Genomic DNA, 71,471 nt, shown 5'->3' on the forward strand with positions numbered 1-71,471 from the left:
TTCATATTAACTTTCTACTGACAACGTTTGGTGAATCGGGTACACTGGATAAAGACTCTAGTGCAGGCCTATGTTTCGGGGGCTCTGGAGGTTATTCGGTTATACGACAGAAGTTGTAAGCCTAACCGTATGGTCAGGCTTACAACTTCTGTCAATAGGGACTTTTAGATTTGCGTGGACTGATACGTGTGACGTCCATTCAAGGCAGTGCATTAAAAGGACGTCGATGGTAGCAATCCACGTTGTCGTTGTGCAAATCTAAAAGTCCCTAATGACTTAGATGATCCAACTAACCTTATACATATTAAGAAGTCAAGTTTCTTTTACAACCAGCGTCACTATTTCGGGACAACTCACACACTGCATTAAACATAAGTAATGGTGCAAGGACAATGCATTTTATTTCCATACTTCAGACGATATAATTTGAGGTAATTTAATAGAAATACAGTTAATAACTGAATTATTTATACTCCTTGTAAATTTGATGTATTTCTTGTTTTTCGTAACCCAAGAATGAAAAGTAGACTGGTTAAATTATGGCCCTTTTAAATGCTTTTAGATGTATGCTTTAATATGTCACATTCTTAAGAAATTTAAATCGGGACAAATATGGATTATGTTATAAACCACAAGGAGAAAAATTTCGACAAGTGCACTTTGAATACTTGCGATCTTTTTTTTTATTCTAACCGATTCAAATTTTAAATGAAATCATGTAACCTGAAATAAAAAGTAAAATAATTATTTTGCTTGACTTACCATTTTCACCGTTGCCTCATGTCGCGACAAAATTAGATCTACTGCTTTACGGATGACTCTGTCAAAGCGGATGCATGCATGTCCATGCACATCATGGTGAAAAACTTCTCAAAGTTACGAGGATACTTAATAACCTCTCTCATTCTTTCTACTTAGATGCAAATGGTATATTATGCTTTATGCTCATTTAGTTTACTAGTGAGATGATTATTACGACGTTAATATTTTGAAAGAAGAAGGAGCTGCCATAAACTTATTGGAGGGTCTATTAATTCTCTCGTGAATGAACATGACTTTATTTTGCACGTTAAGAACCGTAATTCAAGACCTTACCTACGTTTTGTAAGGATATGTTTCAAGCTGAATCATTCATAAAATTTGCGGGTACCGCCAGCTTTAGCAAAATGGAATGAAAGACCCGCCTCTCATTTCGCTATTTGCTTCCGGCTCAAAAGTTTCCCCGATTCAGATAGAAAACATTCTACTCTCTAAATAAATCAGAAAAATGTAGTCTGGATGAATTTTTAATCATGTTATCTTTCCTTTTCAATCAATAATTCCTTATTGTGAGGCGACAGAGTAGAGTGCTATATTGAACATTTTGTGATAAATGCACCAAATTAAATTAAAATTTTTAGACAATGGAAGTAATGTTAAATATTTGGCCTCCAGTGCCATTTCTTTTAAATGGCCACCTCGGGTACTTTTCCCTGTATGATTAGGCCAAACTTCATGTATGAATCACATTAAGATTGTTAGATTTTATTGTTTTGTGTTATATTCACATCTAAAATTCACAGTCCCAGATAAACATGGAAAGTTGTTAAGATGCTTATAAGTGATATATAGCCCATGTGAAATAGTTAGCAATGAGTGTTATCAGACAAATACAGCTTAATACAGGTCAGAAAGGATGGGGAGAATAAATCACTTGGCAGGACATTTATCTATACCATGGTGAAAAATTGGGACCTGGTAGGATAACGAAGTTTTTGTGATAAAAATTGCCATTTGCCCTGGAAATTATGCACACTGTGTGCGTGAGCAAATCCGATTACCAGGGTAATAATAATATCTGTAAAGCGCTTAATAGAGGCGGTATTCAGTATTAAGCGCTAAATAAATCCAGATATATCATTATTCTATCTAAACAGTTATGGGTATAGTAAACTAACGAAAGGAGGTTTAGGTGTCCACTTTTATTATGATAGGCCAAGGTCGTTAAAGGACATCGGGTCGACAAAAATACATGAATTATCGTCAAGCAAGCTATTATCATCCCTTCAGGACGAGACAAGCGGTCTGATAGCTTACGACATCCCGGAGCGACCAATGTAAGAAGATCAGGACGAGACAAGCGATCTGATAGCGACATCCCGGAGCGACCAATGTAAGAAGATCAGGACGGACAATTAGCGGTCTGATAGCTCACGACATCCTGGAGCGACCAATGTAAGAAGATCAGGACGAGACAAGCGGTCTGATAGCCCACGACATCCTGGAGCGACCAATGTAAGAAGATCAGGACGAGACAATTAGCGGTCTGATAGCCCACGACATCCTGGAGCGACCAATGTAAGAAGATCAGGACGAGACAAGCGATCTGATAGCCCACGACATCCCGGAGCGACCAATGTAAGAAGATCAGGACGAGACAATTAGCGGTCTGATAGCCCACGACAACCTGGAGCGACCAATGTAAGAAGATCAGGACGAGACAAGCGGTCTGATAGCCCACGACAACCTGGAGCGACCAATGTAAGAAGATCAGGACGAGACAAGCGATCTGATAGCCCACGACATCCTGGAGCGACCAATGTAAGAAGATCAGGACGAGACAAGCGGTCTGATAGCCCATGACATCCCGGAGCGACCAATGTAAGAAGATCAGGACGAGACAATTAGCGGTCTGATAGCCCACGACATCCCGGAGCGACCAATGTAAGAAGATCAGGACGAGACAATTAGCGGTCTGATAGCCCACGACATCCTGGAGCGACCAATGTAAGAAGATCAGGACAAGACAAGCGATCTGATAGCCCACGACATCCCGGAGCGACCCATGTAAGAAGATCAGGACGAGACAAGCGGTCTGATAGCCCACGACATCCCGGAGCGACCAATGTAAGAAGATCAGGACGAGACAAGCGGTCTGATAGCCCACGACATCCCGGAGCGACCAATGTAAGAAGATCAGGACGAGACAAGCGGTCTGATAGCCCACGACATCCCGGAGCGACCAATGTAAGAAGATCAGGACGAGACAAGCGATCTGATAGCCCACGACATCCTGGAGCGACCAATGTAAGAAGATCAGGACGAGACAAGCGGTCTGATAGCCCATGACATCCCGGAGCGACCAATGTAAGAAGATCAGGACGAGACAAGCGGTCTGATAGCCCACGACATCCCGGAGCGACCAATGTAAGAAGATCAGGACGAGACAAGCGGTCTGATAGCCCACGACATCCCGGAGCGACCAATGTAAGAAGATCAGGACGAGACAAGCGATCTGATAGCCCACGACATCCTGGAGCGACCAATGTAAGAAGATCAGGACGAGACAAGCGGTCTGATAGCCCACGACATCCTGGAGCGACCAATGTAAGAAGATCAGGACGAGACAAGCGGTCTCGTCCTAAGAAAAGAAAGAACTAAAGGGATGAAAGAGAAGAAAGAAAAAAACACACCAACGTTTGAAGAGAAGAAGAAGTAGCTGAGAACTGACATACTTAAAGAATTTATTTAATAGTATTTATGAAGAAGAGAAAAGAAAGACCATGAGAACTTTAATAAGACGTTCAAATAATATTTTCTGGCTAATCTGTATATGTGTAAGATACCTTCTTTTGGTTCATTTATGTTGCATTTAAACTGAAAAACACAGTTAGAGTTGCGTCATGCGTTATAGCCTGGAAAAAGAAAAGAAAAGGTAAATAGTTTTAATAACATATGAATTATCTATCAAGGATCTAGATAATGTGCACCTTCAGTATTCACATTGAAAGAAGAATTAGTGCCTTTAGTTGTTGTTTCAAAACTGCGATTTTGCTTTGAAATGAGACTTACTTTGTATTCAGGCAGTGTGATAATTAATTCAAATGAGAAGAAAAACATGACATTGTAATGTGTGTATAATCTGCAGATATGAAAGCAGAAACTACTTCTTTGGAGGAAAACAATTAAACGTGCTTTTATAACTTGTGATATTCAAAGTAGGCTTAATTGAGATACAGGTTATGAGTGTAACAGGATGCATATTGAAGGAAGGAACGAGAATGACTCGGGGAGAGAGAGAGAGAACAAAATTCCTTTAAACGACATATTTCGACTATTACAGTGGAACATATAACAAATTGTTATTTGCTCGAATGTCATGGATTCTGAAGTAGTTTGAAGTAGTGTTCGAACGACTTAAGATGAAGTGAGAAAAGAAAAGGAAAAAAGCAAGGGTTCATTGGGGTGTTCGATGATTTTAGCTTAAGCCTCGGTCACAAATGCCATTACGAACTGCTACGAACGCCGCACGTACGATAAAAACAGGGAGATTCGTACGAAATTATCGTTCGTACGAATTTTTTGACCGTAGCATACGAGTTCATGACTTTATAAATAGTACAGATATTTAGAGTGGTCGTGATTGGTCGGGTTCTTTGTTGATTGTAACATGCCGACCGATTTTGAATGGTATAGAAGACACGAGACAAAAGAAGAGGAAAATCTATTCCAATAAAAATTCTTGAATATCTTCTTTTTGATGATGCTGTTTTATATGTTTATGGAGTTTTATTTTAATTAGGGCGTAATAGTGCGATCAGGTGACTTTATCGGAATTGAAAATGATTGAATGACATTATGTAACGAGTTGATAACTTTAAAACGAGTGTAAATATTCAGAGCTGATCGTAATTGGACGGGTTCTTTTGTTTATTTATTGTATTATCCCGACCGATCTTGAATGGGAGAAGACACATATGGCAGGTTTTCCTCTAACAATACATTTGAATATTTTTAATATTAATTGTTAATGTTTAGAGAACTAAAAGGAATGCCCGGGATTACTTGAGAGAGGTTAAATGTTCATTTGGTTATCATGTGAACGGTGGCGGATCCAGCCGGCGACAACAGGGGGGGGGGGGGGGGGGAGGGGTGGCCAATCAGTGAGAAATTATTTAGTTACGAATCAGCCACCCGGTGAATAAGCGGGGATGGGGGGGGGGGGGCCGGAAGGGGCACTTTTTTGTTTGGGGGGGGGGGGGTCCAATTTTTCAGGAAATATTTTATAAGTTACATGCAGGCTCCGCACGTGGACCGTTTTTCAAAGTGGGGGGGGGGGGGGGCTTAAGTATTTACGATCAGGTAGAGCAAAGCGAGCGAAGCAAATTGGAGTGGGGTCCAGGGGGAAAGCCCCGGCGGGGGTCAAGGGGTTTCAGGCATTTAATTAGGCTCAGGGGTTTTAGGCATTTAATAACGGTCAGATGGGCATCCAGGGGCCCGCCTTAGGTCCCATGGTAGGGTCCAAGGGGGGCGGAGCCCCCGCGAAGCACAGGGAAATAAACCAAGTTTGAATTGTATTAGAGGGGCAACTGACCTCAACCCTCCCCCCCCCCCCCAGATCATTATGCGAGGGAGCGTAGCAACCGAGCGAGAAGATTTTTATTTGTCTTAACGCTGCACTCTTGGGCCCTCCAGAACCTAAACGTTTATTGCAGTCTCTAATCAGTATTTGTACTTTTTCAATTTTCCTTTCATGACGCTCCCGGTCCTGGGATATAGGGTACGTCAATACATCAATGGAGTCGGTACGTCAATGGAGAGATGCATTATTAAATTTGTTTTAGTCAAATATTCAAAATTAATTTTGTTGCATTTCTTCCGCGATAGCTCAGTTGGTAGAGCAGCAGGGGCGGATCTAGGGGGGAAGGGTGTTTCGGTGGTTTAACCCCCCCCCCCCCCCCCTGGGCGGCCAAGTGAAAAAGAAAAAAAAGTTTAAAAAAAAATCTTTGGTCAACCCCCTTGGCAAAAAGCTAGATCCGCCCCTAATCCTCATTACCAGGTCCGTCGGAGAGGACCTAAAGCAGTCGGTCGTCTGGCTGCTTACTCATATCAGTTAGGTAAAATAATCACTGTGTATCGTATTTCTGGAGTTGTATGCTTCAATTGTTTGATAATTAATTTTGTTTCATTATATTTTATTGTTATTCTACTTTATGTTATTTAAATAGTTTATACATCAGTATTATGCAAGCAATGAGTTTTTACATTGAGCACTTTTTATCGGACAAAATTAAGCTCGTCTTTTGCCTCATTTTCGGATAGGAACTGTTACTACCTTCTCTAGAACCCTATTGTCTGAACGCTTTTCACCCCTCCCCCCTCATCTTCCCGTTGGATCTGCTTAATTCCCGTTTGTTGCTCATCATTGCATGGATTATGTTACCATAGGTTACATTTCAATGTTGATTTTCATTTTTAGTAGCAACTGTTTTTACTTCTCTCTTGTAAAAACACATGATCCATCAATAATGACTCCTAGCTGCATGTTGCCGTTTCTTTCGTCTTCAGCCAGTCGCACTCTACACATTACGATTGCAATTCCATTTGCGATGAACTTGTAATGGCATTAGATCAGGGTCAAGCATATGAACAGTAAAATGATAATTGAGGCGCAACTAGAACCTCCCTGATCAGCTATGATCCTTACTGATATCAGACCAGCTGTATGACCAAGTTAATTTAACATTTTCTCTTCTATGAAGGTCTGCAATATCTCCACATTTTGATACACTTTGAGTGACCATTAGCAAAAAGATTTGATGTTCAATTACATGTACTTTTATCAAATGATATAGCCATTTCTTCCAAATCAGATGATTTAATTCTTTGTCTGTTTCTTTGTCGTTGCATACCACTGGACCAAAATACAAATCAAGATGCGTCCTACACTGGTAAAACTGTGTGAAAACAGCAGGACAAACATTATACGCCGGCAAAAAATGAATTTATTTTCACACACAGAATTTAGAATTGCATACACAGATTGGTACAGAGGGAAATGATGTCAAGATACACGAACAAAAAAATGGAATGCAGAGTCCCTTTGGGTTTATACACATTAAGTTCACAAACGCATAAATCATGGACATTTTATATCATTTCAAATGTCAAATATTACATTAAGATCATTGAAAATACATGTGCCAGTATTTTAACCCCCCCCCCCCCCAACACAAAAGGGGTGAAAAGTTTTCTGACCCCATGAAATAAAAATTATCAATGTTATTCTGCATTTTTTCTTTTTTAAATGGACTTACAAATTATTAAAAAAAGCATCAAGTAACCCAAGTTCTCATTTATTTCTTTTAAATACTCTGATTTACTAATAGAGTGGTGAAATGTGACGTCATAAAAAAAAAAAATTAAAAAAAAAAAAAAAAAAATCAATTTTTAGAATTCTCATTTTTTTTTCCTTCATTTTCCAAAAGAGCATCAAAAATAATGTCTGAATGTCGAAATACCAATTGAATATATCAAGTATTGGCTGAGATATGACCATCTGAATAAATATATGGTTCATAACATTAGAACCAAAGCACTATAACACTGAGTTCCCATAGGACATATATTTTTTCAGATGGTCATATCTCAGCCAATACTTAACATATTCAATTGGTTTTCGACATTCGGACATTATTTTTGATGCTCTTTTGGAAAATGAAGAGAAAATTGAGAAATTCTAAACACAGATTTTTATGTCACAGCTTCAGTATTCTATAGAGAAAGGAATTTTAGGGTTTAGCTGACCAGTCAAAACCTATTAAATGCAACTTGCATTCTAACCACTATGTCTGTTTCTTATTATGTAAGAACATGTGTATTCAATATTTTGTCAATGTTCACACTGAGGGAAGAAACAGCCATAAGTTTGAATAAATTTGTGAACTGTTCTATTGTTATGACTCTGTATCATATGTCACATTATCCAGAAAATGGCAGCTCCCAGGTAGTGCTTTAGAGACCATAATTTTGAGGAGATTCACAAGAATATTGTGGTTTATTATCCTCTTGTATGTTTTGATGGGGAATCCTTTGAATCACTATATAGGAATAATTACATTATGGAAGAATAGCTAATGTCATCTTGGCAGTAAATTCCCCTTGATGGCCATTTCTTTTTCTTGCCAAATCTCAAAATGATCAAAGTGATATAAAGCAAATGCTCTGTTTTTGGCCTCTTGAATGTTAGTAATTACATGTATAGGCAGAAATGATAAGCCTTCACAATAATTGATTCAAAGAAAATCAAAGACTGAGTACACAAAGGCTCCTATGACAGAATGATAAAATAAGCTTTAAAGTTTCAATATTTAATTTGGGTGGTTTAGTCTTCAGTATACTACCTTCCTCCTCGAACATTTCATTCATTTATATTTCTTCCTACAAAAAAAATCATTCTTTTTTATACAAATACATGTAGAATGGATAATGCTATACTTTACAAAAAACTTTATGTTCTCTATATCTTTCATTATATACATTGTAATAACATAATTTACAATAATATCAATCATCTAGCAATAAAAATAAACAAATGCTCTAGCCAGCTAGGCAATATGCACATCACACAATAACTATGGAGGGACTAGATCAACAAATAAGTACAATCTTTTTAGTTTTTACAGAAAGAAAGGAAGGAAACAAAAACATAAAATTCCACCCATATCAGTAAATACAATTATATGATTGTCACATTCAATATGATTAAAACAGTTTCCTGTAAAAGTTCAGAGGGCCTGTAAAGAATTTCATTCAATCTACACAATTAAAGGGAAAGAAAAAAGAGAAAGAAATAATAAAATTAATATTCAGTACATTAATGCTGATGAAAGTGTTTAGAAATTAGATAAAATTTCAAAGCAAGTAATTGCTTCTCTTGCTAGTTTTGAATTTTACATACATCACACCGAACCAACTAAAGTTTGGCCATCTATACAAACAAACAAAGGCAGGAAAATAAGATAAGTTTACACATCTCTTCAGAATGTATGCATAACACATTACTGCAGCAGCAGGCACACTGTTGGACATTTTCAACAAGAAACCTTTGTTGGACATCCATAGAACATATTCATTCAAGGAAACATGAGAAACAAGGAGGGTTGAGCTAAGGAAGAGTACAGAAGCATCTTACAATAGTATTATATAAAAAAAAAAAATTAAAAATTAAAAATTAAAACAAAATTATAACAAAAAAAATTGACATACGCAACTAAAAATTTACTCATAGATTTCAGTAAAATTTACAACAGATTGAAGGCACTTTGGAAAGATGCATTCAGCAATTTCAAAAGACTGATTAAGTTAAAAAGTCAGATAAACAGCTCCATTATATTTTACTACAAGTAAAACTCACATCTTATACATACACTTTGAAATTAAAGATGACACATCTCAATGATGAATTGTGTATTCAGGTGACTCTAAAAAAAACTCTAAAATACCTGATCATTTCACTTATTTATTTACATAAAATTGATACTCCCAATCTTTGTAATGATTGATAATTATCAACATATATTAATATGACCGAGTTGTAAGATGTAAATACCAATATATACAATAGAAAAATAAGTCTCTCCGCATATTAGAAGTACAATAAAATGAGGTATGATCTATACGTTTTTGCACTACTCTCAGAAGTATATGGAGCTAATGATATAAACTCCTATTGTACAAGGCCCTAAAAGTACAAGAATATGTAATCCACAATAATCAATCTATTTTACTTGATATTCACTCTTGACTTAGTGTAAAGCATTCGTTCAATTATTCGTCAAAAAGAGGTACCGTGTATTTGATTTTCCATTTCACGACTACTTTTCCACACCAAAAATTTGCGAATGTCACCTTGAAATTTATACTTTAATACCAGAAGGAAGGACAAAGTGGCAGAGGCTTTTCAGCGCAGAAACTGTATTTTACATTGAACAATAAAAGACAAATGCAATTATATCTCAAATATGCGCCACTTATATGTATAAAAACTACAGGTAATCTTATTCTTTTTTTCAATCATCAATTTTGAGACCCCTCTCTAAATTTTGTATACTATTATATACCTTCCTACATTGACAAATACTAGTTGATTTGAAAATGTCAAAATGTTTTTGTTGTGATATCAGGATTTACTTGTAATTTATAGAACTCAATACATGATTATCACTTATTGACCACCGTTGCCTTATACCTACAAACCCCTAGATCTTTTTACTCGATCTCTCTTTGATGATCCATAATAATAACACATTTTCAGTTCACGCCTTAATAGATTTTAAGATATCAAGATAATCAAATCCCGTTCCCCCCCCCCAAAAAAATTGACATACGCAACTAAAAATTTACTCATTGATTTCAGTAAATGATAATACCAAGTTTGAAGTTCCATCCTCACATAACTCTTGAGATATATATATATTTTTTTCCATGTATTTTTTTTTTTTTTGTGTGTGTGGATTAATGAGCCCATGTGGTCTGAGAACGTTATAAGCTCCGTTGCCAAAATAAAAAGCAACTTTGGGGCAACTGATATCACATGAATACAATTCAGATCATAGGCGCCGGAAGTGGGGGGGGGGCAGTTGCCCCCGAACCCAAAACGCATTTTTGCCCCCCCCCCCCTCCAAAAAAAAAAAAAAAGCAGTAAAGGAGTAAGGATGGTTTGTATTTTTAACCCAAAAGAACATAACAATAATAAAAACCTTAATTAAATCACATATAAAATTCCATTCCATAAAAGTAAAGTTAACAGGAATTAAATTTCCTAAAATTTGCGCATGCCACCTATATTTATCAATGAAGGTTTTTATAAAAGCAATACGCGCATATTGTGGACATATTGTGAGAGAATAGGAAAGCGTGTCTGTTTTTTGTTATAGGGGTGAGAAAACATGAGCCCCTAAACGCTGGCGTACTGGTGGGGGGGGGGGAGGATAATTTCTTATTCGATACTAGTGATTTACAAATGTTGCTGAAATGAAATGATTTTCCAGTATTTTTTTCTCAATTTATTGTTAAGTCACACATTTTTTAATGCGTTTGTTGGAAAATTAGAAATTCCCAAATTTACAGTCGGGCAAAAAATATGCTTATTTTGAAGCCTTTATGTCATGGTCTGCAAAATGGCTGGGCTCGGGTGCGCCCTCTCACTTTTTGAAAAAGTATGTTACAGAGAAAAAGAAAGAAAGAGAGATAAAATAAGTGACCTGCCAATGTCACAAATGAGGTATCAAAATATGCTCATCTGACCGTAATTAAATGCCTAAAACCCCAGAGCCTACAGGTGCTCTGCCCCTGGACCCCACTAAGGGCCTGCCCAAGGCGGTCCCCTGGATGCTCATCTGACCGTAATTAAATACCTAAAACCCCCGAGCTTCCGGGGGCTCTGCCCCCTGGACCCTACCAAAGGCCCTAATGCGGCCCCCTGGAAGCTTATCTGACTGTAGTTAAATATTAAAACCTCTGAGCTTCCGGGGGCTTAAAGAGGGCTCCTGGATGATCATCTAACCGTAATTAAGTACCTAAAACCCCTGAGCTTCCGGGAGCTCTGCTCCCTGGACTCTACGCCAATTATTGACCTGCCAGTGTCACAAATAAGGTTTCTAAATATGCCTATCTGATCGTAATTTAATGCCTAAAAACCCAGACCTGATCGTTAATACTCCACTTTAAAAAACGTTCCACGGGGCCTGCATGTAACATGTAAGAGTGGTGGTGATGAAGATTTTTCTTCTGCCCCCCCCCCCCCCCACTTGCAAACGTTTTTGCTCATTACGTCACTGCCCATGGAAGGTGAGCCCCCTGGAATGTTTGCCCCCCCCCCCCAATCCCAAACTGCTTTCGGCGCGCCTGATGCAGACAGTATTTAAAGTGACTCAGTAACATTGTTGAAAGTTGATAACAAAATTGCATAAATTTTGTATGAAATGTTACTTTTTATATTCCTTCTACTGTACTAACCCTCTAACATGCAAACAAATCTCAAACCACAAAGATATCTATGGTTTTCTTTGAAAGTGTCACTGTGCAACACCCTCTAACAGTGATTAATAGTAAATTTTCCATGAAAAACTAGATGGAATTCGACTGCGCGCAGTCGAAAATGATGCCTCCGTCATAGAGCAATTTTACAAACCAAAACAGAAGAAATTTTTCAAATTCAAGTTCAATTGTAATCCATTAACAGGTTCTCAGAATATCGTGATTACAAACAATTTCTCATATACATATATGACCCTTTGAACTTTGACCTCATGATCCTAATATCTACTCAGCTCATTGGCTCTGCAAGATATCCAGAGTTAAATAGTAATCCATCTGTCAGTTCTAATGAGAATGCGTTCACAAGCTATTTTTGCATACATAATGAGCCCATGACCTTGGACCTTATGAACCAAGAATCTACACAGTTCATTGGCTCTGCAAGATACATAAATGATCTAAGTTTGGCAGGAATCCATCAATCTTTCTAATGATAACGCGATCACAAGCTGTTTTTGCATACATAATGGGCGCTGTGACCTTTGACCTTTGACCTCGTTACCCAAAATCTAATAAGTTCATCGGCTCTGCAAGTAACATACATGACCTAAGTTTGGCAGGAATCCATCAATCGGTTCTTGAGATAACGCGATCACAAGCTGTTTTTGCATACATAATGAGCCCTGTGACCTTTGACCTTTGACCTCGTGACCCCAAAATCTAATCAGTTCATTGGCTCTGCAAGATACATACATGACCAAAGTTTGGCAGGAATCCATCTATCGGTTCTTCAGATAACGCGATCACGAGCCGTTTTGCATACATAATGAGCCCTGTGACCTTTGACCTTTGACCTCGTGACCCCAAAATCTAATCAGTTCATCGACTCTACAAGATACATACATGACCAAAGTTTGGCAGGAATCCATCCATCGGTTCTTCAGATAACGCGATCACGAGCTGTTTTTGCATACATAATGAGCCCTGTGACCTTTGACCTTTGACCTCGTGACCCCAAAATCTAATCAGTTCATCGACTTTGCTAGATACATATATGACCAAAGTTTGGTAGGAATCCATTGATCCGTTCTTCAGATAACGTGATCACGAGAACGGGACGTACGTACAGACGTACGTACAGACGTACGGACGGACGGACGGACGGACGGACGGACGGACGGACGGACAACCCGAAAACATAATGCCTCCGGCTACTTCGTAACGGAGGCATAAAAAGACATAAGACAGGCTTTAAAAGATCTTTCAACACTAAAATGTCTGGAATGGTATAGAGAGAGAATTCATTGCTTTGTGATGATTTACAATCACCTAAAATGTAATTAAATTGTAATAAAATAGTTGGGAGAATTAAGGAATCGATCAGATCAGTCTTTCCCATTTTATATCGTTAATAATGGTCCGTTTTCACTCAAACTTTCAGGTTATCTTTAATTATACATCTAGCATTGAAATCACTACCTCAGCACCACTTTCTCTCATCTGAACAATATTACCAAGTCCCTTTAACAAGCATCTAATCTTGATTGTATCATTCTGAATGTGTCACAGGAGGTAACTTGTGTTCTTCTGATTGTACTCGCTCATAACAAATATGACTGAACATAGAGTATCTCTAATGGTCTATGATGATCTAGCTCTCTGCAGAGGATGTCTTGCCTTTGGGCATGACACTGGAGGTGGCTAATATCTCAAACATATTCAACTTTGGCTGGCTAGGGAATGAGCTTAGTGTACCAATAACCAACAACTATTATGTTATTCTTTATTATCTTTATGCACCTTTACCATGAACCCATAGAATGCCAGATGAAACACACTTTTAAAGTGATTCTGTAGATGCTCCTGAAGATCAACCATGAGCTCATATTTTGCTCTATGCAAAATGTATTTTTCTTCTAGGTGTGTGACACTGGAAGCTGTTCATATCTCCAACCTATTCAACCTTAACTGATTGAATTTTAAGTGGATGTTCTAGCTGAAGTTGAGTAGCTACTATAAATCTTACATGCTTCTCCAAATGTTATTGAAGATGAATTGAGAACGGTCAATCCGCTCATTCATTCAACTGCAGCTAGCTTGAAGTGGAGTAGTTGTCCAGGCCAAAGTTTGGGTAGCTGTTTACATATTATATTTTTAACAAGTTTTGCAACACTTCTTGATGATCAACTACAAATGCATATCTTGCAGAAGATGGCTTGACTGTCCACTAATGACTTTCACTCAACTATAACTGTTTTTGCAAATGGTGACAAGTATTCCTGTTGAAGATGACTAGCTACTAGGACTTCAGATCAAGTAAGCATTCCTAAAATCAACTGAGTGTGCATATCTTGCTCTGCGTAGAGGATGGTTTTCCTCTAGGCATGACACTGGAAGTGGCTCTCTTCTCCCTTGCACTCAACCTCAGCTGTTCAGACTGCAGGTTCATTAGCTGTTCTTGAAGATTAATCATCATCTTGTTGTTGTCAGCCATCTTGTGACTCTGGTCTACCAGCTCATTACGCAATAGGTTTATTTCACCCTTCAGGATTTGCTCACGTTCCTGTGAGACAAAGGGGAAAAAGATATTCAGAGTTAACCTATGCAAATATAGACCAGAATCCAGCCAACTTTGGTTATAGAAAATAAATAATAATAAAAATGTCTACATTTACCCAGGGAGTCGTTTCAAGTAATCGTCGTAAGTATCAATTAAGGACATCTCGGCAATGACACTCAACTTGTCCGCTAAGTGTTTCACAAAACAACTTCCCCAACGACAGACTTGTCGGGACTCTTTTTAGAACACCATCTCAAGATAACATTACGTTTGTCCATGGGCAGTGAAAAATTGAAAACGGAAAATTGATTTAAAAACTTATTTCTTGATCTTGTAGCTCCCATTTTACTGATCAGTTATTTTTCTTTAAAGTATTATTTAAGCATACCAATTGGTCTTATAATGTTTTTGTTATGCCTAACAAGTAAGATAAGATTTATATGTCCAAACATCGGTTTACCATAGCAATGATGCCGAAGATGGAACAGTCTGTAATTACACACCCATGAGAAAGATGACAATTGTCATGTAGGTATTTCTCTAGATATTTTCTATTTTCAGGCATAACCTTTAACACAAATCATATCACATAATTATTTCACAAATATGTGTTAAAATTGTGAGTGATAAAATATTGTTTCCATTATTTTCCTAAATAGAAAAAATAAGGGTCTTCTTTTGATTGGATAAGAGTTATGGTATCCTCTTACTTACAAATTTTCATTCGTTCATCGCAAAAGCAACTTTCTCAATTTCTCAATTTGTTAAATTCTTAGATGTCATTAGTAACAAATGTTTTCATGCAAAGTGGATGTTTGTATCATTTGTGCTACCACTTAGATTTTTATTTTTTAAACAGTTTGAGTGAAAGTAAGCCTCAAATTCAGGATAAAATCTGATGGATTGTGAAAAACTATTTTTGGGAAGATAGTATAGATATCTTGAATTTGTCTGCTTCATGACACCTGGGTAGGTTGCAGACAAAGATATTACTGTCATGGAGTGATGAAACGACCCCCTTGTCATCATATTTACAAATGAACACAATCTTTACACAATCTTCCATTCCCAAATAGAATTAGAACCCTATGCCTTGAGGCTATTTAGGCCACTTACAGAAAGCCATAGAAATTTAATGAAATTGATATTCATAACTTGTCATTGGAAATAATTGCATATTACTAAACAGAGGTAAGATGGAAAACACTAGAATAAAAGACTCATTCTCATAGACGAACATAAAAATATCAAGTTAGTCTATACTGTCAAGTAACAGCTGTAATAAAAAATGAATAAAATGTTGATACAAATATTACCTTAGCTGCTTGATTGGCCTTCTCTTCAATCTCCTCTGTCTGTCTCTTTTTCTCATCCTCCAGCTTCCTGAGTTGTGCTTCAGTTTTCTCTTTCTCCTCCTGAAGTCGCTGCAGCTCCTGCTGGAGTTTAAGCTCTTTGATTCCTTCTCCAGGCTTCTTGGGGTTGTCTTTAAGCAGGCCCTCTATGGTCCAGGAACTGTATGGGTGATAAACAATTAGAGGATTATGTTCTTATAAGCAAATATTAATCGACTATGAGGGTAATGGTGCAAACTATCATCGCCGAGGTGATCTCGGGGCTACTATCATCCCGAGCCGCCAGGCGAGGGATGCTGGTAGCCCGAGATCACCGAGGCAATGATAATTTGTATCCATTGCCCGAGTAAAGGAGGTTAATATTTGTTTTATATCCCACATCGGCAATAAGGTCTATTTAAAGTGAATTTTACATAATAATAAGAACTGATTCAGCAGACAGTTTAGCTTCAGCTAGATTTTACAAAGCGCAACATGCATACATGTAATACAGTCGATGCGCGCTCATTTGACATTGAAATTGACTTTGGCATTTCGCGTAACCTACTTTGCTATGCGTATTCAATTGGCAAGGGTGGGCAAGTGGGGTAGCAGCAAAAAATTACTTTACAATAGTACTATCTCAGGTAGATAGTACTTATCTATATTTTATCATGTGACCTCGTTAAGACGAATCAGATTGCAAGATTCTTAGTATGCAGGATATAATACTAAATATTCTTTTGATCTATAGTCCATTTGTTTTTTGTTAGTCCCTTTCTAGGCTTGTATAGCTGTTTTAAAAGAGGCCCTCCACTCTTTATTTGTGGCATGATCCTGCACATTTGTTGACATCTAGGAATTGTATGGGTAGAAGTTTTCTCTGAAGTACCTTTATTCAACAGTCAAGGAAGATGATAATAAACCACCAGGCCCAGATGGTATAACACCCAAAAGTACTGAAAGAGGTTGCCTATGAAATAGATCATCCCTTGTGTATTCTATTTAACTCTTCTCTTCAGACTGGAATTGTACCTAACCTTTGGAAACTTTCCCATGTAACACCTGTATTCAAACAGGGAGAAAGACACCATCATCAATACACTTCTTAAGCATTAAATGTAAGAACTTTTTTCAAGATCAAGATTGGTCATGTCTAGGCTACTTTATTTTGGTGTCAGTTCTTTTCTTTTGCGAAAGGCAATATTTCATGATAACAATGCAGGATATCAAGCCTCTGCCCTAAAATGGTATTGTAGTGCCTTTAAAACACTGAGAATTAATGGCACTGACAGGATTCAATAGTCACAAAGCTTTTCTTTCCTCCTGAGTTACACTGTGCACCAACAGGTCGTCACCATTAACATTGTGTGTTTTCTTGTAACACTGTAAACAAAACTAAGATCAGCAAGGGTTTGTCTCAACACTGTTCTTACTATTGTACATGTGTACTTCAATAAAAATTAAACAAAATATTCATTGGGCAGTATGTATCTCTCTTGTATAATAAAGTTCTTTTGGGAATGCGAATGCACATGTAACTTTTTTTTTAGAAAGGGTAATTTTTGTAAATGTGTACTCGATAAGCCAAAATAATTAGAGACCATTTTGTACCTGTTATTAGGCAGAGAGGGGACTTTGTGGAAATGTATTTGAAAGTGTGAGAAATACAACGCAATTTACTGATTACAACAGATTTCTGGAAAGTGTCCTTAAAAATTTATCGCATAAAAATCCACTTCTGTATGGAGAGTACAACTAGAAATATTGCAACCTGTATTGCCGCGCAATGTATCCCCCTGCACTGGCAGCTATTTTTGTGGCATCCTTATGTTGGAAGGAGGGACAAAGATCCCCTCTTCCCTCCCGAAACAAAAGGATGACGTAGAGATCGCACTAGTGGTGTTTCTACAGAAGCGTGTTCCAGGAAAATAATCTGGCAGACCCAGAAAGCATACCTGCCAACCTGAGACGAGAAATTAGGAGTAAATTTTTCTGGATGGACTACGAGGTCGCGAACCACCGAAGGATTGGGGTAGTAGCCCGTAGATTGGGGGGGGGGGAACTAACGATCACGTTCGGGCTGCGCTGTGTATATCTTCTATGAGCGCGAGCGCGGATGTTGGCGTGATCTGGTTATCAGTGCTGTGTTATGCTTTAGTCTTATACATACATACATACATATTGGTATTTATTGAGCGCCTTTACATGAACATGCTCAAGGCGCTTTACATTTCGAAATACAAACATAATAGTTATATACTCTCCAAGTGCATTACACTCTAAAAAAAAAAATTAAAAAAAAAAAATTAAAAAAAAAAAATTAAAAAAAAAAAAAAAAAAAAAAAAAAAAAAAATTAAAAAATTAAAAAAAAATCGGAGTTTTGAGGCATGCATTCGGAATTCGGAGTTGGTATGAAAAATGCGGAGGAACTCCGCCTAAATCGGGGTGGTTGGCAGGTATGAGAAAGTAACAAAAGGTAAAAGTAGTTTGAAATCCTGTAAATTTGCTGCAAAGACTAATACAATCACAAGAACATGGTTGTGCTATACCTGGTTCTAGCCCTGCCTCTAGCCATGCGTAACCTGTTGAGTTGTCTCTGAACACCTGGAACGGGAGGCTTCTGCTGCTTGTAAGGACTCACTTTACTTGCATGCCTGCAACCAATATATCAACAATCAAATACATTTTTTGAAGAATTATGACAATCTTTAGAGAGGTAAAACAATCAACCTTACAAAATTCCTTTTACGATACATGTCTGAAAGAGATGGATTGCTTAATATTATTAATAATAAATCAGTTGAAAAATGCTTACAGAATTGAACACATATTGCATTATGTCACATTTCAAGGTCATGCAATAAATTAGATATACAAATGTTTATACATGGCTTTCAACTCACTCTAACAAGCATACTACAATGAACCCCCCCCCCCCCCCAAATAAAAATGAAAACCTATAGTTCATGATCCTATATGAACATTACTCAACATTTTCTTGTATGCAGAAGAGCGTTAAAGGTAGTATTTTACAAGACTCATATCATAGTCATGTCATCCTCAAAACTATTAAATCTTGCATGAAAAATTTCTTTGATAAAGCTTGAAGAGAATGCATGACTTGTAACTAAGTTGTATTTTTGTCACAATAATATTAATTGTACACTTTTTATTTCTCATTTGAAGAGTGCTAAGAGAAGCATGCAAGCTCAATTAAGTGAATAAAAGACACATAAATGCTTTATTACAATAACTTACATAGCTGCTGTGGCCACATAAGCAAACTTCTTTCCTTGTTTGGTAGCTTCTTCAGGTCTACAAAGGAATAAGACATACAATATCATCAAATATTGTGTTTTTCCTTCTGAGGGTAACAACATGTATCTTTATTTAAATCATATTATTTTAACAAAAAGTGGTAATAACAGACAAACTAAACATAATGTCGCAATTAACTTTGGTCTTGACTTGACCTGAATTCATTCTACAATGTCTTATTTGGACATACACATATACTTTTGAAATGAGAGTGAATTTGAATATGTTGATGCTGTCACCATCCGTCTCAGAACAGATTCCTCCATGTATGTTTTGCTCTAGCTACTGGTATGCAGAAGAGACTACAATTGTGAATGATACAAGCATAGCTGAATTAATAACAATTAATATTCTGGAGTTCTTAGATGCACCAAGCAAAACATTTTTGGACTTAATCCAATGGAATGTTCAAACTTCAAAATCAATTTCATTATGAAAAAGCACCATATAAACTTACATTCTATCTTTTGGTTGCCTGAGTTCTGAGCCTGAGTCACTGGACATAGGATCTCCTGTGTTGAAATCTACCCCACTCTCTGGAGATGTGATAACCTGCATCTCACCTGAAGCCTTCTTTACCAATACAGGAATGTTCTGACCATCATATCCTCTCTGACAGAAACAAGTGCAGAATTTATGCTAAAATCTACCAATCACCAAAACATACTTTGCAGTTTGCTCTTAATGTGCAAGGTTTCATGTTGCTATACTGTAGTCAAAGTAAGAGCTTCAAATATTACTTCTATAAAGAGATATTGCACACTGACTCCCAGTCATTGAGTAGTTGTTGAGTAGTATACAAATAGTGAATGGCCATGAGTGCAATGGTACAATATTTTGTACGAGGTGAAAGATAAGAGACACTCTATCCAACAAGGTGCAGCTGAGTTGAATAGAGCATCTCATATTTCATTGAATGCAAAAACTTGTTCCATTGCACAAATAAAGACCATTCACTACTTGTTTTATACACCTCAGACGTTTAAGGACTTAACAATTTTTTTTTTTTAAAGAACAATTTTCCTAGGCTAGCTAGTCCAAATCTCAGCAACTTTTTTTTAATGATGAAATTCCCGATAGTGAGCGCGCAATATATTGTTAAGCAGGCAGCACACCATGCACGTACCATGCTTTATGTGTATGCATGGTGATGCAAGAGTGCAATTTTGTTTGATCCATTTGTTCCATTGCACGGTGAAGCCACAATATACTTATACAAAACACTGCATTTAGTCAAAATTTATCAAATTCTATTACAATCCTTGACAAATATGGAATAATGACAATTTTTTGTTACATGTATTTCAATTGCAGAGAAGGGAGTCAAGAGTTTACACTGTACCTTTGTATTACTGTCCCTCCGCGTTATTTGGTCAGGTTTTCTACTTTGATCTGCTGTTATCATAAAAAAAGACATGAGATTGATTAGGAAACAAAGGGGCAAAATATATGTCATATGTATATAATTATGTACATTTTTATAAATAACAAATGTACAGGCAAACCTCTCTTTAATAGCAGTCACCTCTCTGAAAAGGCCACCTGTTTCCCTTTTCCTTGGCCATAATACACAAGTTTGACTAAACTAAAAATTAAAAGGTAGTAGAAATTACATATGATTTGCATTAATCATTGATTATATGATTGACTCTGTTGGAATAAATTGCATGAAAAAAGGCAGTGAGCAGACATAGAAATTGAAATATTTACTTGACAGAATAATATTACATAGATCAAGATCATATTGATGTAGCCTGCAGGTCAAGTATGATGGTAAATTTCTTTCTTTATGCATTCCGTTTCTAATATCGACAATGAACAATTCTTATCACAATATATCGGCCTATGTCTCATGACATATCTTGATTTCGAACAAACTCATAAAGTAAGAGGACAATTACATTGAATTTCATCATTTAATAGCCCTTCTATTGTACAGTATACCTGTATATCAGGAGGTCAACCAAGCACATCTGATCCACTACTACACATATTTCACAAAACCCTCAAGAATTACATTAGAGAAATATAGGTATGTCTTCACTTTTTCTCAAAATCCTTCACTTTTAAGTCACATGTTTGCTGAGAGAAATGTGAGAAATGTATATTTGGGATTTAGTTCTTTATTGTGGATTTGGGCATATCTCATTCATCCAAAATTTTTACTATCTCACAATGTAGAAATAGGTTATAGTAATATGTAAACTGTTTTGGGACAATATTTCTTGTAATAGGTGTCACTTTCTCTTAAAAATCTACAATAAAAATCCCTCAATTTTCTCACCACAGAGAAATGACAGAGAATTGAAAACTATCAAGTGTGATATTGATCAATTAAAGTAAGATTGGAGTTCCTATATTTCTCAACAAACGATGACATTTGTTACAAAAGGCTGTAATGATAATTTCCATGATCTGTAAAAACAGAAGTCTAGCTCCTCAATTGATAAATAGTCAAAGAAAGCAGTGACATTTGAGCTCAAAATTAATTCTGTGGTATATAAAAAAGATAATATTACTTAGCACACAGTGTATTAAGTGAGTATTAGTATCTTATCACAGCATGTCTCACAGGTGAGGGTGAATCATGTGAGCACATATGTTGTGTATACAAATCAGAAGTTTGGACTTGTGTGCATATTTAGTGATTTTGGTTCCTTTTTTTGTCCTTCAATATTTAGTTTGAAACATAGTTCACAGATAACTACTATAAGAGCTATTCTGAAGAAAGTTTATTTTCTGGAAAGATGTAAGAAATGCTAAAGAACCACATAAAAATCTGTCTTTCCAGTACATGAAATGGAAGTGCACACCAAATAATTTTTTTCAAAGAAAAAAAGTGAATGGCTATTAGAATTTATGTGTTCATTTTTTGTAAAATATTTGTTCACATGATCAATACTACATGTACTATACAAAATTTGGAATATCAGTTGAGAGGTGCAGTGTTAAATATACTCAATATGTGTCACCTTTCAAAGCCCTGAAGTATGCTGTTGAGTGGATAGAACAAGAAGAAGATATGTTTGAAAGTTTTAACTGCCTCTATGAACAGGTCAATAAGAACTAATTGATATGTGTCTTTCTCTTGATCAGCTACATGACCAGAATCTATCATAATTTTCTAAGACTGAATATTATTAGCTTTTCTACAAGGTCAATCTCCATAATAATCAGGGACACTGGATATTGCAGTAGCCCTGCAATAGAATTAAAATCAACATTAAAACATTGCTGATGAAAATGAGATACAAGTTCTATCTGACTTTACCACTCTTGGGATAAGGGTGGCAAATGTAGATTAATTATGTGACAGAAGACAAACCATGAACTTTACATCTCTAGACAGTGTTAAACAACATATGAAGGGCTCGGTTAAAAAAAAAGGGGATAGGGAATTATGTTCCGTTGTCCAATTATGCAGACAATAAAGAATTGACACCATGACTGGATTATTTTAAGCTGGTATTAAGCTCTTTTGCATTTAAAAAAAATTAACAATTTTTGCTGGCATTCAATTGAGAGGTAAAGGTATACTGATACATAGAAAGAGATGAGAAGAAAAACAGATGGATAAAGAGAGAGGAAATAATCAGAGCGAAAGAGAATACAAATTTGATTTGACTTTGAAGGACAATCATTCTCACAATTTAAAAATAGGAAAAGATACAGAAGAATAAGAATAGTGTATTGTGAAATGAAGGAAATGGGGCAAAGAAAATTCGAATCAAATGGTGAAAAGCAAAGTTTCTCAAAGAGAAAGACTGGGAACTTTGTTCTCAACTGAATGACCAAAATGAAAAAGTGGCTGCCCCTTTTAATAATAACGAAAAGAAAAATGGAATACAGCAATAATCAAATTAAAAAAGTAAGAATTAAAATGCCTCTTCCAATTGCACTCTCTGATATTGAATGATGATAACAAATTACGAATTTGAAGGAAATTTGTCCTAATTTTCAGGTAAAGAATAAGGAAATTCACTTACACAAAATGAAATTGAGGTCGGGAAAAAAAAAAATCAAATTTAAAGCACAGGAGTAACAAGCAGCCAAATTTTTCAGGAACTTTAATGAACATTGATGAAATCGACTAAAGTTTTTACAAATTAGGCAGGGAAAGACAATAATTAAAAAAAAAAGTCTTGACAGTTAATTTATACATATTCCGGGGAGGAAATAAAAGTTGCATCTGCTATGCATATTTGTTTCTGATATTTTTTTCTTTCTGTTGTAAAACATACAGCACATGCACAAGGAAATATCTTGAACTGCATTGAGCAGAATGGAAACATTACAGAGAATCCCTTTCCATTTTGGTCTTTGTCTTCACCCTAGCATCCTGTTAAAGGAGGTCAAGAAGTCTGCACCAAGTGCAGATACCATTAATATGTGCTTTTAGGTCTGGACAGTCTGGACCTAATCCTCTTCTACCTCTACTAACCTTTGATGTCCTTGGCATTAAGATGTGCCACATGTTTGACCCCTTTCTCATCCTCCTTGGCATTGGTTTCTTCTGAATGACCTCCATTGAGACCATCCTCCTCACTATCATCTGCATCATTTTCATCCACAGCAGCATCCAAAGATTCCTTGAGCTCCTTCTGCAGCCATGTGGGGATCTAGTTTAATAGCAGACACAGGAGGCCAGTTAAAGGTAAACAGAGCTCCATTTGATAAAGAAAAAATAATCATCTTAATCAAAACTAGATGGAACTGATGCCTCCACCATAGAGCGATTTTACAAATCAAAACAGAAGCAACTTTAAAAATTCAGGTTTGATAGAAATCCATTAACAGGTTCTCAGAATATTCTGATCACAAGCCATTTTTCATATACATATACATGTATGACCCTTTGATATTTTACCTCATGATCGGCCCTAAAATCTAATCAGTTCATTGGTTCTGCAAGATACATACATGTCCCGAGTTTGATAGTAATCCATCGGTCGGTTCTATTGACATTGTGTTCACAAGCTATTTTTGCATACATAATGAGCCCCACGACCTTTGACCCCCAAATCTACTTAGTTCATTGGCTCTGCAAGATATATACATGTTTTGAGTTTGATGGTAGTCCGTCCATTGGTTCTAATGATAATGCAATCACAAGCTATTTTGCATACATAATGAGCCTCATGACCCCAAAATCTAATCAGTTCATTGGCTCAGCAAGATACATACATGTCCTGATGATGATGATGATGATGATAATAATGAGCCCCGTGACCTTTGACTGTGTGACCCCTAAATCTAATCAGTTTATTTGCTCTGCAAGATACATAAATGACCCAAGTTTCGCAGGAATCCATCAATCGGTTCTTGAGATAACGTGATCACAAGAACAGGACGTACAGCGCCGTACGGACGGAAAATCTGAAAAAATAATGGCTCCGGCTACTTGGTAATGGAGGCATAAGAACTACTCTGGAGAAATAGGAGAACTGTTTGTATTTATTGGTGATTACTGTGTCAGTGTTGATTGTGTATGTTCTTGAGTGACATAGCATCGTGTATTATATCAAACATATCTACATATTTCTCACATTTCCTTGAGTATCAAGCTCTGATGTTTCTGAGCTGGTATACTCATCTCCAGCATCATTACTTAGGTTAGATGGCTGACCAGTACTGTTTGCAGAATTGAGAAGGCTGTTGTTGCTCCTGCATAAGCATTAAGATATAATGAAACAAGAAGATTGTGAAAATAGTATTAGGTCATGTATATAGTACCTCACATGGACTTAAGGGAGTGTGCTATAAAAACAATTTCTTTGTTGATTTTGTAATATTTTTCTATTTTTGGTTTATAGCTTCTGAAAAATAAGTACATGTAAGTAGAATATCTATGAGAAATCCTTAATCATTGATAAATATCTTTTCTCACAGCAATGTATCATGTTGATAGTTATACTCATAAATGGTTAGGGGGCAAGTTGATTACTTAGTTGGTAGAAAGCATTGTCATTCGCTGCAATGCTCCCATCTGTAAAATATAATATAACACAAAATCACCACATGAACAACTATTTTCCATGTTTACTTAATTCCAAACACTCGATTCGGTACACTAAGAATTTAGTACTTACAATTTTCGAAGGAAATTTCTTCTTTTTCTCTTCGACTTCTTTCTAGGCAGTGGACAGCTTGTTTCTAATTGAACAAAGATGTTTTCTCCCTGGCAGAACACTTGACTGAGACTGAGCTCATATGATTCGTCATTACCCTCTGAACCTAGCCTGAGGAACAGGTCAAGAGAAGAATTTCAATTATGACAACAATTTCATAAATTGCTGCTTAAAAGTACATTTAAAAAATATTTATATTGGCAAAACCTGAATGACACTAATAACAAGATCTATCAGTACCTAGTCTAAATGTAAGTTCGAGTTCGAGAACAATTAGTACAGAATATAACTTGCATGACCTGATGTTTAGTTTTGTCTTGAAATGTTTTGCATACCGTACATAAATTGAAAAAAATCTTTTATATAGTAATATCTTGATGTTTTTAAATACCAAAGTCATCGAGAAGTTAATTTTTAACAATTTGAATGTCAAAATCAGTATTCTTTGTTGGGTGAATATTCGAATAGTTCAAATATTATTCCCAGGAATAAATTAGACATCTCCTACTTACTTGAGTATAGGAGTTGGCTGGAGGAAGAGTTCAGACCTCTCTACACTGTCAATGCTCATCTGACTGGTAGCACTGGTCATGTGACGACGATTACCTCCACCTGATCCAACTAGATGAAGAAAAGGTTACAATACCAGATTATGGAATGAAGTAGGATGAGGCAGCAGCAGGGCATCCCAGTAGACCCACAGTTAATTAGACAGAAAATATTGGACTGGTGCACCTTCAGAAAAGTTGTCAGAAGGCGCACAAGACCGGCATGTTAGTTGCGTAGGCCGATAGAAGGCAGTTTTTCAGAGGGCATACAAGACGTTTTTTCAGTCACATCTTTTCAGCTGATATGTGACTGAAGGGAGCAATGAAACAAACCGTGATAAAGATACTACGTACAGGTATGAACAAATCTTTGTTCATGTATTCTATAGATATCCTGGAATATTCATACATAAGAGTATCAAAAATATATGATGCGAATATAATACAAATGTGACTTGATATATATGAATGGAATGCTTGAATAACCCTTTTATTGACTTCAAAATATGGATGAAAGAGGGATGGACATCAGATTTTAAGAGCTCCTGTCTGAGAGAATAGAGCAGGGCTCATATCATAAAGTTTGATGAAGTCTTCAGAAGCATTAACAAAAATAGCCATTACTGAAATCCCTGGTCAAGTCCTATTGAAGAAATTGGCAACCCTTTCCAAGACCACCTCTGTGGCCAGATTTTTTTATTGACAAAAAATGCCCACCTTTAAGCAAATAATTTGAATAAATTCTATCATCATTTTTGTAGGATATACCCTGCATATACTAAACCTTCAAAATATAAAAGAAATCCACCGACCCCCATCTTCCAACTTTTAACAAATCTGCCTGATTCTCTCAGACAGTAGATCTTTAAAAGGACATAAAACTGAGCACTTAATTATGGGTGGTTTGATACAAGAGATGACAACATGATCAGAGCTTTGTATCATATTTGGTACTGGAAAGCCCTTGCAAATGGATAACACATTATTATTTTGTGGTTCCATGTCAACATAATATTCTCTGATGTCTGTCATCAAGTTCAATTTTCAGGGAATGGAATAGCAATCTAAGAAAGGAAAACAATTATTGTGCCTTATCTGTGGGTAAGCCTACGGGTAGTTTATGTACGATCTTGGCGACAAAAGGACTATGAGGAGCCATGCTTCATTAATTTGATGTTAGAACATTTCACTAAACATTTGTTTAGGTGAGTAGTGATGAGGTGTGCTTAGATATGGGCATAGGATTGGTAAAACCTGAACACTTGCTTAGGCTGGTGTTAGTCACAATGATATGGATTACTGTAAATAATGCTGCATAAATTAACCATGTCAGCACAAGAATTGACAGACACTTGTGCGATGTATTACAATGTTCACACGAATGCACCTGCTCTCAAAGCACTGTATAATGTAGGGAACTAGTGCGTAACACAGTAAAAATAGCAAACACAGACAAAAACAAAAACAAACAGCTATACAATGTAACGAATGTAACACAGATTGTATACAAAAGATTGCCTGCTTTTAGCAGTCATACAGCATAAGACAGGTAAAAATCCAGATTTTGCAGGAAATCTAGAGCAAAATGTAAATGGCAGAAAAATGTCTGCCCAAATGAATTCACTTCTAAATGAGAGCTGAGTATGTGACATACCCTTACATGTATTTTTCCATAGAATTCCAACTAGCATGTTCTACATCTCCCTTCAAGAATAATTTTCACACAAAACAAACCTTTTCATGCACCATGGGCGGATCCAGCTGGTGGCAGGGGAGGGGGCCAATTCGTGTGAAAATATATAGTGGCAAAATAGCCAGCCAGTGAATGAGTGGGGGGAGGGGGGGTAGTGAGCACTTAAAAATATGAAAATCGTGCCCCCCCCCCCCTTGGGTCCGTCTTCTTTTTTCTTTAAGTAAAGGTAAAATTAACATGTATTTACCTGTTGTTTTTCTCAGGGGAGGGGGCCCCCTGCCTGGATCCGCCACTGTCATGCACAATATGTTATATCGCAAAAGTTACTAAGCCAAACCACTGCAATATAAACAATCAACTCAGAAAAATTGTATATAAAGACACATTGTTTTCAGAAACATGAAACTCTACCCAGACAACAACTCTGTGATTACATGACAATATTAATATCCATCAAACTGCACAGATTTTTAAAAAAACAGAGTACCCCCCCCCCCCTTACAGGAGCAAAAAAGCTCAAAGATATATATATTCTTCATTTTCATTAAATGTCAAACAGACTTATTTCCTTTCTCAAATAAGGTACATACATGTACTAATAGTAGATATGAAAATAAACTAATTGTATTCATTTTAAAAGTGGTTTGCAATATGTGACCCAAAACAACAAATTACAACAGAAGTCACTGGGCCAGAACTCATGCAAATAAGGGTATTTGTGAAAAATAAGTGGTTGCTTTTCTAGGGCCTTTTTCAAATAAAATTAACAGTAAACGGAAATGCTCATGCTTGAAGACAAAAAGGATGTCAAACTTTGACAGTGTTTTTCTTGTAAAAATACTTTTCTAAAACCCTATTCCTCTAATGATTTAAAAGCTATTATCTTCACTAAAAACCCGTCTCTAAAGTTGAGCTATACATTACATTAAAAGCTTATGAAATGGAAAATCATAGTCAATCATAAAAAAGGATTTGATAAAATGCGACTTCTGTCTCATTATGACATGATGGGTCACATTTAACAATTGAAAATGAAAGGGATTTATAATTTATAAAGATCGCGACTTCATAGCAGCTATAAAAGGGATTTAAGTGATACAATGCCTTTTGAAATCCTAAAATATGTTGATTTGTTAATGTTACTACACCACCTGAAGTATTTATGCCCAACTATCCTTCTTTCAAAAAACTATGCCGCAACAGGATAATGCGTAACAGCTATAAAAATGCGCTCATCTTGTCCATAGTAACAAGCAGGTTTATGACATGGGGTAACGATACTGAAGTAGACACATGAATACATCAAAAGAGCATGAAAGATTGTGACAATGTACAGAGTCCAAAGTGGAAATGTCCCTCTTCCTCTCAACTATTTGTGTACTACTGGGTCCCTTTTACAATGTTGTAAGTGTGATCATTGTGGAGAACATCAATACATCAACTATTGATAGCAAGAATGATGTTTATAATAAACTAGAAATGCTGCCTCCGCCATAGAGCAATTTTACAAACCGAAACGGAAGCAATTTTTCAAATTCAAGTTTGATCGTAATCCATTAACAGGTTCTCAGAATATTGTGATTACAAGCCATTTTTCATATACATATACGACCCTTTGATCTTTGACCTCATGACCCTAAGATCTAATCAGTTCATTGGCTTTGCAAGATACATACATGTCCTAAGTTTGATTGTAATCCATCAATCATTGCTTGAGATAATGCGATCACAAGCTATTTTTGCATACATTATGAGCCCTGTGACCTTTGACCCCAAAATCTAATCAGTTCATTAGCTCTGCAAGATACATACATGACCTAAGTTTGGCAGGAATCCATCAATCGGTTCTTGAGATAACGCAATCACGAGAATGGAACGGACGGACAACCCGAAAACATAATGCCTCCGGCTAATCCGTAATGGAGGCATAAAAAAGATTAAGACAATCAATCTTTCTTTCTGCCAGCACGATGTCTGCTTTCCCATGACAATATTTAATGACCATTCGCACACATCAATACAACAGCAATTGAGAACAAGAGACATGATCATAATTAGTGATTTGGGTCACATCCTTCTCCTTCTGAACTATGACAGGTTACAAAGGCATCTTGTTGCATGAGCAATGGAAATGGTGATGTAAGCAAGCTATGTGATGAAGCTTACCAGATTTGATGGCACTTTGCAGTGCCTGTTCAGTTATAAGCTCTTCTTTTGGCCAGACGAGGGGTACAGCTGTTTGCATGCAAGCAATGACCGAGTCGGCACAAATTACTGCAAGTACAGGCATTATGACTCTAAGCTTATACGGGGCATGATTTTGCTTTTTATCAAGACATTCAGCAAGTATTCAGCATTCAGAATATTACAAATATATACTTGATAACAATAAACAAAAAAATTATATTTCGCAAATTTCTTTAGTTTCACTAAATGTGTGTAAATTAATTCATGAATAGATGCAGTTATTACAAATAATTACAGATATTTTATCCATTCTGTATTCCGGTCATGTACATTTATTTCCCTCCATCAAGCTACCAAATTTACTAGTCAATATGGTAGTCAAACTTTCTTTCCTTATTCACATCAAAAAAAATTGAAAAGAAATGTCCAGAAGAGGTTTTTGTGACAAGACTCTCGTACACAAGAAGATTATTAAAAGATCAATAATACATAAGAGGTAGTATATCATTTATGTATTCAATACTATGTAGATGGTTAGTCTGTGTAGCCCTGTACATGCTCATGGTTACAACACATGAAATAAGCTGTCATATCCTGTTAGCTAAATGATGGCCATGAAAATTATTTAGAATCCATTATGACCAGTCTATAGCTCTCCAACATAAATACATCTACCGGTATATAGTAATATTAGTCAGACATATCCTGCACTTTGCCTTGGACATTCCCAATACATTAACTTTAAAACATTTTTTTTTTTTGGTATAAAGCTTTCTTGGTTCTCAATAAAAAATCTTGCTCAAGGGAGCAACAAAAAAAAAACAAAAAAAAAAGTGTTTTTCTAGACATATGATATTTTCTTTAGTCATGACAGGAAGATTGAGTGTAGGTACCTGTTATCCTTGCATCAGGGAAGCATTGTAGCTTGTTTTCTCTCCATTTGGAAGAAACACACTGTCTGTACTATCAGGACGCTTCTGTCTTCCTCCTACTGGTGCACTCTTTGCAACTACATGCCAATCAGAATTGTCAGAGTGCGGACAGAAATAAATTCAAAAGGTTATCATGAAGAGAAACTAAAACCATATTAATAGAATTCTTTTAATATAAAAAATATTTCCTTTGATGTGGGTGATAACAATTCATGAACAATATTTGAGAGGAATTATTGGTTGCAGTAACAATACTTATGAATTGAAAAATAAAAGTGGAGTTATAACAATAACAATAGCTACCTTCTGCTCTTGGAGTAGTTGCAGCACTCAGTGTAGAGGAGTCTTCAGTTGGAGCTGATAAAAAGCACACAAGAGAATGTGCCATTAATACATATTCTGGTAATTTAAGGTATTGTTAGACTGTGAAAGGAATAGTATGTTTGTGTTTTGACTTGATCATATTGGTTCAAAAACACTTTCTATTTTGACACATATAATTTCTTTGGTCTTCAAAATATCATTTAGAAAATTGTGTTATTCAGAAAGGATACATATACGTACTTCCTATAAATAAATTCTACACCCTTCAATTTAACAATCATGCAAACTTAATTTTGACGAGAGCTGTAACTTTTGAGTTTATGATTCAAAAGTGTCCATTCCTTCTTTCTTTCTTTTTTACTTTCTCTTTTTTCCCCATATTTTTCCCCAGTGGGTATTATTCTACATTTCATGTGTAATATGGGTAAACATATATATTTCTTTTAACCATCTCTTTTGATCATCTTAATTGCTAACAACATTAATTTGCTATGAATATGCATTTTAGAGAGAGACAGTTAATAAGCTATCCTGAATAATTAAGTAGAAAGTGAGGATTTTTTTTAAGGATAGGAATAATATGACTGTTTCCTGGAAAGAGTGAACATGCCAGCAGCAGCATTTTGCAAGTTTTGTAACCTGACAATCTGAGTATTGAATGTGATCAATAATATAGCGCTAGCTCAATTCAGTTAATTCATTATTATGCTTTTCACTACCAATATTTAATCAATCTATACACAATATTTATGAGAAAGATATTTCATAAGTTGCAATGGAAAGGTTCTAATATGACAGTATATTTGATAGAAAGCTCAGGCCTACACGTAGGGGTAACTTGCTATAACAAAGCCAGGCAAAAATCAAGAAAACAAAAGTGAGACTTACAGCTGGAGTCAGCTTTTTCCACATCGTCCTTTGTGGACTCCATAATCACATCCATTGGAATCTTCAGACTGCCTGTTGATCCCAGTGACCTATGACCATTGTTGGCCTCTTGACCTTTGGGCTGGCTGAGCTCCAGACTGCTTTGGGTACTGTCATTACCTGGATCTGAAGTCAACCATCCTTTGCCCCACAAATAAAGGAAATTATCCATGGCTCCTGCTACTGTATAGTCTTCTCCACATGCAACAGTCTAAGGGTGGAATTCATGAAGGAAGGTAATGATGTATGCATGAATTAGTTGATGGGAAAAGAATCAGGGATATCTTTATTGGAGGTAAATTGGGCATTAATTGCAACATAACATTTCTTTCACAGGTATTCTAGCAAACATACACTGAAAACATGAGGTATTGAGCTGGTAAGTGGAAACTAGTAAACTATCTAAAACTACAGGTAAGTAGATTAGGTCTTTGTGTATAGGGTTCGGTTAAAGGAGCAGTCACTAATAGTTTGGGTCCAAATACTACTTCTATTTACAATGTACATGTAAATTCCTTATTCCTTTTTGTTTACAAATTTTGCCAGCTATAAATTCCTCCAACTAAACATCTTGCAAGTGCTCCCTGAATGACATAAACCATTTCAAAGCTTGGAACTGTACCATGCCTTATGTATCTTTCAATCTTGACAATTCATGTGTAATCTACATTGTGTTAATTAAGCAATGCACTCTATTAACTACCTTCTGATCAATAAATATTTATAAAAGTTATATTGTAGTTCACAAAAAAGAGATCTTAATGAACAGGTATAATTGACACATTTAAGAACATGAAAGATTTTACTAACAAATTATCAAATGAAATAAAAATACGTATAAGATTTACCCTCAAAATTTAAAAATAAGTATGGAAATACTATGAAAGACGAAACCATCTACTCAGAGCCTAAATGCAATCCTTTAAAATATTTATTGCCTTTTTAGCTTTGAGCAAACAATATTCTTCTACAAGGACTTACTGATATGAGTTTATCAGCCATAGTTTGAACCTGTGCTGGGGCTTCCCTGGGCTTTGTGTTACCAAAGCCAAGTTGACCATGCTGGTTTTTGCCAAACATGTAGACGAGACCTGGCTCTACTACCACTGCACTGTGATGGGGTCCTACCACCATGTCAAGCACACGGAACTTGCTCAGAGCTTTCACGGCTGTGGGAACCTTCCTTCCCTCCACCTCAGTCTAGGAGTAAACAAAGACAAATATAATTTTGTTCGATAGCTGATTCTATTTGAAAATGATGCTCTAAAACATTGTATAGAATTTTTTTAAAGCCCAAAACTTGAACATTTTTGGCATTAAAAAAAAAAAATAAAAAAAATATATTCTGCCAATTTTTTTGTCGATACCGATCAAAGGTGCGAGGGTGTCGCTCCGATCTTCCGATCCGATCAAAGCCCCAACTTACAGGGTTACCGGTAGTCATATGTTCAGTCATGCTAGTGTGAAAACCATGATGCATATTTTGGACTTCAAATTCGTTTTGGTATACTTGAAGGAACTCTCAAATGTTTTTCAACATAAGACTATATTATTTGTACTCTGAAAAGTTGTTCAGATGTATTAAGGTGGTGAGATATGTAAATTTGATCTCACTCATTTCACAAGATTGACATAATTTACCCTTAAAAGACTGGGGGGGGGGGGGTCATTGTTCCCTCTCTCTCAAAATCAAATCAAGTGTACTGTTGTGAACTCATGTTATCTTTTGAAATGCAACCCCACGTCACCCTGAATACAGAGAAATTATAGTTTTTGTTAAAAAAATTATTGAAATACTATATTTTCTTCTTTGCCCTTTAAATCAATAACTGTTTTCCAATTTGTGATAAACTAGCGTCTAACTCATGATTCATCTGAATATAACTCATAAAACAAGAAAAAACACAATGAAATATAGGAATTGATACAGAATTGAACTAGATGGACCTTCGAATGCGTACAGTCCAAAACGATGCCTCCGCCATAGAGTCATTTTACAACCAAAACAGAAGAAATTTTTAAAATTCAAGTTTGAATGTAAACCATAAAAAGGTTCTCAGAATATCGTGATTACAAGCTTTTTTTCATATACATGTATGACCCTTTGATCTTTGACCTTTGACCTCATGACCCCAAATCAATTTATTTGCTCAGCAAGATACATACATGTTCTGAGTTTGATGGTAATATGTCTATCGGATCTGATAATGTGATCACAAGCTATTTTTGCATACATAATGAGCCCTGTGACCTTTGACCTCGTGACCGCAAAAACTACTCAGTTTATTGGCTCTGCTAGATACATACATGACTTAAGTTTGACAGGAATCCATCAATTGGTTCTTGAGATACAGAATCACAAGAACAGGAAGTAGGGAATCTCGAAAACATTAAGCCTTCGGCTACTTTGTAACAGAGGCATAAAAATGGCTTCAGTCTATCTAATTCAGTCTATCTGACAACCGAGAGGTTGTGGGTTCGAACCCCGTTTGCGTCATACCAAAAGAGGTTAAAAGACTGGAGTTGCTGCTACCTTGTTTGGCAATCAACAAAATTTGATGATGTAATATCATTCTGTATGAAATTTTGGTTAGCATTAAAGGTAAAACAAAGTTTTGGGAAATTTGAAAATTGGGTGGAAAGTGATTCTTTACAATTTTGATATATTTGGATGCCCCTGTAGATGTATTATAAGCACAAGAAAAATTAGCCTCTAAAACACTTCTCCTATCAAGAAAAATTGAATATAAAAATTTACCGGTGCTCCCAGTAAATTTTTATTTAGTTCTATACATCAGGGGTGATAGTGAGCACTAAAAAAAAAGGGTTTTTAGTTTTCCCCTCCACCACGCCCCCCTTGAGTAAAAAAAAGAGAAGGGGATTCGCTTTGGAAAAAATGGCATCGAACAACATTCCCCCCTTTCGAGTAAGAAAATTGGGAAAAAAATAGGGCAAAATAGGGAAGATTAGAGAAAATAACAGGGAAATCAGTAAAATCAGGATAAAAGAGGGAACAAGAAAACAAAAATCGGGAAGAAAAAAAAAATTAGGAAAAAATCGGGAAAAAATAAATAAATCGGGTTTTTATCAGGCCTGTATATAATTTCCAAACGGGAATAGCTAATTGGTCGATTTTAGTCAAGAAACATTGTTTTATAGCTTAATTAATATCTTGACCTTGAGAGGGAGCTATATAAGATAAAGAGTTTATTATTTACAATTTCATAACTTTAGACTCGATTTCAACCGTAACAATGATCCCTGAATATTTTAGGATCGCATATGCTTCCAATATGTTCATTTGAACCAAATTCATGACCCCATCCCAAAACTTTGTATTACCTTTAAGTCTCCCTTACTCATAACCTCTTAAACAGCCCAGTCTCTTTTAGGGTTAATTAATATAGAGATATAATATAAACAAAATCACCTTTGTGAACATGTTCTTCATGGATGCCAAGAAACCTTGCCTGTGGTTGAGTCCAAGCTTGTTGTAGGCATTACTGCCACAAGCCAGCAAGCAGCCCATGTCTGTAAGAAACATTGTACCATCCACGCCACACTTGACCTCTTGGATGAATACAGGGTCACGAAGGGTCACCTCCATAGGTTCACAGCTAAATCAAATCAAATCAGGCAATGCAAGGAAAAGATTTTCAAAAGAGCTTGATTAAGTGTCTTCACTGCTTGAAACTGGCAGTATTGGTATCTACAATTTTTACCTTCATAAAACAAAAAAGTAGGCCTGAATCATCATAGTTTTCATTTAAACTTTTATTTATCGTTTCCCCGTAACCTTTTGATTGTTTACCGTAACGCTGTAACAAGAGCATTAAAACCATAACAAATACGTTGAAACCATAACGGTTGGCATCTCTGCATATACATAGACAACTCTCCTGTTTTTTTGGTAAATAACACAAATTTCCTGTTCTATCATGAGCACCTTGCTGTACTCAAATATTTTATGGATAGCAAATTTCTATAGGTCCTCCAAAAAGGAAAAGATCCTACAGTGTAACATATTTTCTAAAAGTTGATATCATATTTGTTTTGAGTTTTGGAATCAAAGGGGGAGCTTTCTGCTATTAAACAATAACATTTTTGTTCCTGATATAGCCGATTTGAATTCCCCCCTTTATTACGAGTTTATAAAATTCATAACTTTCTTATTATTTGTCCTATTTCGTTTAAACTTACACCTATCTGCTTCTCTGAATTTTCTGCTTCGTGTCACAGAAACTTGCTGTTAAGATTAAATTTCCAAAAAATGTCTTTGAAGTGAAATTTTGTGAAAAACTTACAAATCTTCTTCATCTCCGAGTCCCAGTCTTCCATCTTTGCCCTTCCCCCAGGCAAAGATCTCTCCATCTACACCTACTCCCACCACATGCTCAGGTCCACATGAGATACTTGTAACATCCACACTAAACAAACAAAATCAGGTTGAACATGAAACAAACAAATTCTAAATGATGTACATAAGATTAAGCATGAAACTAATAAATGAGAAAATAGTTCAGGGTAAATTGTATCACATCAGCCAAAATAACTCATTTAAAGAGGAGAGAACTATGATAAGAGCAGTTTTGGAAGTAAATAAATTGCTAACATGTCACCTGCTTTAAAATCAAACATTAAAATCTCTTGAATCTTGAAGAATCTCTATAAACTATTGAAGTGCCTTCACTTTAAATGGTCCAACAGCATTATATCTTTATCCTTTGTGTGACTCCATGTAGTGATATCTAACCTGAGCAGTGTTTCAATGAGACGTGGTCGGGAAGCACTGTGGTAATCACCATGTCCAAGGCAACCTGTAGAACCATCTCCACATGTCATTACAATGCCATTGTCACTGCCAAACACACTGAATCCTGCTCCACAAGCAACTCTGAAAATTATTAAAAAATGAAAAGAAAGAGATACAGCAAGGACTAAATCTGTCTTCAAGATAACACAATCTGATTTTGAATAAGATAAAACAGTGTTCTCACCAACCTGACCTCATAAATGGAAAGAAAACAAAACCATGCCATATATGCAGCATGCACAGAGATAAAAGACATTCGTTTACTGCAACAAAGCTTAGCATTACCACGTTTTAAGAATTTGTATAAAGAAGTTACATAAAACTATGTCTTAAAATGAAGAAGAATGAAGATGTATGAATGGGTATCTGATATTGATGGTATATTAGTTTTAAAAAAGAAGGAAAAAAGGGCTCCTTCTCATACATGTAATGTGGGGAGGGGTTAAGCATAGCATGCTTCAATTGAGTAGGTGTAGAACCTTTGATGTGCACAGCTATAGTACCCTTTTTCATCCCCACTTAATTGCCATTCAATTGTAACACAGACACACACAAAATGCTGCAGGTTACCATGGCATATGTGACATTTGTAGACAACCTTAGGGAATATTTTTGTCATGGTATAACAACTTGTTATTACATAATTTGGATGGTTAAGAGTAATATTTTGAGGACTCTGTTATACCAGGCACAAGGCATATAATTGAAACAAATCAATTAAGGATTTTTTAAAATTCAATTAATTTGACGGAACAGAAATCTTACCTTGTGATTGATTTTCCTTTGAGAGCTTCAACCGAGGTGGGTACATTCCTTGGGTCAAGGTCACCGTGACCCAATTGACCTTTGCTCCCTTCCCCCCAGCTGTACACTACCCTCTCATAGGTCACAAGGGCAATGTGAGTCCTGCTGACGGCAACCTATAAGGGCAGAACATATTCTATACATGAAGTAAACCAGCTCAGATTGTTTTAACAGAAAAAATAAAGAAAAGAAATGAAATAAATTTGACTGAAATAGGACATGTTTATAAAATATAAAAAAGACAAAAATATCGCAAAGGGTGTGGCCTATTTCCACTTTTATACAAGCTTTTGTTACTATAAATTCCACTGACCTGTCTTATCTTGAGTATAGTAGGCAGTTCAATTTTGAAAGGGATAGGCGGGATTCCAGGCAGGGATGTATCAATCTGATATAGCACAGACCTGGATATGGAAGAAAAAAGTTGTGTGCAGTTTTATGATTATTGTAAATCCCGGGCACTTTTTACACATTCAAAAAGTTACTATGGTTACCGGCCCCGATGGGTAAGCAGGGCAGGGCTTCACTCCAGTCGACGTTGGAAGTGGAAGTGTAACTGCACTCGCTAGATGATACATTACAACATAAAAACAACAAATGTATCTCAGTATCAAAAATACACTTCATAAATTACTTATTAGTGTTGTTATTGTCATTTTTAGATCATCGTCAGGATTGAGACTGCCAGGAAAATGGCATCGCGATTCACCGAAGCTCCATGCGATGACTGATATCACACACCGTGCATATAACACAAGCACTTGTTCACTTTACATCATATATTGTAATGCATTGTGAAGATTGTAATTTTTAGTTCCGCATTGCTGCCATCTATCGTCAAATACATGTATTTCTTTACCAATGTATTATTTTATCTTTTTTGCGGAAAATAAAAGAAGAAACCGGAAAAAGAAAAATAAAGCGGAAATTTTCCGGTCAAAAGCGAAAAGGTTGAGAGGTCTGATGTGATAACAAGGGAAATATTTCTAATATCAAAAATTGACCTCTATGACATTTGACCATTAATTAAACTGATATTAGCCTTTTTTCTTTACCAACTTGTTTTACCAACGACTTATTCCACATATTAATCAAGACTCATTCATTACCAAAACGAAGCAATGGTTAGCATTTATATGACTCCTTTACTTCACAAGTAAATCATTACATCTACAGATACACACATGATGTATGCAGTATACTTATATCATCTCCTGAGCATCACAAGGGCATTAACTGTGTAAAGAAGGATATACCACAGCAGACAATATTAATTAATAGTGCCTATCAAAAAGAAAGAGCACCATTTGTAGCTATTTTGCTTTGTTAGAAAAGGCTTAAAGGTATTACAAAGTTTTGGGAAATTTTGAAAAATGGGTGGATAGTGATTCTTTACAATTTTGATATATTTGGATGCCCCTGTGGATGTATTAAAAACACTAGAATCTTTAGCCCCTAAAACACTTCTGCTTTCGAGAAAAATTGAATATAAAGATTTACCGGTGCTCCCGGTAAATTTTGATGAATTTCAAATAGCTCCTAAGCCGTACAATGGAAGCTGCGACCAGGAAAATCTCAGAATATGTAGTTGTGGTACATAATTTAGGTTTAATATATATTTAATATAGGTGTGTAGATTATACCAAGATAACCTCCATACAAAATTTGAAAAAATTCTGTCAAGAATGTGGCAGTTAGAGCGCACACAAGAATATGAAGGGGCGGCGGAAGCGGCGTAACGCTGCTGAATCCAAAGTACCCCACCGGCAAATACTGCCGGGGGATACGATAATAATGATGTATTTATATAGCGCACTTTCCATATAAATGTTCAAATGCGCTTCAATATACATTGAAGGAAACCTCACACCAATGAAAAAGTGTAAGTATGCTAAAAGATACAATTTATTCATGCCTATTGAGGTAAAATATTCCTTATGAAAATGTATAAGAGACATATAAATGAAGATATTCTTGTCATGATGTAATAGAATGACATGGGCGTAGCAGAGATGGCAAAAATTAAATTTTTTGGAAAAATGAACAGGGGAACAATTGTAACTCATTTATTCAAAAATATTAAATTACAGCAGTTGACAAATCCATTTCATTTCTGCGAAGCCTTCACGCCAGAAGAGCAACAACTTATTCATACAATTTGCATTCTGACAATCATAGTACAAAAGATAATCGCGGTTGAATAAAATACTTCATCACCACACACATGTAGGAAGGAGTATCCATACATTTGAATACTTTTACTTCACATGGTACATCATGATTATCAAGTAAATGGAGGTGCCCATGTCAAGTTGAGAAACTGTATAATATAAGATGAATATCTTGCTTTATACCTCTCTCATACACTTTGGTGGGAAATCTTGTAGATTTAATAAGCAAGAATGCAATAGATCTCTCAGAATAAATAAAACAAAACGATACCTTGTTCTTTTCCTGTGAGAACTGTCTGTAGAGGCGGCCAGTTCATCATCTACATCTGTTGTGAGGTCAATGAACTTTTCCATGAGCACGGGAATGTGATTGAAGTCGAGGGCATTGGCAGAGGGTCTATACTCAGGTTCCCTTTGAAGCATGTCTTGTACCAAAGACTTGAACTCTTGGCTGAAGTTTCCTTTAACAGGCGTGAACTGACCCTGAAAAACCAGATATTAAATATTAGAAAACAGTCAGGGTAAGTTTGTTCTGTTACAAAACAGCCCAAAGAAGAACTGAAAGCCACTGGTATTGTTGTAATAATCACCCCCCCCCCCACCCCTCAGCATCAGCAACACTGTATTCAACTCCATGACCTTTATGTATAGCCGAAGACTCTACAATGAAACTAGTCTTTGCACACAGGTTTGTATTTTCATGTAATTACAAAACACTTTGAATACCCCCCCCCCCCTCCAAAAAAAAAAAAAAAGAGCAGGGGCAGTGTAATACTTCTTATCTCTAAACACAGAGCGTATACACAGCTTTCATACATATTCAGAAATCCAGTTCGATAACTGATAATTTTACAAGTGCCAAAGCTGGGTCCTTAAATAGCTTTAACTGTTACACTTGATTTCTGCACTCCTATAGTAGATTCATATACTGAATTATAATTGTTGTTTTACATTCAGAAGCCCCAACTAAATTGGTTAGGGTTGTTTCAGTGTTCTCAAAAGGTGATAGATCTATAAAAAAAGATATGAGGTTTCACTCCTTGACTTCATCGATCTGTCAGACGCAGATAAAAAAGCAGTTACCCTGAGATGAATATAATCAAATTTGTTTAATATGATATGTAGAACACATAACTTACACCAAGAAGCATAGCTTACTGTATGGACTACAGTAGATTCTCTGTCATGTTTTATGCATCATCTAACCAACAGTTCACAATACATAGTTTTGATACATAGTTTCTTTGGCCGGAATTCACAAAGGAGGTTTAACTAAACCAATGGTTTAAACCCTCATTTACATAACCAATGGTTTAAAACTAAGCGCAAACTAAGCGTACCTTGCCTTGCGTGCGTCTGATATTGTCACGCTTATTTTACGCTAATTTTAAACCATGGGTTATGCAGATGAAGATTTAAACCATGGGTTAAATTTAAACCTCCTTTGTGAATTGGGGCCTTTATGTCCTACCTTCATGATCTTATTTACAAGAGCAGGTAAATTGGTTCCTTCAAAGGTCTTCTGTCTGCAAGCCATCTCATACAAGATACAACCCAGTGCCCAGATGTCAGATTTGCCATTGTATGGTTTCCCCTCACACTGCAAAGGACAAATCATACACAGGCAAACTCTTACAACAGCACTTATTAAGCAGAATTACATACATATTTTTTAGAGATCAGGGCTTTAATAATAATACCGGTAATAATATTTAGCTTTTATAAAGCGCTTAATAAAATGTCTCTAAGCGCTTTACAAATATACTACTACCCCGGTCATTGGATTCAGTGCTTGCCCGCAAATAATGTGTGCACACTCCACTCCCTGGGGAGCATTCCAATACTGCTCATGTAATATTTTGTTTAAATGCTCTCAATCCTACCTATATCTCATCCTATTTGCAAAGTACAATAGTTTCAGAGGTTTTCAAGAACATCATTTTCTAAGAACATCATTTTCTGAGAACATTATTTTTTAAGTACATTTTGACTGATCTTGAATATATTCACAGATCGATGCATTATCTGAAACTTGTCTTTTTGTCAAGAATGTGCATTCTGATGTTAATACTGTGGTGGTGGTTATTTTACCCGACTGCTAAGTAAGCATAAATGCTTGTTAGTAAGCAACCAGACGGCCGACGGCTTAAGGTCCTCTCCAAGGGACCTGGTAATGAGGATTAATGCCTTACCAAAGGGCACTAGCGCATCGCCTTGGTTTCGAACCCGGGTCACCGAATTATGAGACCACTGCTCTACCGACTGAAGTCATCTGCATTGGAAGTATTCTTCCTCTAGTTATCATACAATGTAAACAGCAAACCTGACCAAATCAACAAATCTGGAATTAGAATTTATCTTCCTTGGACTAATATCGGAATATTTGAACTATTTGAGTTGCTTACACAAATATCACTTTTTCCACTATCCGAATATACACCCAACAACACAAGAAAAAACAAAGAGTTCCAAGATCGTGTGGTAGTCGTGCATCATTTGAGACACCCGCTACCATAACCACACGCATGCACATCGGCCGTGACCTCAATGGGCTAGCAGCTCAAACAGCTTTAAGCATACTGAAAATTGATTAGTTTATCTCCCTATTGTGATACATACATGTACTTGCAAGTTGCATAAGTTTGAATTCATTCCTCAAACGACTTGAGATATTGCGATAACAAGTTGTTATCGCAATATCTCAAGTCGTTTGAGGAATGAATTCAAACAACCCCAAAACATAATGCCTCCCACACCACCTTTGGTGGAAGGAGGCATAAAGGAATGAAAAAGGATACATGTAAAGCTTTCACTCACTATTTCTGGTGAGATGTAGTATGGTGTGCCAAGCACAGTGTTAGCTCCTGGATTATTAGATGATAACACCTTGGAGATACCAAAGTCACCAATCTTGACCACACCCTCCTTGGTGAGAAAGATATTCGCTGTTTTGAGATCTCTGGTATGACACAAAAGAAACAGATTCTAAAATGAATTTCATTTTGATTTTGATTTATTTCTAGTCATGTGCATTTGAAAATAGCAAGTATTAATGTGGTATTACCACAAGTGCAGTTCACTTGCTGAAGGTCAGAAAGGCATTAACTCTATGTTAAAAAATATGAGTTAATGACCACAATGCTCTCAGTAGAAAAATTGAAAATACAACCACGTATAACGCTGTCAGAAAACACAAACTAGCCACCTCTCAATTACGCAATTCGATACGATGGAAAATTGAGGTTGGGACATTATTTATAGGTAGGGTGGCCCATTAGCAGCCCCCCCCCCCAATGAAATCCTCTGAATATAAAGCATTTTGAAGTGAATATTGACTAAGAATTATTAGAAGAATTATTTACTATTATTTGGACCAAGATTGATAACTTTAATGAAATATTAACAAAAAACAAAAATTGATTTATTAATTCTCATATACCGGTAGTTGTAAAAACCTAATCCAAGTCTACTGACCCTAAATGACCCGTGACCTTGATTTTGTGGCCCGGAATTTCTGTCATATGATTTGTGATACGTGATAACCCTTGAGTACAAATTTCATGGAATTTGAACAAATACTCTAGAAATTATGCTAAAAATTCAAAATCTTGAAGTTGATGCCACAACAAAATTTAAGTTTGCAGACCTGAAATGACATTTGACCTTGACTAAGACTAATCACATGATTGGTGATACTTGATAACCCGTAAGTTCAAGTTCTATATGGAAGAGGAATGTATACTTTGAGTGTAGATTCCTTTAATAATGCCCTCAAAACTCATTTGTTCAAAGCAGCTTTCCAGTAGATTTACTCTCACATTGTTGTTCATTTGTTGTGTACTTGTTGTTTTTATTCTCCATTGCGCCTTGAACACATTAGTCATGTGGAGTTGGCACATTACAAATACTCTATATCATTTCATTATTAGTACTTCAAAATTATGTTAAAAATTAAATATCTTAATCTTTGGTTAAGTGTTTTAGTGATGCCACAACATAGTCTAAGTTTGTTGACCTGAAATGACCTTTGACATTAACTTAGTGACCTGAAATTCTACTCACATGATTGGAGATTTCCAAACAAAATTAAAGTATTTCTTGTACAAGTATTGTTCTAAGATCAATATAACTGCAACTTTTGCTTTTATTCTATCTAATTATTTATCTATTTTTTCCAAGTATGAAATAAATAATACCTACAAATTTGAATGAGTTGTGGCAAACGAAAAATATTGTACACTACGTATCAATAATGGGATGGGTACCCATTAGACAAGCCTGTGGCAGCTGCACGGATCTCATATGTATAGATCAACTTGACAGAATATTATCCACCGATTTCCTCCAGACTTGTCATGATATGGTCCAAACTAAAGTCTACAAATATACACTGATTTCAAATATCTGCAGCGGGGCATCCCACTTGGGCCTGAATTATACTTGAATTATGTCAGTATTTTACTTAGCGTTTAGCTTAGCCAAGTAAATTGGTTATGATCATTGATGTTAAACGTACTACCAGTATTTCTCAAATATGTTACAAAGAGAGCAAGTTTAAGAGCATTAGTGCACAATCAGCGTATGCTTTTGCATTTTGCAGCAAAATTTTCCATTGAAATTATTCCAACTCATAATATCTTAGTAAAATCAAATTAGATTGATGATCATGTGTAAAATGTTAGGAACATTTATCAAAAATATCTTTTAAGAACAAGCAAAATAATTAAACAATTCCAAAATTTTGAAGTAAATTATGAGTACTTACTTCTTCTACTAATTCATCAATAATTTCAAATTATAATAGTTATAATATTTAATCCATGTTTCGCAATAAACAGTAAAGATTGATATTATGATATCCATTCTCAGGTGATCTGGCTTAGAATGCCCATTGGGTTTCTCCATAATTTCATTTTATTTGATACGATCACCATAAAAGAGATATTAAACTTAACTTAATGTGTTTTTACATGAAATTGATTTTAATTCTTAACTCCTTTTATATCAGGAATTGAAGTGTATTTAGGGGCTTGTGCTACATAGTGTTCAGGTGCCAGGTATGTGCTTGTTGTGCACTATAGGCCTTAGTTGGTACGGTCTGTCACATCGAATCCCGACCGTTGCCATCAGGTCCCGGTTTCTTTTTTTGGAAACTGACGCTCCAATAAAAAAAATGAAATATATAAATAATTGCACTATTCAGGGATGCACATAAGAATTGGTCAGAGGGCCTGAAAATCACCTAGAATGAGCTATTTTGTTCACAAAAAAGCCTAAACTATGGTCTGAAAATAACTTGCCAGGGCCTGAATTCAGGCTATTGCCTGAAAACTGGCATCCCTGAGTATTGCACACCACAACAATTCATTCAACTTAAAACTCTTGAAGTATTCAATTTTTACCAATTTGTATTTCATATTCTACACTGTAGCTCTTCCTGAATCGAACGAACTGCTGATATAAATATGAGTCGCACTAAAGTTTGCTGTTCGCAGCATGGGGTTGTTGTTGCCAGCGAAGCTAGCTTATACTGGGTCTCGGCATGAGCAGCTGTTAATGCAGGGGGCAGACATTTCTGCGCCTTGCAATGCAAACTTTGGACTCGCGTAACCATTATGACAGAAGGGGTTTATGTTAGCGCATTGTGGAATTTGGATTCGTGCAGCCTTTGTTACGAAAATGATAATGTCCGCGCGTTGTAATGCAGACTTTGGACTCGCGCAGCCATAATTGTTCCAAAGGGGATTATGACTTTGGACTCACTGCAAACAATTTCTCAAAAATAAATATTATGTACTTGCCAGTAAAGGCTTGTTGAATTATTATTGTTTTCTTTAAATATTTTCTTGTCCTTTCGTACACGAACAACATTTACAATAATGATGTAAATTTCAACCTTACAGTAGGTAGCATACTTTTAATGTAAAAAAGGGAAAAATTAATAGGATTGAATCAACGATTTTGACTAGTTTTGCCGAGTAGTTTAGCTCACCGCTAACAGATACAGACCGAGTGTAACTCTGTATGTACGCTGATGATGTGCGATATTTATAGAGACAAGAGACAGATTCTGCCAGCTGATATCGGGACACCGGTACCAGATCGGTGCAAGGCCGTCGGGACCCGGTTTATAAAATTCCTGACATGACTCAGGCCTATTGTGCACAGATGCTACCGGTATTCAAGATGCTTTTCTTTTAATAATTTTCAATTTTTTGCTTAAATTTTCTTGAAAGTCACAGGATGATATTAAAGGAGATACTACTTCAAGGTGACCTGACATTTGAAGATGTTGCCACTCAAATTCTTGTTGCATTTATTTTTAGACACCCGTATGACATTATCACTATACAAAAGAGTGTTGAACAGCTTTGAAAAGTGATAACAATTTTTCTCACCTGTGTAAAATCATGTGATCGTGAACATGTCTGATACCAGAAACCATCTGTTGAAACATGATAAGAATCTCTCTTTCTTCCATCTCACTCTTACCCTGGTTGCTAGCCAAGTACTCGGCCAAAGTCCTGTCAAGAAAACAAACATTCTTGTCTAAATTCCCTTCTTTCTCATTCTTTGTGTAATATCTGAATGTTCATATATGCTTCTTTTCACACAAAATATAATTATATCAAATGATATTGTTTTATTGCAATTGAGTTCATCGAAGATCTTTCTGTGAGAAATAAATAATCACTATATTAGTTCATTCTTTGCTTCAAAACAAGCATTACTAGATAAGACAACATAATGAATGAACACAGAACACAAGGATTTTGATATGTGAGAGCTTACCCTCCATCTGCATACTCCATCTCAATCATAAGAGTACCCTCTTCTTCAAAGCTGTCATAGTAGCTGATGATGTTCGGATGATCTAGCATGCTTAATACCCGAATCTAATCAAAGAGCCAATATAATTTGGAGTGAAAACATTAGCTACTCATCATTTATTAATGACCTTTATTATCTAGACAAATAGCAGCCATGCTTCCACATGCATTCTTTGACAGAAGGACTACACCAAAAGAGCTTTTGACCACATCCATTCTGATTATTATTCATGGAGGTATTGGGGTACATTGGTTCATTCACTTTGACTCTCAATCAGGAGGTTGAAGGTTCTAATACCACATGAATTCCACATTTACCCAGGGGGTCTAAATCGTAGCCCGATACGTGTGTAAAATTATCACTGAAAATTTAACATTCGATACCGATATTCATCATTACCGCATACAGGGAAGCTAAACGACCTCAGCAACCTACGCACAGATTGTCAATCTAAATCTTGCACGTAGCAATTGTTAAAAATGTGCATCTCTATGACCAAGAGCTCTTTGGATAGTGAGCAAGGACATCAAATTCCCACATATATCTAAGCCTATACTGAAATTTCTTTATATATTTGAACACTAAATATTCACTGAATTTCAATATGGTAATCCAACATTTTATGAATAAAAAAAATAACAAATATATACACATCTAGGTTAGGTGTAACTAGATGGAACTTCGACTGCGCGCAGTCAAAATTGATGCCTCCGTCATAGAGCAATTTTACAAACCAAAACAGAAGTAATTTTTAAAATTCAAGTTCGATTGTAATCCATTAACAGGTTCTCAGAATATCGTGATATACATGTATGACCCTTATATCTTTGACCTCATGACCCCAAAATCTACTCAGTTTATTGGGGCTCTGCAAGATACATACATGTCTTGAGTTTGATGGTAATCCATCCATCGGTTCTAATGATGATGTGATCACAAGCTATTTTTGCATACATAATGAGCCCTGTGACCTTTAACCTTTGGTCTCATAACCCCAAAATCTAATCAATTCATTGGCTCTGCAAGATACATACATGACCTAAGTAGGGCAGGAATCTTCAATCCATCAATCAGTTCTTGAGATAACGCGATCACCAGTTATTTTTGCATACATAATGAACCTTAAGACCTTTGACCTCATAACCCCAAAATCTATGGTGTAAAATGTAATTTAAATCTGTCTCTTCATGAACTATGTAAGATGCTTTGCCATACCTCATTGAGGGCCATTTGTCTTTCATTTGCATTTAGCTCATGCATGTTAATTTCTTTGAGGATCACAAGAGAGTCATCATCTCTTTTCCTGTACAGCACAGCAGCACCATATGCACCTGCAAAGGAGGAGAAATATCAAATAAATTAGAAGTTAAATAATGAATTCAGTTAATACACAAATAAAGTGAACAAGTTGCCCATTCAAAGGAGGATACAACAAAATTGATTAAAATGCAAGGCCTAAAAGGTACATAAAATTAAAATCACTTCTCTTATCATTAAGCAATTAGATGCAGGGTAATACACATACATATATATATATATATATATATATATATATATATATATATATATATATATATAACCCTACATGGTACATTAAGTGGACATCATAAAAATCCTAACCCTAACCCTAACCCTAACCCTAACCCTAAACCTAACCCTAACCCTAACCCTAATGTCTACTTAATGACTCATTTTTTCACTCCCAATGTCCTTCCAATGACGCCTTTAGTAAAATTACATATATAGAGAGAGATATATAACAAAATTGGGCCTTCCACAACAAATAAAAAGTAAAAAACGTTAAGAGGACACCAAATTGTCCTCCTAATCACAATGTCTACTTAATGACTCATTTTTCACTCCAAATGTCCCTCTAATGACGCCTTTAGTAACATATATATATATATATATATATGGAATTTAAGACCATTGCCTACCATCTCCGCCCCCCTTCCCCCCCCCCCAAAAAAAAAAAAAATAAATAAATAAATAAATAAATAATAAAAAATAAAAAATAAAAATAAATAAATAAATAAATTAAAATAAAATAAATAAATTTAAAAAAATAATAATAAAAATAAATAAATAAAAATAATAATAATAATAAAATACAAAAATACAAAAACAATAATAATAATTTCAGCTGTGAAACAACATGAACATTTTTCTCATATCTGTTCTCAAATGACAAATAGTTCGATCAAGGCATGTTCTCCTTTACTATGTTGCTTCATAAACATTTCAAGAGAGGTATAGCTTGGGGAATTCGCAAATTTGTATCACATTCACGTTTGACAAATTGTCAATTTACCATTCATGTGATGTGATCTTGACTTGCACAAAGTTTAAACTTTCTTATCATTCACCCACTTTTTCTCACCAGTCTATTTGGGGGGTTCTGCTTTTATTAAAAGATTAATTTTGATCCAAAACAGTAATGGTTATCTCTACTCACTCACACTCTGTATGATATTACTGTCAATTTCTAAAATATTATTTGAACAATGGCTGCTTGTATAGTGCTCATATTTGTCACACAGTGATGCGTTTAGTGCTTATAAACATTATTAAGTTGCCAAAGTAACTAGCACTCAAGCACATCAGGCAACCATTTACACCTGGGTGGAGAGAAGCAAATAAAGAATAACATCTTGCCAAAGATTGTTAGTGCCGGGCTGGGACTTAAATGAAACCCATATCTTGTGATCTACAGTCTACTGACTTACCCACTGGATCACAACACCTCAATCTTCAATGAAGGCTCTATTGGCTGACGGTTGATGATTCTCAATCATTTAAAATGGACGAAAAAACAAATCAAAATATGATCTTTACCTTTCCCAACTGTTCTAATTCTTTCAAATCCAGCCAATTTCTGGGGCTGAGGGCTCCAATTCTTCAGTTTCTCCACTTCAAAATACATCTCTCCAACGCAACTAGAAAACAAGAATATGTAAAGGTAGTTAGTACTTTATTTACTATTATGCTGACACAAACTCAAGAACAAGAACTTGGCTGCAAATTGGGGTAAAGGATAAGGATAAAACCTAACCTAATGTTACCTTTGACTTTGACATACAATACGTATGACAGTTTCAGTGAACCATGTTAGCAAGTAAGAGAAATATCATTGAGAACTTCAAATAATTCCTTTGATGTGTTTAATATTGACAGAAAAATAACATATTATGCGACCATTATAACAATATTCCAATATATATCTTTAATCCATGAAGAATTATGCCAAATGCAATCATTTCCCCTAAGACCTTACAGTATATGATTATATGTTTACATTCAATAAATATACAACTACATATAATGAACACCAACACATTTCTAAACTTTGTATGAAAAGTGTCTAATGCAAGGTTTAAACAAAAATTAAAAATATGAATGGCACTGCTTCCCCAAGATGTTTCCATTTATAATCAGTATATATGTAACATCATTAATCTTCACAACGATGTTATGACCCGTCTCATACTAAATGAAAGAATGCTTATATCTTTAGTAGGAGAATGAACTGTGGCATGAAATGTCAGTAAATGACAATAAATAAGTTATGAAAAAATGAAATTCTAGCCATCTTTCCTAAAGGTTTTGTTAGATCACTTACTGGAATGAGTTGGGGTTACTTTTCATCTGTATATCTGTTCCAAGAATTTCTTTGGATATACCTACCGGTACCTAACATAATGAAGACATAGAAATGCATTTGAGAGTAACATTTTTCACCAATCTACTGAAACAATATAAATTAAAAAGCCATAAAGCATATGAAGTATTTGAGTACAGTAAATTTGCTTATATCACTTGAGTAATGCACAATCATAAATACTACACTAAATATGATTTGATAACAGAAATAAAAGAAATTTCTCAAAGCCACATTTAAATATGAACTCATATTTTTCATTTAGTACAGCTACATGTACCAACAGTCTTAGTATATAATATACTAGCATCATATTAATTTATGCTTGCCTACATGTATGACTGACAAAAACCAACCAGCTGAGGGTTTATACCAGATTGTTTATACCTATGCCATAACCTAAACCTAAACCTAAAATTTGAATCAACTTGAACATTGCACAAATGTTTTCTTGATTATTCCTCTAATGCATTTTATTATGATATTCGAAAACATATTAATATGCTTAAAATCTCATCAAATTCATATTGATATTTCAAAAACAAATATGCCACTATATCATTGAATGTTTGTACTTATATATACACTGATTTCATTAATCAAATTAAATTACATGAAATATGACATTTCCAGGGTTGTAAATAGATATTTAACAGTTTCTTGATTAATATCTATTACTATAATACAGGTGATAAGTTGTCTTTTGTTTGACAAGAATCCTACACTTGGATGCATAAACAAGGGTGCTACACAGACATAGGGCCTCAAACCTTACAATGTATGTATACAAAGGACTTTCATACATGTAGCCAACTACAGCAGTTGAATACTTTACCTGAGTGACACTTTCAAATAGTGGTACAAGTTTTCCAATCTCAGGGGGTCTGAGAGCACTACAGGCAAGAAAGTCTATCCTGGCTCCAATTGCAGTTATGTCCAGATGATTCGAAGTGAGATATTTGAAGAAGTCCTTCACATTACTACAATTGTCTGATCCATTCCCTGACGTTAGTACCTGAAATAATTCAATTTTTGACTAAATTATTGTTTTTTTTTGCACTTGGCAATAGAAAAGAAAGAAGGGCATGGATATTATGCCCACTTTATATTCTGTAGATATTGAAAGCACAGTTTTATGATTCATTCATGTTGAGTAAAAATCATAAATAAATGGCAAGGAGGAATATGTTTTTATTGAAATAAAAACCCAATCAACAAGATGAATGTAACTGCATCTCGTTATGCCTCGGCCTACAGATGTGACCTTTCACATCTGACCTCACAAACATATGCATGCCTCGTACAACATACTTGAGCCCTGCGCTAGTCCACATTAGTTCAAAGATATTTTTGGTGATTTTTAATATTCTTATGACCCTGTGTCATAAATTGGACTTTGACCTCTTCTACCAAAAATATAATCCTTGCAGCTCACACACGTCATCCAAGCTAGTCTGGTGTGACTTTTCAAGTTATCCCAGGGTCGAGATGTTCTCTCATATTTTTAAACACTTTTAGGTCTCTGTGATCTTAATCGAAGTTTGGTTAAAATCTGTTCAATGGTTCTCAAGTTATTGAGGCAACAGAAAAGTGGGATGGAACCAGCACCACCTTCTGTGACAGAGGCATACAAGTAATTTTAATCTTTAAGACTGGATTTCAAATAAAGATGTAATTCAGTATGAGAATAACTCAATTTTCATGATATAATTTATGACTCTCAATTTTTGTAAAGTAAATGCAATCTTTAATATTATTTTCCTTTTTGTTAATAAATTTCAAGAATCGATCTATGCTACCATAACTTACCTCCCTGCAGTCACCACTAGAACATAGAAGGATGGTTCCTGGCTTTGTATGCAACACACATGCAATACTGGCAGCCATTTTTCCATCCAGTGCCTGAGAAATATCACTCTTGATTGTCTCCAGTTTAACAGTCTCATACTTATATTGCACCAACTTGACATGTGGAAGGACAGCATTGACTACTGGCCCATGGTTCTTGATCTTATTGGACACCAAGAGCAACCTCACAGGCTGAGAGTTCTTTCCGTGTGAGTCTTCTATGGTTTCGTTTGTCTTTCCCTTTTCTTCAGGTGTTTTATCAAGAGGTAAATTTGACTTCACTTGGTCCATGCCATCATCTTTTTTCAAGCCTCCTGGGTCAAACTGATTCTTTTTGGACTGAGAAATGGACGCATTGCTGTTGCTTTGAGATGACAACCTGTCGCCTCTTGTGCTTTCACTTTTCTGATTGGAGTGGCTACTTGAGGAATCATTTCTGGAGCGTTCAGACATATTGAAAATTGGCGTTTATCCAGTTATCCACCAGAGAAAGGATCCATCACCTGAAAGGATAGAATAATTTCACAATAAATCAAAAGGTCCATTAAATTCTTCCTTAATTGATTATAAGTGCCATCAAATAATCCTGTTATAGGACGTACTTCAGTCTATGTATAGAGGCGGTCAGTGCAGAGGAGCCAGATCATGTAATCTCAGCAGAACAACCATCGCAGACTGAAGCTTTCGGTCTATAGATATCCATGCAAAAAATGAGTCAAAATATTGACAAAAATCTTATTTCAGCAATTCTATTCACAAGCCCTGAAAAGTTGCCTTTCATGTAAAAAATGTCGAGCTGCGTGTAAAATGAACGAGTGTGCAGACTTGGGCACTTTTGTTTTACAAATGTCAAAATGACACAGCCATCTTTTCTTCAGATTTTTGTATGGCAAACCCCAGAAAATTGTGAAAAATGTTTCAAGATATGAAACATTTGAAAATAAGAATCAGGAATTTCTAGCGAGGTATATGCCTTCGAAAATAAGTAATCTGCACCCTGAACAAGCGTTCGCACATGCAGCGCAGTGTAACTGGTAACTGGTAAATCTGTACAAAAACAAGGGAAAGGCTCTCGGCAGTCTCGCCTGCATTATGCAATTCGATATGACATTATTTGGGACATTATTTATAGGCAGGGTGGGTGACCCATTAACAGGCCCCCAAAATTGAAATCCTCTGTACATAATTAGCATTTTGAAGTGAATATTTACAAAGAATCATCCATAAATTTATTTACAATTACAATGTATGTATGAGGCTTACATTAATGCACACAAACTATAAAAAATTAAAAAATCATGTACAGGTAGTACTTTTTGGATCTGAGCTCTTCATATACCAAAACCACAAGTTGGTCCATATACATTGGCACACTGTGTGTGCGTCCTGATAAATTTCTAAAACAAATTTTCAATTACACAGAGGCTCTTTTAATGCATTAGGCAAATCGATATGATGAAAAATTGAGGTTGGAACATTATTCATAGGCAGGGTGGCCCATTAGCAGGCCCCCAAAAATGAAATCCTCTAAATATAATCACATTTTGAAGTGAAGAATAAGAATCATCAGAAGAATTATTTACTCTTAAATGTACCACGATCGATAACTTGAATGAAATATGAACAAATTAAAAAAAAATTAAATTAATTCTCATCTTAAGTTGTGAAAACATAATCCAAGTCTACTGACATTTGACCTTGTGACCTGGATTTGTGTCATATGATTTGTGATACTTGACAACCCTTGGGTACAAGTTACATGGAATTTGAATAATCAATTTTGAAAATATGCTAAAAATTCAAAATCTTGATGTTGATGCCACAACAAAGTCTAAGTTTGTTGACCTAAAATTACCTTTGACCTTGACTTAGTGACCTGAAATACTACTCACATGATTGGGGATACTTGATTACCCTATAGTCCAAGTTTCATTAACTAAGAACTTATACTTTCAAAATTATATCAAAAATTCAAAAACTTAACCTTAGGTTAAGTTTTCGATGATGCCACAACATAGTCCAAGTCTGTTGACCTGAAATGACCTTTGACCTTGACTTTGTGACCTGAAATTCTACTCACATGATTGGGGATACTTGATAACCCTATAGTCCAAGTTTCATTGACTAAGAACTTATACTTTCAAAATTATATCAAAAATTCAAAAACTTAACCTTAGGTTAAGTTTTTGATGTTGACGCCGTCGCCACCGGAAGAGCGGCGCCTATGAATACAAATTCGCTGCTCGTTCATGTGAAATCTCAAATCGCGGCACATGATAAAACAAGCTTAATTTGGCTTTAGCAACATCAAAAAACAAAATCAGAATGTTAAAAAATCAGAATATTCTGGATTATTTGGAAGGATTGGCAGGTATGCCTTTATTGCTTGTGATCCTGAAGGTGATACTCAATAAACGAGGTTTCATATGAAAGAGCAGGTTTATCTCCATATTTCCAAAGGGGCGTCATCTCAGAATTCTAAAAATATCTTTGGCGAACTGACCTGCACAACGAAAACTGAGGTGGAGCTTGCGATCGCGCTCAAGTTGCGCATGCAGCAAATAAAGACCATTCACTATTTGTTTTATACAATGCCTAGGATGTTAACAGGCTTCATTAGAACAATCTTTTTTTTTCAGCGTGCAATGGTGAAATTGATCAAATGAATTCCAATTAGTGCGCGTGGGTGCGCATGCGCTGATACTAGTGATAGTGATATTGGCGCCATTTTAAATTTCGAGTAACTAAGTTGTTTACTCGTAATTTAATGGGGCCCATGTCAATGATGTGAGCGCACAGCGCAGGCAGAGATGCAACAATACATGCTCATCTGAAAACATTGAGTTGATGACGCAAAAGTAGCAATGTTTATTATAGTCTAGACCTAGATCTAATTGCAAATTTTAAAAAATGGTTGCTTTGCATGGCTTAACCATGAAGGTGTATTGCATGCCTGGAGAATGATGATGATGCTGTTCAACATTATACTTATATTGCATGTCATGTGATTAAGAAGTGACCTTTAAGGTTGCAAGAATCTTAGCAATAATTAGTACTAGGTGCAAGGTGTTAACCGGGACGTGTAGTGTCAGTGACACACAACGCGACGCGATGCAATGCAACATCTAGCGTCTGGGCATGACTCTAGACAGAAATAACCGTCTGGTCGCTCCAGCAAAGCATAGAGAGTCGACCAATGCCAATGCGTATTAACCTCTAGCACTGCATACATGCTGTGAGGCAGGTCTATACACAAATGCACACACCACACAATATTGCATACTAGACTCTAGACTGTACACAATCATGTCGATGCAGCTGTAAGCAAAGTTTGACTCTAGACTTACAATTTGAATTTTTAAATTATTCTTTTTAACATCAGTAAGTTGAAAAAATGTATTTTACTGCTATTTAGGTGTCATCAATTCTCACTAAAGTACCGATTTTGAGTGAAATCAGTTGGGTTTTGTACAGTGGTGTTTGAAATGTTGAGAATCAAAAGCACAGCTTACTACACAGCCAGGATAGTGATGCTCCTATATGTGTGCGTCTGGTATGGGTCATTCTTTAATAAAACTGACATTTGTCGACATTCCCCATATGTATAGAGGCGGTCAGAGGAGCCAGACGCAATCTTAGCAAAACAATCGTCGATATCACTATTGATCAGAGACTGAAGCTTTCGGTCTATTTTAAGTGTCTAGCCAGCCAGCTAACCCGCATAGACTCTATGTACTGGTACTACCGGTATAGCTAGGCCTACTCGACTCAATTATTAAGGCTCCACTCTTTGGAAAGAGTCTCGTTGCCAAGTGTATCCAAGTCTATTTAGCTGCGATAATTACAGCACAACGCGGCAATGAACTTGTGAAAAAGTCTTTTAATGAATCATATAGTATTTATACGAAAATTTAAAATTGCAATATATTTGAAGAGATGGCAATTACCCTGGATTTAGAAGGTCTTCGATGACTTAGTCTCGGGGAGTCCGCTCATCAGATCATGGAAATCGACCTATTATTGTCATGCGCGATATAGTACGTACGTCCGTTGTTTTGTTCGTGCGCACGTGCGTACGTATACCTACGCATTCCATATCATTCATCGATAAGTATTTTATTAGGGGGGGGTGCAGGGAGGGGGAGTTCCAGGGGCGGATCCAGCCGGCGACAGGAGGGGGGGGGGGGGGGGGCCAAATCTTGAGAATTTTTTTTTAGCACCGACTCAGCCGGCCGGGCCGGTGAATAAGCGGGGTGGTGGGGGGGTGGGGGGGGGGGGGGGGGGGGGGGGGGGGGGGGTGGGGGGGGGGGGGGGGGGGGGGGGGGGGGGGGGGGGGGGTGGTAAGAGCACCTTTTTTTGAGGAAAATTCAGCGCCGACTCAGCCGGTCGGTGAATAAGCAAGGGGGGGGGGGGGGGGGAGGTGATGATTCGAGAGGAGAACCACTAATTTTTGTTGAGGGGGGGGGGTGAAAATATATATATATATAAATTAGATAATCAGACTAATGGAACATGGTTGCAACTCCGAGTTTCACGCCTTGCGAGCGATCATCAGGCAACTGGAGGGGGTATTTTGCGATACCCCCTCCCATGTTTAAAATTCCATCGCAGTACCTGAGCAATTACAATAGCCCCTTCACCGATGAGTAAATCTTATTGTTTTGTATTGTATATTAGTCAAGCCTTATTTTGAACGTATTGTAGATTATAGAGTAATCATGCTACCAGTTGCCTGATGATATCGCTCGCAAGGCGTGAAACTCGGAGTTGCAACCATGCTCCATTAGTCTGCCTTATTTATATTTTGCTCTGCCAATAAGTACGGAGGAATAGACCAAATCTAAGTATATATATATATATATATATATATATATACATTTTTTTAGTGGGGGGGGGGGGGGAGTCCGCTCTTGTTTTTTGTATTAAAAAAGGTTAAATTTAGGTTATTATCCTATTTTTTTTTACCGTTTTGGGGGCGGGGGGGGGGGGGGCCCGGCCGGAGAAATCGCTACGTGGATCCGCGCCTGGGGAGTTTCCCCCTCCCGCGCGAAAGCTTTGACGTTTCATTTAATGTATTGTTAGAGAAAGAATTAGACGATTCGTTGGACCACGTTCTCGACTCTTAATCCTTGTCTGGATTCAGCCCCCCCCCCTCTTGTGCGCGAAGCGCGGAAGCTTAGACGTTTTATTAATTATTAGAGAAAGAAGACGCTTCGTTGTACCGTTCTCGACGTTTAATCCTTGTTTGAATTCAGTTCCCCCTCCCGCGCGAAAGCTTTGACGTTTCAGTATTATTAGAGAAAGAAGACGTACGCATGGGGGGGGGGGAGATCGGGGGTTGAACCCCCTTAACTTTTTGTATATGTGTGTTTTGGATGAACACTCCCCCCCCCCCCTTTGGGTTTTTTATTCAATAAAAAAAAATGGGGGGTAAAAAAGAAAATTGGGGTAATGGGTGACCCAAAAAGCTAACCTTAACCCCCCCCCCCCCCCTCCCCCCCCCAACGAAATTCAGCGGCCAGCTGAGTCGTTGCGAAATTTTCGACGTGACCTTCAATTTTAACCCCCCCCCCCCCCCCTCGAAAAAATCCTGCGTACGCGCTTGCGTCGTACCGTTCTCGACTCTTAATCCTTGTATGCATTCAGTTCCCCTCTCCAGCGCGAAAGCTTTGACGTTTCTATAAATGTATCATTAGAGAAAGAAGACGATTCGTTGGACCGTTCTCGACTTTAATCCTTGTCTGGATTCAGTTCCCTCCCCTCTTCCGTGACGTTTCATTACATTATTAGAGTTTGTTAGACTTTGAAATAGTCTGCTCCTTTTTCTCTCTACGTCCTCTCCCTTTCTTTTCTCTTTTCTCTCTTTCTCTCTCTCACTCTTTTTTTTTTTGGGGGGGGGGACCACCCCCACCGCCCCCCCCATCAGTACGCTAGTGGGCCCCCTCCCCGATCTACACGTACCTTGTTGGCGGAAAAAATCGTAACTGATCCCCCTAACTTTCTTCTTTCTCTTTTTTGTTCCCTTTTAGCTCTCCTCTTTCCCTTCCTTCCTCCTTTTTTTTTTGTTGTTGGGGGGGGGGGGCATGGACCTTTTGACCCCCCCCCCTCCCGAGCTACAACTTGTTGGCGGAAAAATTGCAAATGATATCCCCCTTCTTTTCTTTTCTTCTTCCTCTTTTTTCCCTCCCTTTTTCTCCTCTCTACCTTTTTTATTTCCCTTTCCTTCCTTCTCTCTTATTTCTTAATGGGGGAGGGGGGGGGGGGGGTAACAGCTGGGAGGCAAGGCCCTTTTCGGCCGCCCCTGATCTCCTTCTTTTCTCTCTTTTTCTTTCCTCCTTCCTTCTTTCTTTCCCTTTCTCCTCTCTTTTCCTTCTTTTCCTTCTCTCTCTCTCTCTCTCTCTCTCTCTCTCTCTCTCTCTTTTTGCCCCCCCGGGGGGGGGGGGGGGGGGGGGGGGGGGGAGGGGCAAGGCCCGCTCGGCCACCCCTGGATCCGCGCCTGAGCATGCGTACATACGTAAGAAAACGCGTTTATTAAGGGGTGGGTTTTTTTTTATAGATTGGACGCGGTTCAAGGGTTTTGGGTGCAAAATATCCATTCAATATTGTTTAAATATTGCTTTCAGAGGTTAAGATGGTAATAAATTCGCAAAAAACAGAAATATATGCCCAAATGTTCAACGTTGAAGCGAATTCGCGATATCTATCCAGACCGATCGTTATGATAATTTACTTAATAGTAGGCGGTTTCCCGGGAAAATTTGTATCATCACGTATTAGTCAAAACATATTTTTTGTCATGATTGGTAATAAGAGCTTCCATTTCATTTTGAGAGGGGGGCGTTTCCTTGAAGGAGTTCAAAACGTCCATTTTGGGCCACTTTCGAGAAAAAGGGTACTTTCTCAAAAGGGTTCAATATCCTGCTGTATACGCCCCGGTAAACGCATTTAGGGGTAGTTGTTTAGCCTCCATGCAGGGCCAGACCGGAAAAAAGGAGGGTAATAATGCCCATTGGCGAGACGATACCGCCGCCTCCGCCTGCCGGTCTTTATAAATCTTCAGTAGATTAAACTGGATGCCTCAGATATCGACCCAGGTATAAGTCTCACGTACATAGCTGGTCCCTTATACTTTGTTTTGCATAGTAGAATAATAAGTGTTCATTGTACATTGTTTACTTTTTGTAAACACTACGTATACTTTTATAGATCAAATTTGAAAAAAAAAATGAAATAAGTCAAAGAAATGACTTATGATGTATGCGCATTAAACCCATTTGGAAGTGTACAGGTTGATCATGCTTCTCTATTGAAATAAATTTTACATACAGTGAATTTTACATCAGAAGCGCAATTTGATTTATTTCACATCGTCAACAATTTAAATGGTTATTCCTATCGCACTTCAAAATGCTCAAGGGGTTACAATTTTACAATACTTGGTTAGGAGTACACTTTTTTTTAAATATACCCGTTTAGAGTGTGAATTCGGGGGAAAATGACGCGAAATCCTCATTTAGATAGGGATACATAGGGATATACCATGCGTTTTCCCAGGCGCGTACGCAGGGGGGGGGGGGTTAAACCCACCTTTAAGTTTTTGATGTGTGTGTTTTGGACGAACCCCCTCCATTTGTTTTGTTTTTAATTTAAAAACATTATAATTAAAAAAAAATTAAATTGTGGTAATGGTGACCCAAAAAGCTGACCTCACCCCCCCCCCCCCCCCCAACGTAACGAAATATCGATAGGCCAATTTTTCAAATTTTGAGACACACAAACAAAAGAAGCTCTTACCCCCCCCCCCCCCCCCCCTCTCCCCCCCCCCCCCCCCGCTTATTCAGTGGCTGGTTGAGTCGTTGCAACATTTTTGGGACCAAAATATTTTTTTTAAATGTCCTCTTACCCCCCCCCCCCCCCACCCCCTGCTTATCCAGTGGCTGGCTGGAATATATATATATATATATATATATATATATATATATATAAATGTCCTCTTACTAAATGTGACTCGTATAAAATTCGAAGACATGGATGGTGATGGACCACCATAAATAAACTTGAAAAGCTGAGGAGACCTCGCATGAAGTTGCAGCAATTGCCCCATTTCCTTTGTAATAAGTGACCCTTTTTCTTTCTCAAAAGTGCCCCTGTTTCATTCTCATAAGTGCCTCCTTTAATTTCACCTCTGATAATAATATTGCCCACTCGACTTTGACACGTGCTCCTTTTTTTCTGTGTCATTGTGTCATTTTCCATTCTTAAAAAATTTCTTGAATTTTTACCCAAAGCTCGCTCGTTATGCTAACTCGCATTTATAGTTGATGTAGGCCTAATTATGTGACTTATTATTTAAGGTCTTTCCAGGCTTTCAGACCGTGCTTCAGACCCCAGTGGCGTAATGAGCAAAAACGTTTGGGGGGGGGGGGGCTGACAAAAAAAAAAATCCGCACCACCCTACTCTGACATGCAGGCCCCGCTGAACGTTTCGCAAAGTGGGGTCTAGGGGCAAAGCCCCGGCGGGGGTCAAGGGGCGGAGCCCCCGAAGCTCAAGGGGGGGGCACAATATAAATATATGTAAAACGATGAGGCGACAGAACGAGGCTTTAGCGGCGAGGGAGCGGAGCGACCAAGCGAGGGTGGATCTGGGGGGGGGGGGGGGAGTTCTGGGCCTCTCCCAGAGTAAGAAGCATTTGCAATTTAGAACCAAATTAGACGCATTTTCAGGCACTTCCTGGAGTAATATGCCTTCTCCTACCCCTTCCCAGAGTAGGGATCTTGTGCAATTTGAGAACCACATTGGCGCTTTAATGTCCACCGGCACTTCCTTGAAAAAAAAAACGAGGCCTTCTGATTGGCTTGATTTAGGAAAAGTGATCTGTCACGTCTTGAGACGTTGTATATGCTTTGATGCCGCAATGCACAAAGACGATGGTCCGGTACTTCATCAGTAGTACTTGCAAAACATTTCTCGAGTGTATAAACTGTGTCGTTATCAGGGGCGTCGCTAGAGCTGTGTCAGTGGGAGAGTGGGGAGGGTGTATATAGAGGCAACCGATTACCGACAAAACGAGCAACAAATATACCGAAAAATATATTAATGCCAATATCCAAACGTCTACAAATTTAATCCTATAAACCCGGGGACGGGAACTAAGTTATTTTCAGTCTCCCCCTCCCGCGCGAAGCGCGGAAGCTTTCACGTTTCATTAAATTATTAGAGAAAGAAGACGATTCGTTGTATCGTGTTCTTGTCTGAATTCAGTCCCCCCCCCCCCCCCCTCTCCAGCGCGAAGCGCGGAAGCCTTGACACCAAGGGTGTCGATTTGTTTCCTCGGTTGTGGGGGATGATAGGTGTCAAAATATTTTCGGCAATGGATCAAAGCAACCAAGAGGTAGAGGCGTGTGGCAGGATGCAGTTGCACCCCCTCCCTTCCAAGTCACCCTCAATAAAGATAACATTTTAGAGAATATGGGACCCATGTGAGTCCCACATGGGCTTGCTACCTGGGTTATTATCCTCTCAAGCATGTAGGCAGGATTTTAATTTAGGGGGGGCGGTAGTGAGCACCTCCTAGGGGGTGGTGCAGGGAGGGAAAGTTTCCCCTTCCCGCGCGAAGCGGAAGCACTGACGTTTCATTAAAATATTAAAGAAAGAAGACGATTCGTTGTACCATTCTCGACTCTTAATCCTTGTCTGAATTCAGTTCCCCCCCCCCCCCCTCCCGCGCGAAGCGCGGAAGCTTTGACATTTCATTAAATTATTAGAGAAAGAAGACGATTCTTGTACCATTCTCGACTCTTAATCCTTTTCTACCTACGTCATCTTCCTATCCTCTTTCTCTCTCTTTTTTTTTGGGGGGGGGGGGACCGCCCCCACCACCCCCTGGCTACGCGCCTGTATCCTCTCTGTCTCTCATTATCTCTCTCTCCCACTCTCTTCTGCTTTTTTGCACTTGTGCGCTTCGCGCTTAACTTTTACTAAGCTCGTTGCTTTTTAACGCTGCGGCTTTGTATTTGGCGCACTGCATTTCTATGATGCTGTTGATTGAATAAATTGAATAAATTCATCAATTCCTGATGAAGCCGTATGAGCGAGAATTAAATTTATACTTGTCTCATATACGGTCGTCTCATTTACTTCGTTTTCTATTTATATATGTATGTATCATGAAAATGAGATAGCAAAATGTGTATATTGATGGTCATCTTGCGAGTAATAACCATTAACTACTCTCATCAGGCTCTCATCATTAATTTTTATAATATTTTTTTTATGGTGAATTATTGGGGGGGGGGGGGTGATTGTACAGGCCACCCCCACCCCCGTCCCGTGCGAAGCGCGGTAGCTTTGACACTTCAAATTCAAAGTTTATTCAACACTCTTCATAAAAACATTTAAAACATACAAATATAGGATGGAATAATAAAAAAAACAAGAAAATGATAACAATGGCAATTTATAAGAGCATTTGGGATAGGCAGAAAGGAGGGATTCCTTATATAAAAGCCTACCCCTAAAACACACATACAGGAAAAAAAAAACAAGAACAAGAACTTCATTAAATTATTAGAGAAAGAAGACGATTCATATACCTGTTCCGACTCTTAATCCTTGTCTGAATTCAGTTCCCCCCCCTCTCCAGCGCGAAGCGCGGAAGCTTTGACACCTCATTAAGTTAGTAGAGAAAGGAGACGATTCATTGTACCGGTTCCGACCCTTAATCCTTGTCTGAATTCATTTTCGCCCATCTCGCGTGAAGCGCGGAAACTCTGACGTTTCATTAAACTATTACTCTTTATCCTTGTCTGAATTCATATATGCCAATCTAGCGCGAAGCGCGGAAGCTTCCACGTTTCATTAAATTATCAGAGAAAGAAGACGATTCGTTGTATCGTGCTTTTGTCTGAATTCAGTTCCCCCACCCCTCTCCCCCGTCCCGCGCAAAGCGCGGAAGCTTTGACACTTCATTAAATTATTAAAGAAGAAAGACGATTCGTTGTACCATTCTCGACTCTTAATCCTAGTCTGAATTCATGTTGTTCCCCCCCCCCCCGTGTCGGAAAAAAATGTGTATTTTTACATTTTCTAACATTAATTTTACCTTTTTTTGGAGATGCCCCCCCCCCCTCCTGGCCCTCAAGGGGGGGGGGTGCAATTTTTCAAATTTTCGAGGACCAAAAGAAATGCGCATTTTGTTGCAAATCATGTGATATCACGAACATTTATACATCCCTTGTATATGGAATTGAAAATAAGTCATGGTTCAATTTTTTTTTTTTTGGGGGGGGGCTGGGGCCCCCCCAAGCCCCCCCCCCCCACCAGTACGCCAGTGTCAGACCCTATTAGAATTTCCCCCTCTTTATCAGATCCAACTGGTCGTAATGCGACCTCACAAATCTTTAAATTTGAATATGACCATAACCGTGAACTGCAAAACTACGATGCTTATAAGCAGTATCTTGGGCCAAGTAAAGAGAGAAACAAATATTCGGAAATCATTCTCCGCGGCTGCGGCTGTGGGGTCTAACAGATCTACGGCCAATGCAATTATAATTATGGCCGCCGCAGCAATTCCACGGTCACATACGGTCATGTAAGGGTGTTTTTAATTTGTGGAGACAGGAAACTTGCGGCTGCCGTACGGCCTTTGAAGTGATGACGCACGGTCGCCTTAAGGCGTCCCCGCAGACGCAAGGTAGCCACAAGGCCACCGTACAATCGACGTATGGTAGCCGTGGAACCGCACTACGTCATGGGTACGGTGTGTCTAATTGTCTAAATTGCTACGGCATACCTATAGAAATGAAAAAAGTTATAACTCCGAGCTATAATCCCACGGCGATCCATACGGCCTGTAAAGTATAGGGATACGCCCTAGGGCAGTGGCGGATCCAGGGGGGGGGGGGGGCGTCCCTGGTAAATAATAATAATAATAATAATAATAATAATAGCCTAATAGTCCTGAGCCCGGCAGCCACTGAGCAGCGCCAGATCGACGTTGCTCTATCCCTTATTGTTGAACGCCAAACAAGGTAGCAACAACTCCCATCTTTTAACGTCTTTTGGTATGACGCGGCCGGGATTCGAACCCACGACCTCCCGTTTGTGAGGCGGACGCTCTACTGACTGAGCCAACACTCCGGTAAAAAACACGTTAATTTTACCCTTTTTTTTAGATGGGCCCCTTCCCTGGCGCTCAAAATATTGAACATGTAAGTTACATCATGATTTTATGGAGAGACAATGCTATTATGTTATTGAAATTGTAAATTTTCTAAAATGCTATATATATAATGTGTACTTAATTTCTATTTTGGCGTTACATTTGCTCGTGCCTCGCCTTTCTTTTTTGTTTATCCTTGATTTTTTTTACCATCTTCTGAGTGCATCAGATGGTTTGGCGGGGGGACCTTTACGGTTACAGTAATTAAGTTTGCTCTCTTTTTCCCTGGCCGCCATATCTTTTGCACTCAGAATATTGCTACAAAAAAAATGTATTTGCACAGTTTTTGTCATTCTAATTTTGTAATTACTATGATTATATTATTTATTGTTATATTTCTTGAAAGTGCCGAATAAATAATACAAGGCAGTACGAGGGGGGGGGGGGGGGTGCGATTTTTCAAATTTTCGAGGGCCAAAAAAAATGAAAAAAATAAAAATAGTGCTCCTTACCCCTCCCCGCTTATTCACCGGCTGGCTGTTTCGCCGCTAAATATTCTCTCACGAATTGGGCCCCCTCTTTGGCCCCCTCCCCTTGCCTTAGGGTGACCCTGAGGGCACCCTGAGGGCACCGCAGATTCTAGGCGGCCGCCGTGTCCTTGCCGTAGAGCAAATGTGACCTTGGCATAATGCGTTCATTAAAATGTAGGTGTATATAAATTATTGTCCAAAAATTGTATGTATATTTTCATGTTAAGGTTTCCCTTGGAAGGTGCACCCCTTTTTCTCTCCAGAAAGTGCCCTTTTATGTTGCTTACCTCTTCCACTTTGGAAGAAGCTCCGCCACCCCTGGTAAAAAAAAAAACACTTTTGTTTTGTTATCTATTTTTGCTTGCTTGCTTGCCTGTTTGAATGTCAGACAATAATTGTGGGTAAAATTTGTACTCCTCTAACAAAGCCAATTAATTTTTGTGTGTTTTCTTTAAATTGTTTCGTGGATCCTAGATCCCTCAGTTTGCATACACGTTTAAACAATTAACAATTTCTCGTATACTTGAAGTCCTTTCTATATAGAGTTTGATTTTGTAAATTATATTTTATTATATCTACGTTTACGCATATTATCTTCCTTCCTTTTTATACATTTAATCCTTGACATTTTTCAATCTCGGCAGCTACACAATGTGTTTTCGTACCTTGATACGGAGAGTCGACATTCTCCGTAATTAAAGGAAAAGTTCACCCTGATATCAAATTGGTTTTAAGAAAAGCAGAAAAATTAGAGAAATTAATTAGTGTAAGTTTGAGCAAAATCCGACTAAAAAATAGGAAAATTATGAATTTTTCAAGTTGTCAGCAATGAACCACAAATAATTTTGGCAACACTATCATGCGAGCTCCTCTCCAATTTTCTTATGTTAATACAATTTCATAAACCTTTTTTCTTAGCTATTGATGACGGAATATATTGTTTCATACAGGGGTTGTATAAAAATATATTTGCAGCAATTATATTTAGGGTGAATGTATGTTTGAAAAAGTTTATGAAGTTTTTGAGTACAGGGAAAATGGGAGGGGACCTCGTAAAATACGTCACAGAGTTGACAATTTGTGTTTGATTGATTGCACCTTCAACAATTACTTTCTAATTTCCATCGGTTCTCGCTCAAACTTTCTCTCATTTCTCTGCTTATATCAAAACCAACTTAATTTCAGGGTGGAATTCCCCTTTTGTGATGATTAAGAGCGTTACCTTCAGTTATCATGGTATAATGCAATAGAATACAATTTTTTTCAGAACTCGTTTTTCATTTCTACACCTAATTTAACATAATCAATGATTTTCAAAGTATTTTGTTCACAATATGAATCGACTTTAATTTTGCTACTTTTTTCATCAGCGATTTAACATAAAATCAAACAATTGAATACATTCTTATGCTGACGCGAAAGTATGCGTATTTCATGAAGTTTTGTGGATGTCAGGATACTCCCGAGAGGTCAGGAATATAATAATAATATACTAACATACTTGTTAGATGTGTTTATGAAATAAGACAAGTAGATCAGAGGCGGCGTTCCTGGGGGCACAGTGCCCCCACTTTTTCAAGTACCCTAAAAGTGCCCCTTTCATATGAAAAGCGCCCCTCTAACTTCGTAAGAAGTGCCCCTTTTTAGGAATGGTGCCCTTTTAACTTTGACAAGTGCCCCTATTACTTTGTAAAACTGCCCCTTTTCCCTTTTAACGTCCGATAAGTGCCCTTTTATTTTTACACGTGCCTCGTTTCCGTTGACAAGTTCCCATTTTCCTTTGCAATAAGTGACCATTTTCCATTCTCATTAAGTGCTCTTTTTAATCTCTAGTAAGTGCCCTTTTTCACTTTTGATAATTACCCCTTTTTAACTCACATGAGCGCACCTTTTCCTTATGATTAGTGCCCCCATTACAAAAATGGCTCCTTCCCTTCTCATAAATGCCCCTTTTCACCCATGAAGAGGGTCCCTTTTCATCTTTGAAAAAGAGATTTTTCAGGTACGAGAAGTTACTCCTTTTCACTTCAGATAAGTGCCCCCATCACTTCGGATAATTGCCCCTATTCAAATCTGAGAGATGCTCGTTTTTTACTTTGACAAGTGCTTCTTCTCCTTCTCACAATTACCCCTTTTAATTTCTGGTAAGTGCCTCGTTTATTTTAACTTGAGCCTCTTTTTCCGTTTAATAAGCGCCACTTCCCCCTTTTCATAAAAGCCCCCTTTCACCTCCGATAAATGCCCCTTTTTAAAATCTGATCGGTGGCCTTTTCTTTCAACAAATACACATTTCCTTTATTATAAGTGCCCCCTTTCAACTCTGATAATTTCCCCTTGAATAATGATACGTGCCCCTTTTCTTTTCTAAGAAGGATCTTTTATATTTTCAACTTTTATAAATTTATAAATCTGATGGGTGCCTTTTTTTCCAACAACTAAGCGTTTCCCATTCTCATAAGTGCCCTTTTTCACCCCTAGTGAGTGCCTCTTTTCAGGTGTAAGAAGTACCCATTTTAACCTCTGATAATTACCCTACGTACTTTGACACATACTCATTTTCTTTTCTAATAAGTGTCTTATCCCTTTCAAAGAATGTCCCTTTTTTTCTATCATCATTAAACATTACCCTATCTCATTCTCACTCTCCCTCTATCTCGTCACCCCTCCCCCTCTCTCTCTCTTGCTTCATCTGCAAAATTTCATGTTTATGAATTGTGAATAAAATAATATCATTCTGTTCCGAATAGAAATCAAAACTGCGACAAAATGTTTAAAGTCCATCAATGTTCCCTTTACATAGTAAGTAATCTTTACAGACAAAGAATACACTAAGCAGATATTATCACTTAATATCTCATATTTTCTTTAATTAAGAATGAAAACAACACTATGAATATGACTGACAAAGAAAGCGGACAAAATATACAGTTCCTCAGGTAGACAAAGGAACACCCCTTCACTGCTATTATGTAAAAATGTGTAGAACAGGTGTCACATGCATATTCACTTTTTACATAATAGCAGTGAAGGGATGTTCCTGTGTCTACCTGAGGAACTGTATATTTTGTCCACTTTCTTTGTCAGTCATGTTCATAGTGCAAATATCTCCAAAATAAAATTGATAAAAAACTCTTGTTATACATTGAAACATTTACAATTATTTGCATCACGCTCATGCACTTGAATTTATGGCTTGCAAGTAACCATGTCATTTTAGTAAACATGATTTGGAAGACAAAATGAAATTTTACAAAAGTGATGAGACAAATATTTCCCACTAGAATCTCCCAGCCAGTTATGCAAGAAAAAAAAATGCCCTTCAATACATAATAAAGGGTATACCTTACCTATAACCTCTGTTCTCACAAACACCCAATACATTACCTTACTTAATAGTCTATGAATAATTATACTCATTAAATTAATAATAATACCCATTTTCTTACTGAGTTCTATGAATAATTCTTAACATAGTTATGAGCTGTGGAATATTTTCATCACTTGCTTCAAGTTACTATTTTTATATTCAAATATCAGAATGAAGTTTCATTTGATAGATATCTATATGTCAGACAAGCACCTAGTAAGAAGAATGCATAGCATATAAACACTCATTAAAAAATAAACATTCTTTAAATTTCCTTGTAATTCCTTCCGACATCGACTGATTTTGGTCACATTTTCAAAGTTTCATTATTAACCAAAACATATTATGATGACAGATGAATCATGATTAGGCGTATGAAACAATGTTTTAATCAGAATCCAATAATATTTCACGATTCTATTTTACATAAAATTACTGTGATGTCATCAACATACTACATAAGATGCAAATCATTTCACATGAACTAATTTCCAACTGCGGGTACATATAATACAAATGCGATCAAACAAACTTGCGTAAAGGAGCAGCACAGAGAGAAAGAAAGAAAAAAAGAAAAAAAGAATAAAAAAAAAATTGAGGCTTTTTCAAATTCCACCCAGGAAGGTTCAACACTTTTTTGGTCTTTAGAACACTATAACTTCTAAACAAATGTAATGAACAAAAACCCTCTGAAACTGCTTTGTTTCTACAAATTATGTTGTACTCTTAAATATAATATTATGCAGGTTAAAGTTGACAAGATTCATGCGTTAGCTTTCAAAGGCGTCCTACAATGTTCTAATAGAGGAGTCCCAGAGAAAAGCCCACTGATTATCTTAGCTTCCAAACATAATTATATCCTCATGTCTAGGGCAACAGTATTCATTCTGAAATTGATTAATACTACTCAACAATGTACTTCATTCATTTAAATCTTGTGGTTTAAGGATAATCTTGAGTTTCAATATAAATAATTATGACAAAATAAACTCCACCTGAATCCAACACAATCTTCTATCCAGTACCCATATGTATTCACAAGATGCATGATCCTCACAGTTTGCCAGGTAAAGGCTCATTCATATATGCCACAGTAAATTGCTGCACTTTTATTGAGTGAGTGAGTGAGTGTGTGTGTGTGTGTGTGTGTGTGTGTGTGTGTGTGTGTGTGTGGTAAAGGAATAGTAAGTGGGGACAAAAAAAAGTAGCTGCACCAGAGAAAGGTCCTATGCATACTCACTTAATATCTGTGTGTTATAAGATACAAAAATGTGAATTGCAGGATGCTTACATACTTTTAAAAAAATGCAGCAGTAAACCATCATGGTTTGCTGCAGCATATTTTAACAAGCCACAAGAAGCAAAGTAAACAAGGTATTCCATGAAGTGAAATCTTGAAAGTGTATCCTGGTTATAAGATCATGAATGGTGTCTACCTGTTAAGCCATTCTACATTGTCTAATGTGTACATATCATTAATTTGAAGAATATGCTGTTTTCAGTCAGTTTTTGTTATCATTTTAACATGTGGCTCATCTAAACAGCACTGATGATTACTTGATAATAATTCACATAAATGTTAGAAAGCTGTTCTTGAAATAAAGTTTCATTGGAAGTACTGGTACTCAAAATTGCCTTCAGGTTCATGAGAAAATTTATCTACTGGTACACAATGAAGACTATAAACATTCACTATATCTTGTATGAGTTAGAACAGGACAGTTCAAATGCTGAACACCATCACTTACATGTTTTGATGTAGAGATGGAACTATTTGAATTTACCTTCTCCTCCAACACCATATTTAAACCAGTAAAAAATGAGAAAAGTTGTTCAATTTTCTAGCCTGTAACATGCAGATCTGAAAAGCTCTAAGCCGCTTCGCAAATTTGACTCCTGTATCATATGGGCAATTCCATGGAAGAGGTTCGATTGCCCAAAAATCATAAATTGGCAGAAATGATTGTGGTACCGTAACCAATTTAGTATCAAACATAAGATCTCAAAACAATCTATAATTTGATTGGTAAAGTAATATGATTACAGTCATGTAAGCTCATGTAAGCACATGTAAGGACAATTTTCTTCAAAACTCACTTTTGTAGCAACATTTGGCAACAATTTTCGTCAAAATATCCCCATCTTTGGGTCTCATTATTTCACAAGCACTTCAGATTAATTTTTTTGATAGAACATTGTGATAAATGGACCAAAGACTACTTGACCCCATGAACATATCAAAACAAAGATACAGAGGTCTACTAAAAGTGAACAAAGGTGTCATGTCCAGTACACACGACCTGTCATGTATGTTACACTCAATTTTTTTTAGCTCTGACAAGGAAATGTGCAATCTAGTAGTGTTACAACATGTATTTATGTTTAGAGTATGATTATAACCTTCTGTTAATACCTTAATTAACACATTGACCCCTAAAATCTAGAGACTTTTCAAAGTGTTTAAAGGAGTATCACTACATATGTCCTTCGTAGTCAAATGTGTATGATTCACTTAATAACTTGTTTCAGGACTTTGGATTTTACTTTTGTTCTTAAATAACCAAAAATAAGTCTGAATGTCATGTCTTTATCTCACCTGCACAGATGAGAAGGGGAGAACGAATAATTATTATTGCAATCTAATCAGGCAGATCATATGGCTTTAATTGCAGGAAAAAGTTTTGAAGAAAAGCTACAAGAACAACTTCTTATGGATTTTGTCAATTTCAATGCAAGTAAACTGTACCAATAATTAAGTTTTCAGCAGTAAATGTAACACTAAAACATGATTTGAAATAAATTGAGTTGCTCACTGAATCTGGATAAATTGAGAAGAGAAACTAATACCAACAAGTCAACGCAAAGCGTAGCATCCCCTCGCAGGGTACAAATGGCCTATATACGTCAGAACAAGTTACCTCTGTTGGACTATACTATTATATTACTAGGCAAGGAAGTTAACCTCATTTTCACATATATATTAATAGGTGTTTTTGCATATTTAATGAGCTATGACCTTTCACCTTTGACCTAAATACTCAGAAATTGAACTTAGGCTGTACTTTTTTTTGGATACCATGTACCTTTATATTAAATTTCATTAAAATCTGTCAAACAATACTAAAGTTATGGATCAGAAACCAGATTCGCATATTTAATGAGCTATGACCTTTGACCTACATACTCGGAAATTAAACTTAGGCTGTGTTTTGATACCATGTACCTTCATATCGAATTTCATTAAAATTTGTCAAACATTACTCAAGTTATCGATCGGAAACCAGATTTGCATATTTAATGAGCTATGACCTTTGACCTACATACTCGGAAATTGAACTTCGGCTGTATTTTGATATGATGTACCTTCATATCAAATTTCATTAAAATCCCTCAAACATTACAGAAGTTATTGATAGGAAACCAAATTGTTACCAACGAACGGACGGACGCACGGAAGGACGGACGGCAGCATAACTATATCTTTTCTGACTTCGTCGGCGAGGGGATAAACAATCAACAATGTATCTCATGATA

General features: G+C 36.9%; 3 protein-coding genes and 1 long non-coding RNA gene across 6 annotated transcripts in view; all 4 read right to left on the bottom strand.

Annotated features, from left to right (window-relative positions):
- LOC753915 overlaps positions 1-1,112 on the bottom strand; it is a 2,706-nt gene extending 1,594 nt beyond the window's left edge. Inside the window, exon 1 of the mRNA XM_001183727.4 lies at positions 763-1,112. Coding sequence (XP_001183727.1) covers positions 763-765 — 3 coding nt within the window. The 5' untranslated portion in view covers positions 766-1,112. The remainder of the gene's footprint in view (positions 1-762) is intronic.
- A 1,049-nt stretch (positions 1,113-2,161) lies between these two features.
- On the bottom strand, positions 2,162-4,266 carry LOC115929889. Its single transcript, XM_030999989.1, has 2 exons — positions 4,249-4,266; positions 2,162-3,400 (listed from the first exon to the last, which is right to left on the bottom strand). The coding sequence occupies exons 1-2, from the start codon at positions 4,264-4,266 to the stop codon at positions 2,162-2,164; spliced, it is 1,257 nt and encodes a 418-aa protein (XP_030855849.1).
- A 3,842-nt stretch (positions 4,267-8,108) lies between these two features.
- LOC115919287 lies at positions 8,109-10,424 on the bottom strand. The gene is made up of 2 exons (XR_004061782.1): positions 8,841-10,424; positions 8,109-8,794 (listed from the first exon to the last, which is right to left on the bottom strand). It is a non-coding gene; the product is annotated as an uncharacterized LOC115919287 (long non-coding RNA).
- Positions 10,425-13,228: 2,804 nt separating this feature from the next.
- On the bottom strand, positions 13,229-55,911 carry LOC100892600. Of its 3 annotated transcripts, XM_031000529.1 has the most exons (30): positions 55,824-55,911; positions 51,838-52,379; positions 50,864-51,043; positions 49,990-50,060; positions 49,206-49,306; positions 47,586-47,701; positions 46,332-46,435; positions 45,938-46,063; positions 42,357-42,498; positions 41,011-41,139; positions 39,811-40,022; positions 37,682-37,772; positions 37,330-37,484; positions 36,505-36,645; positions 36,056-36,178; positions 35,182-35,368; positions 32,733-32,951; positions 31,713-31,962; positions 30,804-30,857; positions 25,653-25,761; positions 25,102-25,251; positions 24,559-24,676; positions 23,454-23,631; positions 21,985-22,005; positions 20,355-20,407; positions 19,470-19,624; positions 18,953-19,009; positions 18,244-18,348; positions 15,676-15,871; positions 13,229-14,362 (listed from the first exon to the last, which is right to left on the bottom strand). In XM_031000529.1, the coding sequence occupies exons 2-30, from the start codon at positions 52,327-52,329 to the stop codon at positions 14,132-14,134; spliced, it is 4,266 nt and encodes a 1,421-aa protein (XP_030856389.1). In that variant the 5' UTR covers positions 52,330-52,379; positions 55,824-55,911; the 3' UTR covers positions 13,229-14,131. The 3 variants fall into 3 exon arrangements, with proteins under 3 accessions (XP_030856389.1, XP_030856391.1, XP_030856390.1); XM_031000531.1 differs by lacking the exon at positions 21,985-22,005 and having other exon boundaries at positions 20,355-20,404; XM_031000530.1 differs by lacking the exon at positions 21,985-22,005.
- Between the last annotated feature and the right edge of the window lie 15,560 nt (positions 55,912-71,471).

This window comes from Strongylocentrotus purpuratus, unplaced genomic scaffold (assembly GCF_000002235.5).
Source record: "Strongylocentrotus purpuratus isolate Spur 01 unplaced genomic scaffold, Spur_5.0 spur5_scaffold_6, whole genome shotgun sequence".
In the NCBI taxonomy this organism is placed as follows: Eukaryota; Metazoa; Echinodermata; class Echinoidea; order Camarodonta; family Strongylocentrotidae; genus Strongylocentrotus; species Strongylocentrotus purpuratus.

Coding starts and splice junctions, on each gene's coding strand:
- LOC100892600 (XM_031000529.1), bottom strand. CDS start 52,329: ATGTCTGAACGCTCCAGAAATGATTCCTCAAGTAGCCACTCCAATCAG. Junction 42,499..45,937: donor GATCACATGATTTTACACAG/GTGAGAAAAATT, acceptor GTGTCATACCAG/AGATCTCAAAACAGCGAATA. Junction 24,677..25,101: donor AGAAATTTCCTTCGAAAATT/GTAAGTACTAAA, acceptor ATGCTTATGCAG/GAGCAACAACAGCCTTCTCA.